We start from the raw sequence: 63533 nt of genomic DNA on the forward strand, positions 1-63533 counted from the left end.
ACAGTAATAATAAATAAATTTCATTTAATTTTATTAATACATATTCTATCATAAGCATAAATTAGACAATCTTATTTATTTATATATTTTCATAATGTTCTGCTCAAAATATTAATTTTAATAAATAATTGATACAATTTGATAATTATTAAGATTGTTTATTTCTATAATTTTATTATATTATATATAATAAATCTAAAATTTATTATATTATCTAAAATTTTATTATATTGTATTATAAACATTTATTAATAGATCAGTCATGAATTAGTTTAAATATAATTAATTTTTATCATATAAACTGATCGATAATAATGTTTTTGTTAATATGTATTTTTTTATTTCTTTTTAGAATACTATTTTTTGCATTTTAATAATAAATATAATTGTTTTATGTAATTTCTTTTTACATAATCCTTACCAAAAGTATGGTTATTAATCCTATACCACCGTTACCACCGTTACCACCGTTACCACCGTTACCACCGTTACCATCGTTACCACCATCGTGTCCACCATCGTGTCCACCATCGTGTCCACCGTCATGTCCACCGTCATGTCCACCACCGTGTTCATCATTTTCATCATGTTTACCAGAATGTACAGGAGGATGCTTTGAATGAGATGGTTCTTTCGCTCGATCGAGAGTCTAATTAAAAAGAAAAAAAAAGTAAAAGACTGAACAAAAAAAAGTTTATAATAATTAATTTAATTGACAATTTCTAGCACAAAATTTAATTAAATTTGTTAAATAAATAATAAACTCTAATAAATAAGCTCTGATCTAACATTTTTGTCTAATCTGTAGATCAAAGTGATCCTAAAATGCGAAGTCCGAATTACGAGATCGCTGTTTTACTGATGATATCGACATATTTTTATATACTGCTACATCAATGTCGCACACATAAATTTATACATAAATTTTCGTATAACAATAGCGTTTTAATCAGAAGTCTAAGTTTAATTCTAAGAATTCCACGTTGTTTGTTCATATGAGCTATTAGTTACGAATTGATTTTAGATGCAGATTATAAAATTTTTATATTAAGCAAATGTTATGATACTGATAACTTCAGTGATAAGCCATATTGAATTAAGAAATGGTAAAGAAGATCTTAATTTAAATAATTTTTTTTGTTTGTAGCTTAAACTATAGACACGTATTAATGCGTATACTTTAATCATGGAAATTAAAAAATTTTCAAATTTGTGAAAGAGGAAAAAAATATTTGTTATATAAAAATTGTGATTAATCGATAAAACAGACGATTTTAAGATTCCTTTAGCATCTATAATGAGATTTTTAGGTGAAAATCTTAAAATTTAAGCTTCCATAAGAACCATAAGAAATTGACCAATCATGATCAAATATGAGGAGAATAATCGACTATTGGTAAATTTCTTACGGCTTAGGGCTTAAGCTAATTAATTTAAGCTTTAACAAAATGTGTTGAGGTTTTTTCGCGGTTTAACTCATTTCTATATTTTTATTAAACATCTTTACATCTTTATGTATAACGATTTTGAAGTGCGCACTAATTTTATCAATGAAAAACACTATCATATACAAATTTTTGCGAAATATTCTGAAAAGAAGTCAGAATTCTATCTTTTAATAGAGAAATAAAGCTCAAAAACTGTGATAAATGTATATATATGTATATATACTATATATGTGTGTATACATAGGTATACATACATATATATATTCATATATGTATATATAAGTATATATACCTTTATCATATATTTATGTATATAGGTATATATATTATACATGTGTGTGTGTGTGTGTGTGTGTGTGTGTGTGTGTGTGTGTGTGTGTGTGTGTGTACAATACGATCTAGTTACGACTAAAATTTCTATGGCTAGAAATAAAGTAATGATAAAAGTAACTAGTGAAATCGTTAACATTATTCCAAAAATGTAACTGCATTACAATGAACGTTACTCAGAAGAAACTGTAATGTCGTCACCCATTCGTTATCGAAAAAAGTAACTTGTAATGTAATGTAATACATTACTTTACCAACCCTATATTATACTATACATATTATATTATACCATAAATGTTATTCAGAAGAATTTTATTTTCGATAGTGTGTTAAAATGAATTGATATACCGTATTATATCCTAAAGATATATCCTTTAAATAAATAAGAATAATAATTCTACTAAATAAGAATAATAATTCTACTAAATAAAATATTTATTTTCTTATTATTTCTTAAAGATTTTTTATTTATAAACAATATTTTTTATATTTACTAACATTATTTTCTTTTGACAAGTTGATTGGTATAATGTAATAATAAAAATTATTTATAATAGGGGTAGCCGAATAAAACGTAGCGAACGAAACATTCAGATAAATTATCAACTATAATATGTTAATAATCATTATAGTTAACAAGGCATTTTTTTCCTTCGTGAAATTAGAAAACGGATATTCATAAAATTTCTTAAGCTGGGATCAATTCCGCTCACAAATCGTTACATACACTGCTGCGTCCAATGAAAATTTTCAGTCGTTCAAATTCTTTCTGAGTATCTCCGATTGTGTAACTCTTGTGTAACTCTTGTGTAACGATAGTTTGTTATGGTCATGTTGTTGCGCAGATTTTTTACCATGTATAATATCTGCACAACGACAATATAATAATGATACCGACAATATCGTTAAAAAAAGTTACAGAATCAAGATACTATTAGATTTCTAAAGAAGTGAAAATCGCATAGCGACACAGTTCCGATGGAAAATATCCTGTAGAGTATCTTGTTTACAGCCCTTTGTCGCCATGTGATTTCTACATCTTTGAATATTTGAAGAAAAATTTGAAAGGTAAGAAATTTTCCTTAGGCACAGCAGTGTAAGAGATTATTTGCGAGTGTTTTCGATCTCCGTTCAAGAGATTATATAAATAGAGCATCCTTCGTCTGGTTTCACAAGAAAAGAAGTGTCTTATTAATCATGATGACTATTAACATATTTTCATTGACATTTTAATTAAATGCCCCTAGTAATAAAATTCTTTTGAAAATATTATGTATCAACCTGTGAAATACTCTTACGATATATTAATGTATACATACAGCTTTTGCACAAATGATTCCAACAAGGGCCAACAATAGAAGTACGTAAACAGCCTTCATGGTTACAGTATGTCAAACACAACGTATTTTATACTTATAGTCTACACTTGCTAAATTTTTCTCTGTTAAGTGATATTTCTTTACTTCGAGCAGAATCTATTGGCGATTGAAATATTTTTTTGTAAATTTTACTTATAAACTCCCTTATAAAGGAATATTGTATCTTATCATTCTTTAAAATAGTGCGAAAATTATAGCATGAAATTACTGACATTGTACTTTTAAAAGCAGTTATCTTTGTTATCGCGAATAAATGTTATGTATTAACACACATATATATATATATATGTATATATATAAATATATATATATATATATATACATGTATATATCATTGAAAAGTTATATAAGATGAAGGTCTCATTTATAGGCCATGTCCTAATTATGGATCGAACTTGCAAAATTAAATGTTTTACAAGTATATATATATATATATATATATATATATATATATATATATATTAAAATGTATATTAACAAGTTACGGAATTCTTTTTCATTTTTTACTTTTTTAGTATTATTATAATATGAAATCACTTTCACAATCTTTATATTGAAGAAAAAAAAGCAAAGTGTTACCTTAATTAATTCTTTTCTTTAATAATTTCTTAAAATTATAATATTCTTATAATTGTGATCTGTATAAATTAAAGTAATGTATTTTTTTATTGTTGGTAATAAAATTATTTTATATTGAAGAAATTGTACACAAAATAATCTATCTACTCGATTTAGATTTGTACATAAACATCTTTATTAAATATTTTTTTAATTTTTTATTAAATATTTTCAATTTTTATTAAATATTTTTTGCAAATTCACCATCGATTTATTGATCATAAAATGATTTTTTAAACTTGATATTTGCTGATTGATTAACAACCTTTTACTGAGTAATCAATAACCTTTTAATTACGTGATTGTTAAATTCACACAAATTATAATAAAAATCATTTTAACTTTAAATTGTCATAATTGAGACTGTTACTTAATTCTATTTCTACAACTTTATTCTGGACGTTTTTGTCCTTATATGCAATTTTTTATTTACTTTACGTTTAATTTATTACACATTTGTATTATTAGTCCCATTCAACACGCGCGCGCGCCCACACACACACACACACACACACACACACACACACACACACACACACAATTGCATAAGCACAGTTGTAAGTGGTTGTAATCATAAGAATTGACAATCACAATCGAATATTCTTCTAGTATTCAGCTGTGATTGGTAAATTTTTACAACTACAACCACTTACAACTACGTTTACACAATTTTAAAATAGCCAAAACACCGTTTAAGAGTACGCATTGAGTTTCACGATACAACTATATTAGATCGCAGTAGCTGTAATTCACGTAGAACGTGCTTTTTTTGGTTAATCAATTTGTGTAGAAAAGATAGCTGCGATATTGTTGAAGTGATAAAAGAGACTAATAAATCTTGAATTTTGACTATTTTTTATTTTATTTGTTACCAAGAAATAGATCAGTTTTTATATTAAATTGTTGCTTTGTGAATTATTACTGTATCATTTATTATATATTATGTGCATATACTGCATATATTCACTCTGTATTCAATGATATATTTTACTTAATATCTATAATAGTTTATGTACAATTATATTACTTGTATTAAAAACAAAAAGTGAAGGACTAAAAATGTACGCACTTAAAAACTTTATTCAGCTTGAGAAAAATATTGATGTTGTAAATGAAGATAACAATAATACAACTTACATTATAACGGTTTGAATTCTAAATCCGATTAAAAATTAGATCTAGTGACAAAGCTGCTGGTTCTAAGCCCATACCTCGATTGCTCTGGAATCGTCAGTCGAAAACTTATTTATGTGAACTCTGCAAGTAAAAAATACTTCAGGAATTTGTAAAGATATATATATATATATATACCCAAAAAATATTCTATCATTTAACGGTTTCGCGTTAATGTCGGAGGATTTTTCATTTATATACTACCTCAAAAAGATACTCTGTAAAATAAAGAAATTTCGTATAATCATAAAGTTCTGGATTTAAAATTGTAATTCTTTTAATGTTAGAAGAATGTCATGCATGTACTAATACGCACGTGTAGCTATAATGTGGTAGCACATAAATGAGACTTCTTCTAACAAATAAACGTGCCGTTAATATATTAGATATCTTCTCATTTCAAATTATTATAATATTCTATTCGAATTATTATAATAAAATTTTCTATAAAGGAATTTATTTTTGATTATAGTTCAAGTATCCTCATTCTTATAGATGAATACGTATTATAAATTCACGCGAGATTCGTATAAGATTTTTTGCTTAAAGAAAATGCTAAGAGGAATTTTTCGCTTATCGATAGAATATTTTTTGGGAGTATATTTGATAAGAAATACATGCTTTTTTTAATTTTAAATCTTCGTGGTTACACTCTTCTTAAAAGTTCCATAATGATCACATCGGGATCAAAATGATCTGGAACGCATTGAACTAATTGCCGTATTTAGTTTTCGTTCTATGAAGTAAAAAAAAATTACTGGTTAAGGGCGCTCTGGGATTATTTTGATCCCATATGTAGCGACGATAGATTAATCAACATTATTTTCACAAAAAACATTTTTTTTTATAGTGTCCTCTTGAAAAAACATTCGCTCAAATGTATTCACTTTTATCTTCTTAGTAAACTTAATCTCCTGTGAAAAAATGAATGTTTTGTATCAAATTGATATTTGATAAACTTTTAGCTCAAACTATAAAGAATAGCTTTAAACAACATTCTATTATTCAAACTTCGATTCTTGTATAAATTATACATTATAAAAGAGAACGTTTAGACTTGGATAATTACATTAAGTGAAATATTACGTACATTTCTTGCTCTGATATATTTTATACAATATTGCATAAATGTTAAGTTATCTACACTTAGATTTTTCTATTCTCTTCTCTGTTGTAAACTTCAAAATCATAATTTGAAGCTTTTATATACTCTTACAAATTATTTAGATCTAGGGAAATTACTTTTTATTTGGATATAGAGGGTGATCTTTTATTGACACAACGCCGTACTGTGGGCAAGTAGAGTGGATTAAACTAACAAGGGAACGTTTTTAAGTGTAAATAATCAATCTTGTTGAATTTTGATTGGTGAATACATAGATAGATCAAAATTATATTTAAGTGTTATATTAATCGATATTGCACTAAATGATTGTGAAAAAAAAATTAAAAATCTTTTCTTTTTTAACTAAATGAAAATATAAAATTATCAAAGAATCCTTGACTAAGCCTCAAAAGAAACGAATTGAAAATAATTAGCAATTCATTAATTTTTTTAAACAAAATCATTACAATAATGGAATTGTATAAAAAAAATGTTTAAAACACATAGTTTTTTACATTACACACATAATATACTTAAATAAAACCTCTTTCTATTTCACACAAAATACACATAACGGACAATACAATGTAAAATAAATTTCAACAAGATTCTCAAATTCTAATGGTCGATCTTCTAAATTTAAAACCTAATATAAATCTTTTCTGGAAATCCTTTCCGTTTCTTTCTATTTCAAATTGGAGATCACCTCAGCGAAGAAAATTAATTATGCAATAGTGATTGTAGCTTAATTACAAACTATAAAAATCAATGCCTTAAACGGTCTAGCTAAAGTTTAAATGCTTGTACAATTCTATGTGAATTTATGTACATATGTATATAGTCCTTTGAAACGTCGAAATGATTTTCGATCTTAAAACGCTAACTCTACTAAATTACCACAGTAATATCACGAATTAAATTGACTAGCAATTTGAGTGCAGCAATTGTCGTGCCTGAGAAGAAAAAACTCGTTCATCTGATGACCAAATACATCCGCTGTACGTGTATGGCTTTTGATGTTGAAAGAACTTCGTGAATATTATTTTTCCGACCAGCAATCCCAACGTGGTGTACATTGGGTAATGCTAATGTCGACGATAAATGTTATTATTCAAGGAATGATAAATGTACTTCGAAAATTCCGATCAAAAACATCACATAATAATGTAAAGAATATGTTTTACACAAAATTTTAGTTTTCGACATTTATATTAAATTTTTCAAGAGAAATCTTTTTTATTTTATTTTGGAGTACGTCAAAAGTACGTCATTTTAAAAAGTAAAATAATGTTCTTTTTTTACAAGGCACAGAATTCAGGCAATTTTTTATTCCGTGCGCATCATCAAAGTTGAAATTTATTTTTTAATTTTGCAAAATTCACTTAAAACTAAACACCGTTTGTAATACAATTTTTAGAAATATGATTCGAAGCATTCGAAGTATGGCTTTAAGCTTAAAAACGTTTTTTCAAACATTGCTTTGTAACTATTTCTCGTATATATATGTGAACTTTGAATTTGACCTTTTTAACACTAATTCTAAATGATCCTTTAACTTGAAAATAGAAGAAAAATGGTCTCTCTCTTATAACAAGATTTTTCAAAAAGTATTTTAAACGTTAAAATCTCTAATTTCAAAATCGCTAATTGATATTTCAATCTAACTAATTTTTTACAGAGCTATACGTACACAAATGGGTATCCGTCAAATCTAAAAATTCTGTATAAATTTTATAAAGGTTTGTAGCATAAAATAAAAATAATATTACACAAAAACACAGTTTACAGCAGTCGAAATCTTTACCTTTAATTTGCTTTTTTATTAACATAAAGTGATCATTTTTGCTTCAACGTTGAATAACTCACAGTGAAAAAAAATCGTGCAATGATCAATAAAAAAGCAATTTAAAGGTGAAGATTTACTCTTTTAAATGCTGTAAACCGCATTTTCGTGTAATTTTAATTTTACGTCATAGACCTTTGTAAAATTTGTACAAAATTTTCAGATTTGACGGATATCCATTTGTGTCCGTAAAGGATCAATCAGATTGAAATATCAATTACCGATTTTAAAAATAGAGATTTCAAGCTTTCAAAAAAATCTTCTTTCGATTTTTGTCTGCGATGACTTTTCACCGAATTATGGTGTTCTAAATATTGCGCAATTTTGGGCATGTTTAAAAATATTTCCTATTTTTATTGAATAGTATATATACATCATCAAATTTCTATGTATTTTTAATTGAGCATGGAATAAATAAATGAACATTGTATTTTAAAAAATGCTATTTTATTACATATAATAAAAAGTTTCTAGGTATATTGCATTATTTTTTCTTATACAATTTTTTTTCAGAGCTTAGGTCTCGGAAAATGTCTTATGGCGTCTAATTTTTTTGGATCCAGTCGACTCCATCCTTGTTGATTACGTGCCCTAAGTACGTTACTTCTATTTTCAAAAATTTGCATTTGTCTGGCTGTAATTTTAGATTAGCTGAAGTCGATCTATTAATAGGTTATATTTTCTTTCATGTTCCTCTAATGATGCGGCATATATGACAATATCATCTATATAAACAAATAATTCTTGGCCTAATCCTGATAGTATTAAATCCATTAATCTCTGAAAGGTAGCGAGAGCTAATTATTAATTTGTCGAAAAGTATTTTAAGTTTAAATGTTTATACTTTTGCGAGATTTTAATAAAATTTAAAAATAATTTAGCATTAGTATTAGAACGTCATGAAACCTTCAAAATCGTCATTTTTTTCTTTGACATTTTTCTTAAAATTGTTAATTGTTGTTGTTTTTATTCTTAAAACTAGAAGAAGATGAAGAGTTAGTTAAATCAAGATTAAAGTTAAATTGCATTGGTAAAAACGAATATGAATCACTTATGTCCATAGCATTTTTTCTCTTGTATTAATTACATCTGGCTAAATAATCATATATATTCTTTTCCTAAAAGAACTTTTGCATCTAGAGAACAAGTTTTGTACGTTGCCAATTCCCTTTTCTTCGACGAGAACGAAAATTTACCTTAGGTCACGATACTTATCGCGTTATTTTTGTAAATTTTTTTTATTTATTTTTATATTAAAAATTATTTTTTGTTTATATTGCAAAGATTTCACAAACTATTAAAAAAATTGAAAATAAAACAATTTATAATATGTTGAATATTATAAATAATATTATATTTAAAAAATGTAATAAATAGGTATATATAGCATTTAAAAATATTCAAATAAAACATTTTTTCAAACATTTTTTTCTTATTAGTCATAACTCTTTGTAATGCATTATCGATGATAAAGTACATTGTTTAAAATGTAAATGTAACAAACATTCAATTTATATCCATTTTTGCATTGTAAAAAAGATATCATTTTTTGAATTACTTAATAACTAACTTTTCAGACAACTTGAACTAACTTCTTTCTAATAATTTGGATTGCCAATTTTTAAATATATTAAAACATATTCTTAAATTTTTTTAAACATTTTTGTTTTAGAGTTTGCATTTTTGCATATAAAAAGTACATTTTTCTTGCTTCGATTATAATTAATCACAATAATCAGTATAATTAGTTACATTTATATACAGTCATGTGCAAAAGTATTAGACTTACAATTTCCTCGCATTTTACGAAAAGTTAAATATCTCGGCGAAAAAAATCTCAGGGAGATTTTTCCTCACGTATTTTAAAGCATAAAGATATTGTTTTAAATCTGCGTTTGAATATTTTGTTTGCGATATTTCGTTCCTAAGTTACATAAAATTGAAAAATGATATTTTTGTAATATTTTTGTCTTATTTTAAACCGCTACAGTTCAATAAAACATCAAATAAAATTTAATATAAAAATATCTGAAAGTAGGCTTCCTAAGCATTAAAAAAAAATTTGTACGATAATGTTTCGCAAAGATATCGAATTTTTTATTATATGAAATTTATTGTGTAAATTGTAAAAACTTACTTGTTTTAAAATATTTTCTAATTCGAAATTAAAAAGTATACAAGATAAAAGATAAAAGAAAAAAAATAATTATAATGTGCTTAATTCGTATAATTTTTTTCAATTTTTCAATTTTTTCGCGCGCGCGCGATCATCAATTTAAAAAAAATTTTTACACAATAAAATTTTACATAATGAAAAATTCAATATCTTTGCGAAAAATTATCTCTTACAAATTTTTTCAAAAAGTATTTTAAAGTTTAAAAAGCCTACTTTCAGATACTTTTATATTAAATTTTATTTACTGATGTTTTATTGCACTACAGTCAATCACAACACTTTAGTAGAACACTTTAAAGTAAGACAAAAATATTACAACGATATTTTTTAAATTTTATGTACCTAATTTAGGAACAAAGATTCGCTTACGCACACACACATGCATACATACTCAAAATAAAGATAATATTCATATTCAACTATGTAATAATAATCATATACTGAGAAAAAATATAGTCAATTCTTATAAATATTTAGTTTAATATTGTTAATTAAACATTTACTTACAATAAATAAATATTTGTTCAATAAAAAGAATGACTATTAAATCAAATTAATAATTCTTGTATAAACGTATATCTTTATATTTATTAAAGATCGATACTGCACATGGATGTCCTCGTTCGAACGTATCGACGTCCAGATGATATACCAAAAATATTCCGATAGCCTGGCGGACCTTTTGAACGTACAACGTATCGCTTTTACACGTCCAATAGACATAATTGTTACGACGTCTCGATAGGATATAAAATGGATTTTTTATAGACGTTGGACATATCCTAATGAGAAATGATAATGGAATAAATATCGAATCGACATCAAATCGACATCGATTCCATTATCATTCTCTGAGTATTGCGTACTGCGTAATTACAAACTTTAATAAAAAATGACAACTTAAATAAAATATTTGTCAGTAAAAATAGTGTTAATATTCTTAAGTAATGCTATATAGTAATAACAGCATTGAAACAGGAATACAACTGTATTTTCTTATTTTTCTCAACAAAAAATTTTCAGAACTTTATGAGAAGAAAATAAATAATTTCTGTCTCTTGCTGTAAAGTTGATAATATTTAAAAAAATTATTGAGAATCAATTCATTGATATTTAGTATAAATATCTTGTTAACTATTGCAAAAATTACAAAAATTGCAAAATCGTAGAGAACTTTTCGACTTAGCTTAGTCCGCTTTATCTACCCATGAGCGTTGTCGGATGAATTACAAGAAACACTGTATACAACGATAAAATTTATTTTGCATTATATTTTATATCTTTTTTATATTCGCTGCATAATATTCATACTTCACTGTGTGATAATGATCAGCTTGTACATATACTGAAAAAAACATAATTAATTTTTTAATATATTTTAAATATAATTATTTAGTTCAATACTGCCAACAAAACATTTACTTATAATAAATATTTGTTCAATAAAAAAATAATTATTAAATTAATGTCAAATTAATAGTTCTTATATCAAATAAATGTATCTTTAAATTTAATAAATGTTTAGTTGGTAGTATTTAACTAAATATTTATTAAAATTACTGACTATGTTTTTTCTCAGTGTAGATAAAAAATAAGTTATGTTTAGTAAATTTTCGTAATTTTGTAGGAACTGTTGCAATCGTTCGTTGTTCGCTCACATTCATTTTTGCAAATATTGCGGGGATAATTTGAATAAATTTAAAGTAATAATGTAGTATGACTAAGATCACAGTTTATTTTGCAATCTTGATAACGCAAACGATTGGTGTCTCGCCATTTGCACAAATAACAATATCTTAAACGTCATGATGACACTATTCTTTTTTGCTTAAACCATGTAAAATAATGCACGAATTGACTAGTTGGCATTGAATTGTACTATACTTTTATTATCTTGTAAATTATTTTAAAACAGGTTGGACGTAATGACTCAAAGATATAACGAGAAAGATAAAACTGATAAAATTAATGTTTCCAGACTATTGCATGCGCGTAGTTGATATTTATGTACATATTTTTCGCACCAATAAAGATATTCAAATACTATAGTAATAAAAATAAAAGTAACATTATTCAACCAAATTTTACCTTTTTTTTGCAATACTAGTGTTCTTTTCATGTTCACGAATTTATCTTTTAGCTACTATATTTTATATAATATATACTTTATATAATTTTGAGAGAAATGGAGAAAAAAATTACAATTTTGAAGGTCTTCATGATGTTGTAGCAGGAAATTTTTGTTTTAAATTTTGTTAGTATCAGGCAAATATGTTAACTTTTAGCTTTAAAATGCATTTTGTTTTGTTTATGATATATAGCAATTTAAATAAAATTCTTTTTATACTACATGGAAAAGGCATTGTATTTTCCGTCCTAATGTTATAAGTAAAGGCATTAGAGGTCATCCGAAGATGAAGCGGAAATACACAATTTTAAGGAGCAAATATATTCTCACATATTTCCACCTTTCCTCCATACGCACCTTTCCACATACACACACACACACACACACACACACACACACACACACACACACACACACACACACACAAATACACACATACATTATTCTGAATGCTTATGCAATTAAGGGGATTCTAAAGCCATATATCTATAATATTAATCACAATTTTTATATAATAATTACTTTTTTCTTCTTTTACAGATTTGAAAATCTTTCCAGGATTAATATATGTCTTGAGGCGAAGTATGCCGAGAACGACAAACAATTTTTCTTAAGATTTCAATTTCGACATTTTTTGTCATTCTCAGAATAAATTCTACTTCACAGACACATATTAATATACTTTAATTCTAGAAAAAGCTTTCTGCATCTGTAAAAGAGGAAAAAAGCATACATAATTTCATTTTAGGAGAAATATTTTTTTCTACGCTTTGAATCTTAATTCCACAAACTCAGTATTGTTCATTTAAGTAATCTGAATCTTGCCTCATGTTTATTTTCAATCTACAAACTGTAAAACTTTTATATAAAATAAATGTTAATCTTAGGTGACTGTTGTACGTGCCAGAAAAAGTTAATTTTGTAATTTTTTTCCTATTTTCTCATAAAATCGTATTTTCCGAGATTTTTTTTTATGTGTTCTTTAATTCTGTAAAAAAAATTTTGAAATCCATGAAGTCAATTCGGAGATTTATCTAAAACATAATCGTGGTAGAATAGAATAGGATATCCTTAATATCAAATTAATAAATACTGGAATTTTTCAATGACTTATGATATATAAAGATAATTTAATAGTAATTTAATAGTATTATAATATTAATAGTATTATAATTTATTTCAACAGAAGCAAATATAGTGATTATAGATCTGTTTTTAAGATCTGTCGTAATAAAGATATATATATTTATTGTTTTTTATGACATATATTTCTCGTAACTATATTATGATTGTACATAAATATTGCAGCTGATTTCGCGTATATCGCATGAAAAATAAATATAAAAATTAATATATATATGATAATTTTGTCTCGTTAAAATTCTTTTACACATGAACATATATATAAAAAAAACAATTTTTTTCGAAAATTTTAAAATTGTGTAAAAAGATAACAAAGAAATAATGAATCATCCTTTTTCAAGTAGTGATAGTAGTAATGAGTTACTTTTGAAAATTAGTAACTAGTATAACGATAACTAGTTACTTTTTTACTCAATAACAAATAATACCCGAGACAGAAAAGTTGATATTATTTTTAAATTAAAATTTCTTTGGGAAAATTTATTTTAAATAAAGTTAAGGTTTTTTAAAAGTAATTAAGTGTTTTTTTTACTTAACAATTTTGATAATTTAAAGTGTGTATTTAAAATAAACCTACTCTCTAAAAGTAAATCAGTGACTTTGATATCACATTTATAACCAGGGATTGGAAAGTTACTTTGTAAAAATAAAATACAATTATCTTGTCTATAACTTTGCTTTAAGAGTCCGTAAGCCGTAAAGCCCCAAGAAATTGATTAATTACAATTGAATATGAGAAAAATAATTGACTATATCGATCAATTTCTTACAGCTTATGACTTATGGCCTCTTTAAGGTCAGATCAAGGTCACATCGATTTCTTTAATTCTTTTTGGATACCCTACTTTTAATGCCAGAATCTAATAGCAAGAACTTTTTAGAACACTAATAAAGTTATTTTTTATTAAGTACTTTTCGAGTTATAAGGCTTGAAAATTACAATATTGCCGGCATTAGCATTACCCACAGGGTATTCGATCGACTTCTCAAATAGAGATCTTGCACTAAAAATTCATTTTTACGTAAAAATAAAAATAAGAAGAACAACCTCTAATGGCCATAACAAATATTATCCAGAATATGACCCTGAACAACATTCAAGAGGTCGATCGAACACTTTGGATAATGCTAACGTCGATGACACTGTTAAGTCTGGTGACAGTCATAACTCAAAAAGTACTTAATGAAAAAATATTTTGTTATCGTGTTTCGAAGAGCTCTCAAGATAAACTACAAGAATATACAATAAAAGAATAAGAGTTTTCATTTTTCAAAATCGATGTGATCTTGACCTATCTTTGACGACGCCACTCAAAGTCACAATACTGCTTTTAATGTTCCTTAAAACCCTAAAACTTCTATTTGAAAAATTTTTTGTTAAAAGGCATAGGTAAAAAGATATTTGAATCATTAAAATGATTCTGTATATTTATGTATATTCGTTTATGAAAGATTTTTTTACCGGAGTTATACAGCCATATAAACCTGCCATTCCGATTATTTGAGAAATTACAATAAGAATACATTTAGTTTTAGACATTGAAACATTATAAAGTGTCATTTAAAAAATATTTTAAAATAGCAGACTTTTCAAAACTTGTTACATCGACTGTGAACTTTGGACTCATATTTAACATATAATCGCTGCTATGTCCAAATAGTTTACGTTATTCATCGCAAGACGTAATAACCATTTGAAAGAAAGATAATGTTACAATAATTATAGTAATTGTTATAATAATACTACAAAAATGATATTATACCAAGGACAAGCTCAATTATTTTAAAGATAATTATCCGACATATCTTAATAACAGTTGGACTAAAGAACGTAATTTGTCTACCATTTTTTTGACGATACATCGTCAAATTTTTTTTGTCATTATTCATACAACGCATTCGTATTATTTAAATGTTTATCAACGTTTCCATTTGCCGTGATGTTCATCTTCATTAGATCTTGATCGATAATAAGCCTTTAATACAGGATTGATAAAAAACATGTTTTAAACATGTTTTGAGCCTATTCTATAATATACTTTTTGTTTCCTGTTTCTTATTTTTTGCCTTTTGCTTTTTCCCCCTTTGCAACCGTTTTATCGACAATTGCATTTCTTGCTACATGTTTCCTTTTTCTTCCAATGTTTGTTAATTATTATCTCGGGCGACATAAAACAAAAAACCGAATAAGAAGCAAAAAGACAAGATGTAAAAAATAGCAAAAAGCAGAAAACAAAAAACACATTGTAGAATAATTATTATGGTTATAAATTAATGGCACTTATATTTTTTACATGCCATCAAGATACTATCAACTTGCTATTATCAAATTTAGAATTTACATGAGGGCAACATACATAATAAGAAAACTTTATTCTTAATTTGTCATCTATTTGTCTGCAACAACTGACAGTAATACGATGACTCTTAAACTCACTTGCCTATCAGGGATTATTCAAATATGGGAAAGTACTTTTTATTTGGATATATACTTGCACTTATTTATATATATGTAAAGAAAGAATCTACGTGATAATAGAAAATAAACAGTAATTTACAATTTTTGAGAGATTTTCTGGTTTCTACTTTCCCAAAGGTATTTGCGTTTTTTTTTTCTTTTATTCTGGGGAAGAATTTTTTATTCTGTATAAGAAAAACGAAATGGTTGAAGAAATACGAAATGACGTCCCATTAATAACTCCAGCACTCCCTTAAGGGGATTCTAAATTCGTGCGTCATATATATATATATATACTTACAATATCTTATATAAATTGAATGAACAATGGTCATGTTCTGGTATATATTGTCGGCACTGAAAATCTATAGTATTCGTAACGTGAACTGTAGATTTTCGAAAATCTATAGTTTACATTACGTATATATTATACATTTTCAGTTTATATTGAAACTCGGCCAATATAACTTATAAAAATCGTTATGTCAAAAGTAGTGTAATGTCTGAAAGATGTCCGAAAAATGGCATTATAGGATGTCTCAAAGACGTTTTATAGACATTACAGGGACTGTCTGAAAGACAGCCATCAAAATGTCCAAAACATGTCTTATATGACGTCTGACAGACGTGTAATAAGGCTGCTAAAAGACATAAGACATTTTTTGTCGTTCTTAGCATTGACTCCACCTTACAGATATATATTAATCCGTATACTTTTCTGAAGAAAAAGATTTTTAAATTAGTAAGGAAGGAAAAAAGTAATTGTTATACAAAAATTATATGGTTTAGTCGATAATACAGATCCCAGTAAACAATAAGTCGTCTTAAAGAACGCTTTTAAGACGACTTAAAATTCCCTCGGACGTCCGACATTTTTTTACTAAAAAACGTTTTTAAGGCGTCTTTAAGATGTCTTAAAAATGTTTTTTAGTAAAAAAAATGTCGGACGTCCGAGGGAATTTTAAGTCGTCTTAAAAGCGTTCTTTAAGACGACTTATTGTTTACTGGGATCTGTATTATCGACTAAACCATATAATTTTTGTATAACAATTAATTTTTTCCTTCCTTACTAATTTAAAAATCTTTTTCTCCAGGAAAGTATACGGATTAATATATATCTGTAAGGTAGAGTCAATGCTAAGAACGACAAAAAAATTTCGAAATTGAGATCTTCACCATTTCTTAGTCCAATATGGCATTCCAGCCAGAGCTGTCACGTCGTGACATTTGCTTCATATAAAAGCTATGCAATCTGTATTTACGAAATAGTAGTATTAATACTGTGCGATTATCAAAAGATTTACCATTGTTGATTCCCATAGGACGATTTATCGACCATGATATACGGGCAGTGCCATCATTACATTAATTCTCTCTTATAGTTCGCTAACACATTACGTTGCTCTCCTTATTATACTTTTGTTAAGTATATTCTATTAATAAAGTGCTAATTTGTTTGTACCTCATCTCTCCTCGCATTGTTTTACCAGGCCTCGCACTATCAAGTAATCTATAGACTAGTATAAATTTGCATGAAGAAACAGTGTGGAATTTTTAAAATTGGACTTATAAGTCTAATTAAAATGTAATTGTTATATGAAAATTGATGTATATGTGAGTAAGATATTGATATAGTGATGTGTCAATAACACGTAAATCATTTGTGTAAATGCTATTTTCAATATGACTAATCATCTTTAGGATCCTCTCAATGCCATTTTGTCATCCTATTGTATTTCTACAAATTTATCTACAGTACTATTCTATTAATCATCATTTCGTCACTTTGGTTTTTATTAGTAACGTTTTCTACCTACAAATTATTTCCTTCCTGCAAAGCTAATATATTTTTACTTTGCTGAAATATATTTGCTGATAAGATCTTTTCTATTTCTTTTATTATTATTTCCTGTTTCGATGGATTGTTCTATATTTTCTATATTGCTTGTTTTTTTTATTATCAGATTCCTTATCTTCTCGGTTTTTTCTTTATTTTTTGTTATAGAATCCATCTTTTTATTTTTTTTGTTATTATCTTTTAATTGCAATATGTCATCTTTCTCGTTATCTTTTTTGTTTTCATCTTCATTACTTATAAATATTACTTATATATTTAGTATTAATTAATTATATAAATATTTTTACAATTTTCTTCTTTGTTTACTGGTTTATTTTCATCTTTCTCTGCATCTTTTTTTGCTTATTGTTTAATTCTACTGTATTTTCTTTTATTTTATTTTTCGTCTTATTTCTTTGTACCTTTTACTTTATTATTATCTTCTTTGTCTTCTGATTTTTTTCTTCTTAATCTTTACTTCTTTATCTTTTATTTTACCATACAATTTTCCTTCGCTTTATTTCCCATAATTTTTTTCCACAATAGCCTTTTTCTTTTTGTTTTTACTATTTATATTTTTATGTTTCAATAAGTTATTATTCTTTATATATTATTATTTCTTCTTTATTTTATAATTGTCTTTTTTTAAATCAATTTTTCTTATTCTAGGTTTTTCTTATTATTTTTTAGTGGTTACCTTTTTATCTCTTCTTTAATTTATTATTGTCTATTTTTTCAATACTTGACTTTTTCGCATTATTTTCTTTATTTTGTGATTCTTCATCAATAACATTTTTTTATCATTAATCAGTTCCTTAGGACGGTTTTTTTTCGTTGCTTCTTGCTATCTTATAGGATAATATTTTTTTTCTACGCATGGATTTATGTTTCACATTTAATTGAAGAATTTGTAACATCTTTCTCGTTTTGTTTTTTATCACATTGTTCTTTCGTATTTTGAAATTTCGATTTGTCTTTGTCAGTTGCCTCATTTGAATTTTGGATTTCGTAATTTTTGGCGGTTTCATAACTTGTGCTGTTTCAACCTTTTCCGTTTGCAAAACATCTAAAGTATTCATTTTATTATACATCGACGCAATTGTTGCTGATTAATTTTTCTTATTATTCCTTCATTTTATATTGATTTTCCGATGTCATTATTATTATTATAGTAAAAAATGAAATCATAACCGATAACTCTTTAATGTCAATTCTGCTTGCAGGGTCAACAATTTGATCGGATATTAATTTTTTGAGTTGTTCGATGGAGAGGAGGGAGGAATGAGAAAGGGAGGGAAGGAGAAAGGAGGAAGAGAGGGAGGAAGAGAGAGAGAGAGAGAGAGAGAGAGGGAGGAGAAAGAGACAGACAGAGAGAGAGAGAGAGAGAGAGAGAGAGAGAGAAAGAGAGCATCTAATAATTTATTTAAAATTGGAATTAATAGCTAAAGTATACATTGCAAAATAATTGATAAGTCTAAAACATATTTTACCCTCTTTCTTTCGAATTTGGAACCATTTAAAGTACTGCTTATTATAATTATTAGCAAAGTAATATTAGCTAATATAATTATTAGCAAAGTAATCATTAGCAATGATAATATGTACATGGTCATATACAAACAATAATCAGAAATACTTCTTCTTTTCTTAGCAAAGCGTTGAAATATTCTTGGTGCGTGTATTGTGATGTTTTCGTATACTGTCTACATATTAAATGAAGGAATGAGAGAGATATGTATTCCGAATGATATATATTCGGAATGAATAATGTAAGCTGTAAAAGAATAAAATAATGAATCAGAAATAATTCATGAACTTTTGTGTATAAAACTTTATTAATTCATGTACCTTTTTTTTTAAATAATTCACAGGCAAAGAAATATCGTAGTACATACAAAATCGCTGAGTTGTTATAATCTAATCACGTACAGGGAACCAGGAGACAGACATAGCATTCTTAAGCAGGCAGAACAAATATTCCTGGTCAAAGAAAGATATAAGAATACATAAGAAATGAAGTTGCTAAATATATTTGAAGGATTCTAGTCTTCAGGCTTCGTTTGCGTATATGCCACAATTATGATATGTAACTGTTAATTATAATAGTAATTTATTAAATGTATTTAATAGTGTTCGGTCTATAACCTTGCTTTAAGAAGCCTTAAGCCATAAGTTGAAAGAAATTAATACCTTCTCCACAACCTTGCTTTAAAAGGCCGTAAGCTGTAAGAAGTTGATCAATCATAGTCGATTATTTTTCTCATATTCTATTGTGATTAGTCAATTTCTTAAGGCTTTATGGCTTACGGCCTCTTGAAGTAAAGTTGTGGATAAAATATAAGTGACAATAATTTCTGCTTTTAAATTGTTTTTGCGCAGTCTTTAGGCTTTAATTCTAAGGACATTAAATCTAAGGACGTTCTCCAACTGCAGTTGTGCTCAACCCAATGAGCACATTAATGTTCACCATTATGAAAATAATTTATTTCATTTTTATATAGCATAAGTTATTCCATAAGTGTTAATATTTTTATACAAGTTTTTTTTATACAATAGTTAGTGTTCTAATAAATACAAATTATATGAAATAAAATTCTTTTCAATTAAATTATCAACAGCGGAGCTACTTATTTTGCTCAATGACTTCTTAAAAATAAATACCGGAAGTCATATTCAAACAAATTTCATATTATTCCTTGTGATATCAAGTTTTATGTCTCATTGTTTCAAAAAATTATTAAGAAAAACTTTTTTACAGTGAATAAAAAGACCATTTTCAAAATTTTTAGATAGGGATCTTATATTAAACGCTTCAACTGAAGTGGAATATCTCGATTTTTAATCCCGCTCCGGGTATTGAGTTTTAAAGTACATGTTCAGGACACTAAAACAAGCTTTTTCTGTAAGTTTCAGAAAAATCTAAAGAAAATGGATTTTTCGGAGAACGTCCTTAAGCAAAACCCAATTCGTACGATCTAAAAGCATAAGTTTTGTGACTGATATATCGTCACTTACAACTTACAGCTTACACTTCTTAAAGCAAGATTGTAGACTTTGTTGGCCTAATGTACTCTACGGTAAAGTCTTAGCCACAGCAACGGTCTTAACGACGTTATTTCCCAGTAGTTGATTAACAGCGTTGTTAACAGCAGACAATGTAGAAATCGGAATCTGAAAGTAAGATTTGATTCATTAAAAGCTATGTAATTTTTTATACAAATCGTGATGCTCGTAAGACATAAACGTAAAAGAAACGACTTACATTAAAAATACTGTCAATGAAAGATTCGCTGGCATAAGATGTTTTGCCTGCAGCAACCACGCCGCCGTCCCCTACTGCGTTGACAAAAAGTCCGCCGACTATATCCGAAGGAGAATTTTGAGTATCAGCCGTTGCTGTTGGAGCAACATAAACTATTTTCCTAGGGCGGGTCCAGAATCTTTTTCTAAGATACCAGCGTGGATACGCGGGCTTTGCAACGACTACATTCGGATTAGCTGAAAGAAAAAGGATTTCTCATTGATTAACATTCGAACAAGTGCAGAGAAGCATTGAAATAATTACTCACCGACTGTTGTAACTGTATCGACGGCGGCAGTAACTTGGCCTGCTCCTTGCGTGGGTGCAGCAGCTGCAGGTGCCAAAACGACGGTTTTCACAGCTGGCGCTCCAACATAAACCGATTTGACCAGGTCCACTTCTGCCGCAGGTGCTAGGATTGGCACTGCACGTCGTGTCTGTCGCAAAAAAGATTTCTCTAATTAGAAAATTTAAATATTCTAGCAATCACCTTGAGTGTCCTACATAATTATTTTCATTTAATTCAAAATTATTTTTAAATCTGCTGAAAGAATGATTTTACTGAAAAATCCAAAATTTTAGCTAGATACAGATTTAAAAATAATTTTGATAAACTATCAAAATAATTATGTAGGACACTCAAATTGGTTACTAGAATATTCAAATTTTTTGTGGCTCATTATGCTTGAATTTCCACACACAGAAAAAATGTTACAATTGTCACAATCGGAAATAATGATAATTTTTACCTGTCAATACATTTGGTTATGATAACTGTAAAATGGACATATACCTTTACAACCATAACCGTTAAGATGTCAATCTTACTGTTATCATAATCGTACTTTATAATTCTTATAACCAAAAAATGTATTGGACGACTTTTGATCGTGGCAACCATAACCGTTTTTGCTATGTATGCTTGAGTTTTCTATATTATATCTATATTGATGATCCAACAAAATTATTTTTTTATTTGTATCTAGCTAAAGGAGTTGATGCATTTTAGGCAATTTGGGGAACATGCAGGAATCGTTGTGTTCACTTTTTTTTTTATTCAATTTATTAGCTGAATTCGAAAATCGTAGTTAAAATTGTTCCGGGAAATTTTTTTTTACATTTTAAACAGAAAAAAACAACGATTCAATTTATCACTTTCTTAAACCATGTCTGCGAATTTCTCTTTGTTTTTATAAAAATAATTATTCTTTCCTTTTTCAAATATTCAGCAATCAAAATGTTTGATCAATATGCAATCTGCTTCTCACCTCCTTATTTTGCGACTTGACTTTCTTATCTGCGGGTGCATCAGCTCGTAGCATCGCGTCAGCTTGTAACACCCTCTGCGTTCGATAGATTTAGTTTAAAGACGATATCCCATCATGAATATATTTATACAAAGATGATCGACGAATTAAAATATCCCAAAAATCCAATATGAACTTAAAATTGCTTATTCGACTTATTAGGATTAGGTACTAAACTACGACTATTCTACGGAAGATGCGTTAGAAGACTGTCAATTTTCTTCCACGCGTGTCTCAACTTGTCGTTTATGTATTGTATTTGAGACCTAGAAAATCAGAATGATGTATTCCATATTATTTACAGAGTAAAAATATAAGCTAGAAAATCGCGATTGAAACCTCTTTCTCTTTGTGCGCCTTCGAAGGTATGATTTGTATATTCGTGCGACCTTTCGGTTTCTTTCCACTTGTAGTTGTATCCGCATTTACTGGAGTGTTAGATGTTTCCGCAGCGACCTCAGGTGGATTCAAATTAGCTTCGTTATTTGCGCTGCCACTTATAATTCCATCAAATCCAGGTTGATCAAAACCACCGCCGAGAAACACACCCGGACCTGGACCGCCGCCTGGTGTTGCCCCTGCATACAAGCCACCCGCAATCGGGTTCACCGACCGTCTACTGCCATCCAGTTTCCCACCGAGGCCAGCAGCCGCTTCTGGTCCTCCACGACCGGCTCCAGCTCGAGCATAAAGACCACCGCCTGAAGTAATGTTTGTTCGCGTTTGTGTAGCCTCATTTAATGTTTGTTTAATATATATCTATTTTTAATGAAAATACTTATCTTATTGAATTGATGCAGAATGCCATTTTTTACTAGATTTTTTTTTAAGTTTATATTTTTATTTGACAGAATCTTGACACCAATATATAGTGTACGTATTTTTATTTTCGTTTAATACTAACCAAGCCTGCCGTCTGCATCTAATTTGCCGCCTAATCCCGCGCCAGCATGTGCACCCCATGGTGTTCCCGCACTCGCAAAAAGTCCACCACCCGTACCTCGTAAAAGACCGCCAAGTCCAGCTTCAGCATGATACCCTCCAAAATTCAGTCGGATTCCTCCGTCAGTAAATTGAATAAATGGAGGCTACATCAAGCAAATATGAAAAATTATTTAAATAATACTAAGCTTTGAGACTTGTTGAATTTAAAAATTATTGAAAAACAAAAGGCTGAGAGCTGACGCTAGTAATTCTTTGCGCAATTTTTATTATATAATAATAATTATATATATATATTTTTTATATATATTTATTAACAACAATTTATGGAAAATTATATTTGCTTATTAAACTAAAAACGCTTTGGCATTAATAAGAAACATAACATTATGTAGAAGGTTTTTATTAATTTATATAAATTTATTGTTTATCTCTATTTTATTATTATCTTCTATATCTAGATTGTAGGTGATAATGCAATCGCAATTACAATCCTGTCTCTTCTCCACTGTAAAATATAAAAGCCGGATCTTTCCAAGAGTGTGCATGCGAGTTTCATCAATTGCAGACGTTCCGGATAATTTCGAGACTAGTGACCGTGACCGTTGCACGATACAACAATTTCCCTCAATTATTTTTTTTTCGCATTGAATACCTACATAGACAAAAAATTGTATGCGAATTCCAAGTTAAGTACAAAATTTTTTGCGTTGACACTGAGATGACATTCATGTAGAGTGCATTAACCGAATTTGCCGTTCGCTTGTGACGTTTTAAAGATTATTCCAAGGTAAGCAAGCTATGTTAAGATATGCAATGAATATGATAATAACAAGTGGATACTGTACTATTTCCAGATAGCATGGAATATTTTTAATGACTGTGGTGATATTATCAGAAAAAAATTTACGTTTGCAGCGTGCTAAAGATTTATGATAAATACTATAATTATATTTGAACTCTGTACTTCCTTTATTTTTATTGCTACGTTTGTTAGCGATACGAACTTTAAAACTTGTTGGTTTTTTCCTTTCAATTTTATGAATAAAGAACATAATTTTGCTTCTCATTAGTTTTAATCGACTTACTTTTTTTTTTAGTTTTAATCGACGTATTTTTTTTGCTTTAATAAATAATTGTTATTGATTTATAACTTCTTGAAACAATATTTTTACTCAACAATAGACTAATTAAACAACATAACAATTAAGTTTTATGCAACCTTCTATCGCAACCTCCTGCAAACCTTTCTCTCTACAAGAGAGTCTGATTATCTAACCAACTTAAGATGTAACTTTTCCTCTCGAAGCAATCGACTACATGGAATCAGTTTTTCAGAAGTAAAGCATCAATGCGTTTCTTCGTAAGTCTAACAATTATCCGTGTGACGTCTAAGACACTATGAGTATGCAGAATCAAGATCGTATTCGTAATTATAGGCTTGTAATTAAATAATCTGTTGAAGCAAGATATATATATATATATATATATATATGTATATATATATATATATATAGAGTATTGATGCGTTATGTCTAGAAATTTCTATAATTTTGCAAACTCGCTATTATTCTGCACTACATACATAAAAACACTTATATTAATGAAAGATTGACTTGTGCGTCATTATTTGTCATTTTTTCAATGTAATATTTCATCTTGTAGTAACGCATGCATATTTTACGTAATTGATTGGCTGGGATGTAAGGAATATATGCTCACATTCAGTTTCTCATTTCATCATCTGTAGCTAGAAGCGGCGTAATAATACCTTTCTCATTCCATTCTCTCTAAGTTGCTCTAACATTTTTTTCAAGTACATACAATTTTTCGTATATTATAATCAATTATGAGCACCAGAATCATCTTAATTTTCTTATACTAATACTTCTTATACTTCATTTTTATAAAGTTGATTTTACTTTATACTTCAATATAAGATATAAATTTAATTTAGAATTTCCTACTTTAGTCTGAGATGAGTAATACGCTCTATTCTAATGAGTAGTAATATCTGTATTGATAATATTATTATATAAATGATATATTGAGAACCATTTGAGACTCCGAATTGTCAACTGTTAATTAATTGGGTGCTCGTATTAATCGTATGATTAATTTATTAATTAGAGAATTTATATTTCCCAAAGCTTCATGACATGATTGACGTCTGTTTGAGATTCCGCTAATTTTGGGAACCTGATAGTGACTCATCATGGACAGATCATTCAATCAACATTGATCATTGAATATGTATAACTTGTTGACTTCAAGGAAAGTGAAAACGTTCAAAGTTTCGTAATAAAAGTGCGCATCATCTATTATTTTGAAGTATTTTTTATATAAATTAATACTTATGCGCATGTATTTCGGCGCTGTCTCTCATTAACCTTAATCTTATTGTTATTTATTATTTTAAATGATATATATTACAAATTATTTCTTTTAATAAATGAGAACTCCCAAGTATCAAAGAAAGATGTAACTTCCACGTATCAAAGAAAATTAGGACAAAGCGAAAGATAACAATGATGTAACAAAGCAAAAATGTTCAACTCACTGATTCAGGTTCTGTATCATCTTTCTGTGGCATTCCGTTAACTAGAGCTACAGAAATGATAAGTAGGCAGTTAGCTACCACACTAAACGACATCTTCGGGTTTACTGCTGGAAGACTGAGATCGTACGCAAGTAGACAGTGATTTCTCAGACTCACCGGTAGATATTTCTTAGTCACTTGCCACTGGAAGGGATAAGCTCGATGAGATCCGTATTCGTTCGGTGAACTACGAATTCACATGCAATATAAAAATAATACTAGTTCAGATAATTTATCCTGTAAACGTTTAAGATGACTAATTTAATGCGAATGTTTAAGATGAATAATTTAATAAGTTTTTTTTTTGTAAAAGTGAATAATAAATGCAATTTGGAAGAAAAACTTATTTAAACAAAAGCTAGAATAAAAGATTTTATTTTAAAAATAGTTTTTTTATTTTAGAATGTTTTTTTTCGGTCATTTTGTCTTGAAATCTTTATTTGTTAACATTTATATTCAAGAATATTCCATATATTTAGAATATAATTCCATATATTTAGAATATAATTTATAAAAAAAGAATATTTGTTAGTACATTTTGTTTTTATATTTAAAAAATGTGCTTTTATCTTTCTTTGCAGAGATATGTATGGTATGGTGTCAGAAATCAGAATTGCTATGTTACACTGAATTTGAGCGAACATTTAATTTATTAAATCATATTAAAATAAAAATTGTTATTTAATTTTGAGTTCTTACAAACATATTACAACTTTATTCTATTGTAATTAATACTAATGGTATATTAATAGAATAGCAGAAATAAAGTCCTAATCAATTTAACATAAAACTTTGTTGGATGGAATTCTTGATTGGAAGAAACTAACTTAATTTTACAATTTATGATTAAAATTTTATAATGTTTAATGATATACACACAGAAATGTTCTCTTTATTAATAAAATAATTGATTAAAATACAAAAAATATCTTTAAAAAGTATTTTATAATGATACTCATTAATTTTCTGATTATTTATTTTGAAATATTTAAGTATCAACTGTTTGAATGATATTTGAGTGGCTTTGTAAATTAAAACTTTTAATTGTTTTTACTAATAATTTTGATATTTAATTTTTATATATCTAATACAATTTTTATATAAAATGAATATTTAAAATATAAAAGTGCTACAATGAATTGCATTTAACAATAACATTAATTTTATACTTATTTTCTACATTGTACTTTATGTTATACTATTATTAAAATAATTAAAATTTATTCAAATAAACTGCTACATTTTTAAAAACTTTATATGTTATATGCTTTAAAAAGACAAAGAATAAAATAAATGTGAAAAAAATTACGCACGTCCTTAATCCATGATGTTCGTGAATACGTATGACATACAAGTCTTGCATTATGATGCAAAAAAAAGTAAAGTGAGTGCTCGAGGTCAAGGATTGATTTTACATATTGCATATATGTGTAATATTCCATACTACGTCGTGCTATATCAATTAGGATTTCTAATGAGACATTGTTTTGTCACGACAGTAAACAAAATTAAATTTGAGATTGCATTAGTGCCTATACGCCGAATATATTACGTTATGTGTACATATCATCCATGTTTATTCACGTTTATCTCATAGATAGACTCTCGAAGAAATTCTTGCAATCGCGATTAGTAGAATAATAGCGTTTTTTGTTTATTTTTGCTGCATTCATATGAAAACTGTCATCCGACAAGATTAAAGAAGATAAGCTTTACACATTTGTAATATTACATATGAATCATTACTTATAATTCTTTGAAATAAATTAATTAAAATCATATTGGGAATTAACGCATTATTTGTAGCGTTCTATAAGTTTACTATAATTTTTTGATAATGATTATTGCCTTTTTCTATATATTTTTTAATAGTAGCGTGTAAAAAATAATAACGGAAATCTTATCAATTTCCCTATTACTCTTCAAATAATAAAAATCCTGAGAAAATAAGGCAGAGAGTATAACGCAGTTGTTAGAGCGTGATCAGAAAATAGTGTTAATCAGTGCAGATCTTGAGCGTGTATTTTCATAAAGACGAACGTTTCGACTCTTTTTAGAGTCATCATCAGCGTTAATACAGTTCTTAGAACATATGCAACATCACTCATGCATCAATAGCAGCCACTATAGAATTGAAAGATCCAAAATAAGGTGCATGAATTTCATTGCAATTATACTGATCTTTCAATTTTATAGTGGCTGCTATTGATGCATGAGTGATGTAGTGATATGTTCTAAGAATTAAGTAGCATATTGTTTGTTTTTATGGAAATACATGTTACAAAGATCTGCACTGATTAATATTATTTTATGATCACGCTCCAACAACTGCGTTATATTCTCATCTGCTCGTTTTCTTAGAATTTTTTTTTTAATAATAGTTGTTACATTTTTACAGTAACAATAACGAATTCAGAACTGTTAGTTCTTTATCTTTATAACTGTTTAATGAATCATATTGTTTCTATTTAATAGAAATATTCTATTTAAATAGAAATTTAAATATTACAAAATATATTTTATATTTTATATAATTTATATCTTAGGCTGCACATTGAAATACTGCTATTAATAGAAAGTCTGTCATATATGTATATGATATGTAAGATGAACTATAGATTTTTAATACTTGTAATGTGCGTGCGTGCGTGCGTGCGTGTGTGTGCGTGTGTGCGTGTGTGTGTGTGTGTGTGTGTGTGTGTGTGAATATTAGGATGAACTTTTAATGATTAATAAGAATTTTTGATAAAATGTGTTTTTGTTACAATCTAAATTACAATCTAAATTCCAATAAACGATAAGTATGTTAAAAATAAAGATATTATTTAATATAAAGAATTAGAAAATATATTAGATAAGTTTAACTTTTTAAAGCATGGTATATTTTTCACACCTTTTATAATTACAAAGTTGTTTCTTTCATTTCAATTTTTTTTTTGCAACTTTAAACCTAGTAGGTATATTTTGAATTGCCGAATCTCTGAAGTAAAAATTACAATATTCACAACATTTTACTTAATATAGCAACTCAAAGTACGAAAAATTTTTGTTTTATGTAAAATACACTAATGCATTACTATAAAAAAATTTCACATAGGACATATTAAAACTTGATATTAAGAAATTGTTGAGATTGCGAATACAAAGTCAAAATTTACAAATTTTTTAAATATAATATGACTGACCAAAATCATAAAGTTAATAATTTTATACTAAATTTGATTTTCAGCGTATTTTTGGATAATTTTAAACAAAGTAAAAATGTAAAGATTTTAAATAGCTGATTTAATAAGCGAAACAACATTGCAAGAAATAGACCGATTTTATGAAAGTCGATACTAGTTTTTGGAATTGCCGATTTAAATCTGAAGTCAAAAATTATCAAATTCAAACTCATGAACTTGCTTTTGTTTTATACAAATTAGTAAATTTTTTGGCATATATTGAATCTGCCATATTAGATCTGTTAGTTTTCTATTTTTATTTTACATTAGTTATGCTAAAAAACGATCGAATATTTAGTTTTAAATAACTAGATCAATTTTTGTATCTTTGATGTATTATGTTAACTTTGTCACTCTGAATTAAAAAATTTTTTTAATCTCTTTCTAACTTTTATATTCGTAAAAAAATAAACAACTTCAAAAATCCTTTATATATCATTTTAAAGAATTACTGTATGAAAGAAAAAATTCTATTGTTTATAAAAATTTTCTATTGTTTATAAAAAAAAAATAAAGAAATATTTCAAAATATTAATATAGGTGCATTCTGTCTTCTTAATCACATGCTGTAAGAGCATCAATTCAGCCTTGTCTATCAAAACAAGAGTTCATTAAACAAGAACAAACGATGATGCTCACAAACGGTAAACACAATACGGAACATATTCTCCATAAAAAAAAGTTTGTCATATAGATAGCATAGTTCAGAATTTTAATATTAATTATTAAATAATGTAATTTAAAAAATTTATTATTTCACTTAAACTTACAAAATATAATAAATCGTTATCTAATAAGTAACAGTAATGCGTTATTTTCATAAAGTAATTCAATCCTTTAAATAATTCAATCATTCATTGTATTGTCATATATATGTCATTCCTTATATCAATCTCTACTTGAAAAAATAAATGAAAATCTGTTTTTTATCAGAAGACATACTAAATATCTTTTATATATATATATATATATATATATATATATATATATATATGTGTGTGAGCAATGTTTGGCGAGTATTTGTAATTAACAATAAGAATAAGTTTATCTGATACATCATTATTACATATTTACATCATTATTGCACAAATGCTACTCTTCCATTTCTAGGAGCAATTTTATTTTCCAACGGATCGTTATATTCTTGCGTCAATTTATTTTTAATATTCTCCTTAGGAGCGACTTTATTTTCAATTTTGATAGAAGTACTAGAAGGTCGGATTCCAGTGAAAGTGCCAAACCCTGCGGTCAAACCGTGCCAAGAGAAAGATGTATCTTCATTAACATCCTCATGCACTTCGTAGGTATGCTGTGGATGATTTCCCGGATGTCCACCTTTGACAAATAATATGCAAACAATATATATATATATATATATATATTTATATAAATTTATATAATGTTATATATTATTATATATATATATATATATAAAATATATTTATATAAATTTATAAATTGTAACACATCTACTCGGAAAGAGCAATTTTGTTAAAATAAAAATTTTACTAAATAAACATATATAAAAATAATTTTCTTGGACCATTAAAATAATTATGTAGGACACACTTAATCAAGATGATAATGTTGCAAAAATTTTTGACGTTCTTCAGCTTTAATTATTTTGATAGTTTAATAAAATTATTGTCATAGATTTATATCGAACTAATTTTTAAATAATTTAACAAAATCGTTCTTTCCATATATTATCTATTTATTATTTATTTATCTATTTATTATTTATATTATCTATATAATCTATATTATCTATATAATCTATATAATCTATGTTATCTATATATTAGGTGTTGGAATTAATTCGTAGCGTTTTTAATGAAAGAATGTTATTTATTTCACATGAGCATTAAAAAATACATTAATGAAAGTACTTCCCATCACTTGTAAAACGCTACGAATTAATTCCAACACCTAATAGAATATAGGTAACATAAAAAAAGTACTAATTACACAATAGTTTTAGAAATAATGTATTTTTTTCCTTTAAGAAAACAGTTCGATCTGGTAGCAAAAATTCGGCAAATATTCCGAAAATATTCTTGCCCATAAAAACACTCAAAAATCTCTGCTATTCGGAATCGGCATTAAAACTATAGGTCTCATATGCTTATGGCAATTGAATAATCAGCATGCGCATCACAAGCATAGAGAAAGGTGTAACACAGGTCAGGTATAACGTGAGAGGAAGAAGAAGAAGAAAAGAAAGAAGGAGAAAACAGCGGAAATATTTAAAAGAGTCCCGTTAGCATATATCTCTAGATAGCACATATTTACTCACGTCGGCTGGAGAGGGGGAGGGGGGGCTTAGTAATTTTTTATTGCTTTACCAATAAGAATATTTTATTTTAAATTGGTCAATTAGTGACTTGAAGCGCTATCGGATACTTCTTAAATATCAATTTACATTACTTACCATGAATGTGATGATGAATTCCAGGTTTGTGAAGGCCATGACTAATTTTATGACCTCTGTGAAGCCTGCTACCCAATCCAGAATGATGGCCTAAAAGTCCACCAGCGTGATGTCCAATCAAAAGACTACTCAATGCATCTAATCCAAATGGGTCCTTTTGATGATGTCTAACAGTTCTCTTCAATTGCTGCTGCAGTAACCGCTGATTTTGAATTTCTTCTTTTCGCTTTCTTTTCTGCTCTTTTAGAGCCAAAATCCGTTCTCTCCTCTCTTGACGAGCTTGAATATTATCCGGAATTTGTTGCCCCTGCTCCCTTGTAGTTTTTATAAATGTGCCAACAGCTTGTAAAGTTGAGACAGGGATCTGTAAATAATTTTGTTCATTATGGAAAATAATTAAATACATTTTAAATATACATAAGTGTAAGAAATTTTACATATACGACCTGAACAATACTGTCAATTCTCTGTTTGTTCCCTGGCGAAATAGTTTGAACGGCTGAAGCGGTTTGTCTAATCGCTGTGATTGGAATCTGTAAGATAAAAATTCTATAATTTTTAAAACAAAATTAATTTATTAACAACAAATATTCCTTTCTTTCTTCATTTTTAAAGTTTATCAGAATGCTTTTAAAATAAAGAGATTTTGATATTTTACTATTTAATGATTGATATAATAATTGATTGTATAATAATTGATTAATTGAGAAATCGATATATATATTTCTTGAATAGAAAAGCCTTACTATAGCGCTTACATTGAAGATACTGTCTATCAGCTGACCACTTTGTGCTGGTAAATTTTGGCGTCGCACTCTGCTCTTTGACATGCCCTGAAATACATGCAAAACGTTAATCGTTCTTACGTGACAACGTGAAAATATTTCTGATAAGTTATTCTTCGAGTTTCTGTTTATAAAGTACAACTATGTAGCAGACTGCAAGAAATTTCTTCCATGAGATATTATGTGTGATAAGTACAACCCACGCTTAAACCCATCAGAGTGCTTATAGATAGATCGCTACACGTACTAATGCGGGTCCACAATATTTATCGCAACTTTCACTTTTTACAAATTAAGAAAATATTGAATAATCTTCATCAATTATTGGAAAGATTAATTCACGCTACCGCGATCCTTCTCACTCAATCTTAAGAGTGAAATAAATTTTATAATAATCTCTATTAAAGAACTACACAAAAAACCTTTTTGTAAAGCGACATTTTAGCTTTAAATTTTGAAAATAAGTAAAAATTCAAAAAATAATTAAAATAAGACTATAATATAATATAATAGCATTAGTTCACAAGATTTTTGCAAAAGCGTATAAAGACTGTTTCTGAGATAATTTTGACGTTGAGCCATCAAAATATTTGTCATCGAACTATTCCATTAAATCCGATTTTTAAGAGTATATAAAAAAGACATTTATTTCTGACATATAACGCAGTTTTATTAAAATTAGAAAATAAATTAGAAATGCTGAGTGTTTAATTTATATTTTTTATGTAACTTTATGTAACTTTAAATTGATTTTACGTGTTAGAGTTCAGCAATAATCACTTAGCATGTTTTTATCACACTACTCTTCATGCGCGCGCATACACACACACACACACACACACACACACACACACACACACACACACATACACATACACACACATATTTTTTAATTATTATAATATATCAAATCTTAATGAAAACGATCGCCTTGCTTATCAGAAGTGCTACATCTTAAAAATTGACATACTACATTTTAAATATTCGATCATATGGAATTTTTCTGGTGACGGTTTTGAATTCAGCGTCCCAAAATACTTTTACAAACGTTATTTTCTTTCTTTGTATTATATAAAAATTGTTAAAATTTGTAAATTAGTATAATATAATATCAGAAACAATAATTCTTAAAATAGTAAAAATGATATTAGCATTTTAATGATTATTGAAGCATTATTACATCGAGAATTAAAATTACATTTGTAAAATTTAGAGTCAGAGATATAAAAAAAGATATAATTAAGCTTGTCATCTCTAATCTTTCAAACTGCATGACTTAAATTTAAAACTTTTGGAATGTTAATTTTCTTTTCCTTTATTTATAGAATTTTTAATTAAAACAACTTACCCCATGCATGTTGCTTAATAGAAGAAGAAAGGTCAGAAAGTTGTAGCACCAAAACATCTTTTCGAAGTAGATTGCGTGTAAGGCTGGCTTCTACGAGTTTTAACTCAAGTCGACACAGGTACGATTGAATCATGGATCTGCTTCGTCGATCTATAAGGGTTGCCGCTAGATCCCACACAAATCGTCGACCAATCCGGCTTAAGGATTTGCAGATTCGCATTGGTTTCTTTGGACGAAGAAGGTGCTTTCTACTTACTGCAATCATGTCACATCAGTTGCGAGCTCTGGATCCTCTTTCACACTGACCAATCATTCGAATAAATTATCCGCTCCTTTCTTTTATCTCTCACTTACGAAATTTAGACGTGGGTTAAGTGCCAAAAATGATTGTGTAAGTCGACATATACCGGAAATATAAAATGAATGTTAACCTATGATGAAATCGCCCGCAGAGTTAGAGCATAATTTCGGCTATTCAACGTTGTAATTTAAGGAACAGATTAATTTAAAAAGTATCTTGAAATGATGAAATCGAAAATAGTAGGAACTATGTCATCATTATTACTTTAGCACATTTATAAAGGATTCATTTGATTTAAACGATAATGTAACAAAGAAATGAAGAAATATTAAGTGTGCATTTTATCTACGTATTATTATATATCTAATAAATGCATTTACAACTATGCAATGAATTTTAATGAATGGAGATATAACTATTTTTTTGCTTAAATCTATTTCTTCTATTTAAAAATTGAGCTATTGTATAAAATATTCAACAAAATGCAAATATGTTATTAAAAATATAAATATCATTATTAGAAATTTTCAAACAAAATCTTTAGCTAAATTATAGATCAGCTTGTTAAATGGATTACTATGTTGTATTCAATTTGAAACTTTTTGATTTTGAGATGTTTATTTTATTTATTCAATTCTTCTTCGTGATGTTATCTTTGTTGCTTTTAAAAAGCGTTTGGGTTGTCTTGTAGGAAACCGCCTACTTGATTCCCAAGATTCTTTTGAAACTCCTTTACAGTTATGTCTGATTGCTGAAAGATCAAATAATTTATTGTAATACCATTATTAAACAACAATTCAATATACATATAGTAAATATATTTAAAGAAAAATTAGCAAAAATAAGAGAATATAATAAAAACTTACATTCAGAGCCTCCTGCCATTCGATATTGAAAAGTCTCACTAAACCACGCAAATTTCTTCTAATCAAATTTTGCAGATTGGTTGGTGTGAGTCTGAAAGGTGCTTGTGTGGTCGAGGTCGTCGTTGTCGTCGTTGTGTTAACGCCTACCATGTCGCTGGACGTATTATTCTGTTTATTCATTGGTGCAACTGTTGTTGTATTGGCGATTGTCAATGAATGATGACTGTTGACTGGTCGTCGTGTAGTTGGATCCGGTTCGATATTTTGATTAATTAAATTACTAATTTGTTTAATCGCCGATCGCGTATCGTTAAACGTCTGAAATAAAATGTCATTAATCGACCAAAGAGAAACTTCCACTTTCTCTTTCAGCTTAAAGCTCGATGGAAAAAAAATGTTTCTTCTTCCAATAAGAAAAAATCGAATTAATCTCTTTAGACCCTGTTTACATTGTAATGTATATCAAATTTAAATATATATATATTATCCGCTGAAATTATTTAATCTACATCTGAGAGATTTGATGTACATAATAATAATAATGTATATGTCGGAAAAATAGTCAAATTTTGAAACACATTAATTTTTTTGAATTATTTATTAAAGTACGAATGAATTAAATTTTATGAAATAATTTTTTTAACATATTTCCAATAAAATCAAATCTCAAAGGAGTTAACATTTGTTGAAAATATTTGTATTTGGAATATTCTATAGATATTTCAATAAATTGACAGATAATTGTAACTATGTCTACTATTATAGAATTTTATCATATACATAATAAAAAATAGTAATATTCTCTCCTCCTCTCTCGAATATATAATATTTAAAAAAAGATATATACATATATATGTATATAATATTGAAAAAGCTTTTTTTTAAATGTTACATATTTTTTTACATAAAAAAACTTTTTTTTAAGAGAAGCCGAATTGGTAAAATATTAATATTACTAATTTATTCTTTTTTAAATATTATGTCATGTTCGAGAAACATTACTATCAAAACGTATTAAAATTCGTACCTCGAAAGCAAGCCTCGCCAAGGTCCAAAAGAATCCGGGCCGCTGCTTACGAACTTGCCTGACAACCCTTTTTGTCTCTTCAGAGATGTTCATTTCCGCAATGATTTCGTCTTCAATGGTGTTCTTCATCTCGATGTCATTCTTGTCGGTATCTTCGGATAATACTTTGTCTAGCAAGTTCATTTTCTTCATTATTTCTTCGTCAATTTCTCGAATCTTTTTACGCTCCAATCGTGCAGCGTTTTCCTTTTTTTCATTTCTAACAAATTGAGAATCATACAGTCTGTAGATTTCTTCTAACATCTCATATTCTGACATGAATCTTGCTATATTTTTCTTCACGTTGTCTTCAGAGTAGCGATCTTTAATAAGTGTCCCAGGTTGCATCAAATTATGCTTAGGATGGTAAACGTTGTATTGTGGACGTTTTGGAACATTGGACCGGAATTGTTCTTCCGAAGGAACTGATTCTGGCTGTATTGATCGAAATTGATAATGCGCAGGATCATTGATTTTGTAAGAGTCTGATTTTTCGGCTCTGCTACAAAATGAACTGATCAAATAAAGAAACAAGCAGTTGGCTGCAAAGGAATTGATTGATGACATATACATCTGCAAAAAAAATATTTACAGAATTAAGAATATGTGTCATAGAAGATTAATAAAAAAACACATTTTTAAAATAACTAAGGTATATTTAAATTTGTAAAAAGAAACCTTTAAAAGAATATGTGGAAATTTATTAAAATATCTTTAAGAATAGATAATAGTTGTATTATTCAATGACATTGAATAATATAATAATATAATATCTTTTGAACTTTAATACACTATAAAAAAATAAGATATTACGTATAAGTATTATGTATATTACGTATAAAGAATGTCTCATAACACAATAGTTCATAAAATTACATTTCATAGGGCCAAAGAAATATCATGCAGTGAGAGTTGAACGATGACTGCACGAAAAAGATTTAGCAATTATTACGTAAGTCGACTGTCATCATTTAGTGAAATAAGGAAAGTATTTGTCAAAATAAAACCGCAACAGAAAAATTGCCGATTGCAGTTTGAGGAACAAAACACGTAGATATTATGATCCATCACTTAGTAAATTAATTACATATTGCGATATTTTTTGAAGAGGCATAATTCGATTTAAAAAAAATTAAAAATTTTTTTTATTTCTAAATAAGGATTTTATTTGATTTTCACACTTTATTAAATAACTTATTAAATTAAAATAATCTATGCCTTTAAGCAATAAGTATATATTTGTTGACTTACATTGACAGCAACTTACATTGATAGCTTTTAAATCCAGATACACGTTCTAAAACATTTCTTCTCTTTAAGCCCACATACATTTCTTCAAAAATTATTCAATCACTTAGCGTGCTATCTTCTTCAACACTTATAAACACACTGTTTTATAATGCATCTTGAAGCGATATTAATTTCAAATCTTTACGCAAGAGAGTCTTGATTCCGAAACCTTTTCCGCTGGGAAGTTTATGCGTCACTCATGGTTTGCGGTAACAAAACGGCAGTTTCTATCGTTCCTTCACGCACGATCGTTCGGGAAATTGTTTCCCTTCGACCAAACACGGCGATTGCAGTGTATGACTGTTGCTCGATGGCCCACGTCACTGATCGAGTCTGACTATCGGCCAATGCCAGCGATTCGTTCCCGGTCATTCGAAGATTTCGACTATCCATTTCGATCTCTTCACAGTACGTGACGCGAACGTGTAACGCGTGAATTAGTGGTATAAACTTAATCGTGCATGTTACAAAATAACAGAGTCTAATGAATAACTGATGTTCCAAAATTTGAACTCCTTGCGTTTCACTTTATAGAATTATAGACGACGCTTTAACAGTAAGAAGTTGCTAAATATAAAATATTTGCAAACTATTATAGCTAGTTAATTATTTTAGATAACTAATATTCCGGTTCACTCAGAAGAAAATTTCTTGCGAGTCATACAATTACATAATGTTTAATATTAGTGATTATTGAATAATATTAGTCAAGAGTTTTTTAGTGACTGATTACGTCGCGGTAATTTCTGAGTTGATCGTACTGTAGCAGCCTGAACTGCACATGCCATGCACAAGCCCACGTAAAGTCGTAAGACTTTCTACTTCCATGAAGTATAATATATCGAGCGAAGATTTCTATCGATTGCGAAAATGCGGGCATACGTGAAACGATTTAAGTGGAGCACTTGAATCGTGCTTAAATGGACATCTACAATCGAGTTTTAACAAACTCCGCACTAGTTTTAGATGCAAATTTCACCTCCTTTGCATTATATATGATATTCTACGAAAAAACAAAGTATAGAAACTAAAAAACACAGTTTTTATCAAAAAAAATGGCAAAATTTTAAAATTAATGGTATTTCACAATAATCTTAATTTTCCATAATCTTAATTTTTTACTAATATTCTAAGCTATAATATCAAACTTTTACCAATATTCTAAGTTATATATAATAAAAGTAAGTTATAATAAAAATATCAAACTTTAAACTATAATATTATTAAACTTTATCAAACAAAAACTTTTATTAAAATAAAATTTATCAAAAAATTATAAAATTAAGAAAATTAACCAAAAAAATATAATTTTGTTTTTATCTTCGTGAAGCTTATTTACAAAAAATGAGTCTAAAGTTATTTATATATAAACACTTTTATCAATGAAAAAACCATTGCAAATTTATTATAAAATTTGTAATTAAAATTAAAATTGTTACAGAATATTCTATTAACACTGATTCGATCAGTTTTTTTTGTCATCAACTTCCATTTTTTTTTAGCACATGTTTAATTCATAAAATTAAATATATTTATTTTTTATCACAGTTACACAACAATAAGACACTAATTTTCACGATAAATGATTATTGGCCTCGGCATCCTTTCCGGAGATCAGCAACCGCGGTACTTAACCGTCCTTGCCTTCGAAAATCTGCCTGAGGTTCAGATCCACGTGGACTACAGTGCGAAACGACTTCCATCTTTCACTTTCACTCTTCGTAATCACATACGTAATCGGTTCCGTTATATGCGCCAGTATACTTTTTTTGTAATAGTATGAATTTAGGTAAAGATCATAGCAATCATTGTCATGACAATAACTTTTTTTTTTTATGACTTCTTCTATAAGGATTAATTATCAAAATTATTGAATAATTTAACGTTATGTCAAATATCTTGAGATAAAAAAAAATATATTTATCAAATTAGTTAAAACATTTAAAAAAAATTATTAAGCTCTTTTAGCAAAATACGCAAATAAAAAATAGCACACGCCTTACAATCACAGCAATTTTATATTTAATCCGGTTTCGTTGGAATGTCAAATTTTCGTAACACGCTCTGACTACTAAGGTCACTTACTGTTAATTACGTTGTTGTGAAAGGTATACGTACAAAAGACAAATTTGTTTACGTTGAAAAGTAATTGAAAAGTTAGTTTGCTATTTAAATTATTATATAAAAATTTAATGATACTAATGAATTCTTGTATAAAATTTTCTTTTGCATAGCATAGAGGAAAAATATTGCAAGAGTCGCGAAAACAATGTTACTTACATTTAACAATTAATAAAATATACCGTTCAATGTAATAAGAAAATAGTAGTATTGTATTTACCATCATCTTATCTTGCAAATTTATTCAATGTGACACAAAATTTAGTTTGAAAACATATAGACATAAAGTTTGATGTGGTTCATATATGTACGTAAAATACACTTTTTTTGTATTCGCTTATATACTTGTCTTATATAAGATGTCAATATCGACTTATCTGGTGTCTATGTATGTCAATACTTATCTATCGCTTTACATGTTTATGCACGTTTCTACTTCTCGTATTTACTGTCTACATTTAGAGCAATTTTGGTCTAACGTAAAATAAGACAAAGCGAACATTGGATAAGCAATTGTTCGCTGTTGAATTATTTCTATTTCCTTGTTATATACTTAATAATTAAATAATTATTTATAATATAAAAACATTTTCTTAAGAATCCTTATTATATATTGAGTTCTTATTGTATATTGAGTGTTGTTTCAAAATCACAACACAAAATTATAAATTTAAAATTAGATAAGGGTAAAGAGTAGCGAGCCACTGACCGTAGCGGAAGAAAATAACCTCGGAAGATAAATATCGCAGCTATAATTGTAACTACTGATTACACGCACGCGAGATGTGCGAAGGTATCGTTATATATCTTGATGAATTGCTACATTGTAAGTCACGGTTACATGTAAGCTGCGCCTACATGGTAAAGACCTCTCTACAAAGACAAGGCTTTGACCGAACGTTCGTTATAACTATGGCTTACAATTGTATTATATTAAAGATTGTAATTATAATAGACAACAGGATTTTAAAAAATGTTTTACATAATACAAGATATAAATGTAATTACATTTAAAAAAAGATTTTAATTGAAATTTGAAATTGAAACAATTGTATCTTAAAAAATATTTAGTCTTCTATAAAGATGATAAGTAATTTTATCAATTTTAGAATTAACTTTAACTCAATCAATTTTAAATGACTTTATTTATGAATTAAAAAAAAAATTCATTAATTTTTTATTTGTAAATTTTTCACTCTGAATCTTTACTTTATATACATGTGTACTATAAAAAAATATCTTGAATTCTAATTTAAAAGTCACATATACTTCAGTATTTAGTGCAAAAATAAAATATAAGCAAACATCATTTATCGTTAACATAACTGTTAGTTATAACTTCCCATTCAACAATATAGAGGAAAATCATCGATACTGACATATCATTTTGTTTTTAGACAATATTTTTTAAACAAAAGGTAAAAATAAAAGTTTAGAAATATAAGTACAAACTAAAAAATGTCTTCCATTACATAGTAAAAGCAGTTTTTATAATATTATTGTTTTAATTTTGTAGTAATTAATTTTTTCATAAGATAAACAAAAATGAGCGTTTGACAAAATGGGCTCCAAAACTGACACAATGGACAGTAATGCTACATATTCCTATTTTTTTTTTTTTTTATCAAAATTATCTGTATAAAAGATCTACAAGTGAATGTATAAAATATTCCAGAATCTTTTCTTCACTTCTTTATAAAGCATTTTTATTGGATTATATGCATATTTACTTCATGTTATTCTGCAAGTTGCAAATATGTATGCGATAGTTTTTCAAGAATTTTTATATGCACGATTGTTTTCAGCTTCAATAGAGCTATTTGACAAAGCAACATTATAAAAATTAAGTTAACTCATGATCTGTTTTATAGACAAGTTTACGCATCTCAATTTTAAATCTAAAATTGTATAATTAAAAAACTAAAAGAAAAAACAATATAAGTGAAACTAATTTAGAAAATTACAAGCATTTAAAATGACGTAATATTATCAATAATATAGTCACTATTATATGAACTAAGCAATTTGCAAAAGAAAATCGTAAGAATTTTATTTTCGCATTCGTAAAATTTGTTTTTAGCTGATTTAGCTGATATAGAAACAAACCACAAATACCTACACGAATTATGAGTTTTTACTTTCTTAATTAGTTAAAGATCATGATTTTATTAGTATTAATAAAGTGCAATAATTAGTTCCTGAGAAAGAAGGGGGTGTCACTTTAGGAAACCTATGTCAGTATCAGTGACTTTCTTCTACTATTATATAATATAGCATATATGTTATATTGTAATTGTAATGTTATATTACAGTTATATTGTTGAGTGGCAAATTATGATTAACAATTATGTTAATGTTATTTGTTGGAATATATTAATATAAGTAGAAAAATAAGCTGGTAAGTGAGAAACATACAAATAAGAGAAAGAATTGTATATTCAGTTGAAGCGGGTCTTAACATAATAATGTACATAAGGTAGAGAATGGGACTTTTTCATCCATTTTTCGAGATAATGTTTATGTTTCTGAACAGCACATATTAATTATTTAAAGGCTATGCTTGTACTTTCAAGGAGTAATCGCGATTGTATAATTATGTAATTATAAGCATGCACGACAATGCAAAGAAATATTGTTTGCTGTAAATTTTCGTATTACTTTTTAAAGTTGAAACTGAACAGTCCTGCTCTATCCTTATACGTAAAGTTTTAAATATACTTTGAGTTTTATACCGCGCGCCAATTCGGTTAATTGAACTTGGAATGTCCGAATCACATAAATGTATTGAAGTAGAAAGAATACTTAATCATCAATCTAATAATGATACTAATGAATGCATATAATACAATATATGTAATACATACTTATATGTATAATATATAGTTAAATCTACCTTACCTTCCTATTGGGCAGATATTTTTGTTAAGAGATTATTTCTTTTGTGCTATATTATTATTTTAATTGTATCACTGATATATGATTGTATGATATGATTGTATCACGGGTTCTTTCGCATTATCTATCGCGTTGATATATATAAGCACAGTAAATGAACTGAAAACAAGTGCATCTTGCAGGACGGCAGAGCTAGCACTAACGAGAGATGATTTCTCTCCGTCTCACCATCTCGAATCGGCCTCGAAGGTCGTCAGCATTTTTACGATACTTCTTACGTATTCTCTGTATAAACAGAACAAGTTGACAAAATTCTTCTTAGCCGGTTCCGCTATTATGCGGACACAATACCGCAGAGACTTTTCGATACAAGAAATGATATGCGTTTTTAATGTCGTTATTTTGATAGATAATTGTCATGATTACGTAATTATAATACAATTAAATATTGTATCTGTAATTATTCAATTATTAATGTTTATTACTGTTTTTTAAATGTCTTTATAATATCGTAAATATAAATCAGCAATGCTTCATTGCTAAATTAAAAAATAATATTATTTTATAATAAAATAAATATTTATATTTATTTGTTTTATACTTTAATTTTGCTAAAATTATATTATAAGTACTATTTTTATTATTTAAAAAAGCATTTATGTATGAAAATGCAAAAAGAAATGAAGATTTTGGGAAATTCAGATTTGTGACTAATTTTATTTTTACTAGTTTGGTTTTTATTAGTTTAACACAGCATTTGCATGTGTGAAATATGTAATATATACGATTTTCGTATAGCACGTGTAAATCGATTATTTATTTAAATGGATGACTTGTTTAAATGCGTCATATTATTGTCGCTTGTATTATAGAATCCTTGACTATTTTTATCTTACGTTCCTCACAGTACGTGTCGCAATTTTTTCTCGAACTTTGCACATACGATTTATTTTTGCATAATGTTACACGTCTCTCATTAATTTTTCTTTTCAAAAGTATAATGCAACAGGCCACCGATCCTAGAATTACGTAAAATGTTTCTGCTTCCAATCTGATGTCGACACATACAATATAATGTGTAGGTATAAAGATCTAAAGCTAAATGATCATCAAATGCGAGCTTTCTTCTGATTTATTATTTTATTAATGAGTACTAATAATTAATTTTTTAATGCAACACAACATAATGAAATACAAGTAATATTTTAATTAACATTATATTCAGACTGTATCTTAAATAATGTTCACTAATCATATGCTATTCCTAATAAAAAAACTGATTGTAAGTCAAAAAGTTCTCTACAACATTTTGGAATTTCGCAATAATCGCAATAATCGCAATAATTAACAAGATATTAATTTCTAAAGATTGCCGAATAAACGGATGAAATCAATGCATAAAACAATTTTAAGATATCTTTTAATATTCTTTGTGAAATATATTGAAGGTGTTTTTATATAATTCTTAAAGATATCTTAAAATTGTCTTACACACATTCTACAATAAGTTCATTATTTAAGCTTTAAGTCTTAAGAAATTGATCAAAGTTGAATATGAGAAGAATAATCGACTATGATTGGTCAATTTATTATTTAATTATTGGTCGATTTAAGATTTAAGACTTAAGTAATTACTTATTGTAGAAGGCCTATATATTATGCGTTGATTTTAGATATTTTGCTTTGGATAACTAAAAAAAGGATATTGCAAAATGGTAGACTTTTCAACTCAGTTCTTTATCAGGAACAGCACTATATGATTAATGAGTTATTTAAGATATATCCTATATATAATTTAATCTAAAAAAATAAATTTTTTATTTTCTCGATAATAGATAGAGTGTTTATTATTTAACACATATGAGGAATTCACGTGTTGTAAAACGTTACATCTGCTTCAGGTGTCCTCATTATGTGAACGGCAAAATGTTACATGGTCGAGTTCTAGATATGACATCCTGACCACTTGGTCTTGTATAATACGCGCTGTTTTATCTAGATAATAAATCTTTAAGTAACATCACATGCAATACATGTTATTGACGCAAAAATTTTTATGCAATCTACTTATTGTGTAACAAACTAGTATTGATGAATAAGAAATTGTTATCTCATCGTACAATAACTTCCAGGTAACATATCATAAAATAAAAAGTCTGCATGATAATATTTTTTTATTTATGTGAATTACATATTATGGCAGTATTAATAAATAAAATTTATAACAAAAAAATTTTAAACAAAGTTTTAAGTTTTATATACAAAAAATTCTAAAGATCTTTTTACATTTGTTTACATAAGCTAAAGTAAATTAATTTTTTTAGATGTAAATTTATTTGATTGATGCTCTTTTTTTCTTTATTTTATTATATATTATATCACGCAAATTAATTAAAATTTGACTAAATTGTTCTTAAAGTAACATTATTATCTACATGTTTCTACACGTACATTATATAAATATCTATTTCATAATAATATACGCTTTCAATTGTTAAAAACGTATTTATCTCTGATTTACGACGCCAATTTTCGAGTCATTTTAAAAAATAATAAAGCAGGAAATATTATATATCTATATATAACAAGTGTAAAAATAATGAATATGAGGCAAAAATGTGGCGTCATAAATAACAATTATTTAATAACAACAGCGAAGAAATTTCTGCAAATATTACGGTTTTATCCCCGATAGGACATTCAAGAAATTATATGATGAAATACATAAAATTTGTAATCTGCAATTATTTACAAAAACTGATGTAGAAATCTTGATCTTTTTTTTAAATATTAATAATTGTTTGCTTAATTAATTTTGACATAGTATTATTAAAAGAATAACTATATGACGAATGTCTTAGTGGAATTACTAAATTAAATAAAAAGAAATTATCCAATAAAATTGAAAAAAATTATTTTAACTGTGTTTAAAAATATAATTGTGCTCATAAAAATGCATAATTATTCCTAAATCATAATGTAAAAATATTGCAACATAAAGTATTATACATTCAGTAAATTAAATTTGAAATTTTTAAATCAAACGGCTTTTGGGATGCATATGAACCAATCTTTCAAGAGTGTTCTTTACATATTTGGAAATAATTAGATAATATGTCTTGATCTGCTTCTTCAATATGCTGCCAGCTGTCTCATTCATTGTATTTTTGAAAAAAATTGAATTATAAAATATTTACATCACAAATTGAATTTGTTTAATTTTTAACAAGTATCATTTAGAAATTTTATTTTTACAAAACTATTGTTATAATATTATAAATTTTAACGCACTTATTGCGAAATTTGTTATTCATGCCATAATTATGCAATATTTTCACAATTTGTCTATCGAGGTATCTTAACTAAATCTAGGATCTAAGACCTTCTATGATCAAGAAAACTTTGGAATAGTTTTCACAAACTCTGATCAACAATATATCTATCTAAGAAACATGACCGGAAATTGTGGAACAATTTCTCAATAAGAAACGATGATCATTGAGCAATTAATTCGTAGCACTAATACGAAATAAAAATCGGTCTTTTTATTTGTGGTTATCCGATGGTAAACCCTTTATGGCAAAACTACCACGAAAGAGCGGTTTGAAGATTTCCAGCAACGTCTGCGTCCGACGGGCTGAGTTCTGAAAAATATAAGATCATTAAAGACAACTGTATGGAGATTGATAGTTTTGTCTCTATAGAGAAATTGCTTCTGGTTTTTTATAGCAAATATAGCGAAGTGAATAAAGAGTGATTCAAACGTAAACCTAATCGATTAAGTTGTACTAGAAAAAATGTTACATCATAATAACGGAAAAGGAATATATAATTAAACTCGCGCGTCAGCGGAAAACAATCATTAAGGTTGTATATTTTATTAGTATGCGTTGCTTTAATAGTGATATATGTGCATTGTACTTACTAGAATTACGCTGTTGAGAACTTTGCTAACGTTAGTAATTAAAGTGAAGCCAGTGCCGAATGCACTTGAGGGTATTTCCAAGGACACCCTAGTTCTGTCAAACTCGGGTGTATCCTCCGTAGTAGTAATTCCTTTCTGCAAATACATATAGTCAGATTTTTCTGTTGTTTTATGCTATATCGTATTATTTATTAGAATAGAAATGATAGAGTATCACATGGAAAAATGTAGAAGTGAAAGTAAATTCTATTTGTAAAGATAATTAAGTTTTTTACGGTCGTTTTTATTTGGAATTCCAACGAATATAAAGAAAAAATAAACGTGAATTGTCAGTGCTATGATTTCATATATATTTATTGAATTTATAGTTTCATAATTAAGTTTAGATTCATAATTTTAAAATATTTGTTAAGATATAAATAAAATAAAATTTATAATTATACATACTTTATTTTATATATTTACAAAACTGTTTTTTACAGAAAAGTACTATATAGTGCGAATAATATTTTAAAAACCCCAACTAATAAAAAGTTTTAATTTAATTCTTTATTTTAATTACGAGATTAATATTCAATTAATAATTTAAAAAAACGTAGATTAAAAGATATCAAAATAAATGTATATAAATCCTAAAATATAATAAAGATATGAAGGAAGGGATACATTAGGAACTTCACGATACTCTAAAATTCACTTCATATAGTAGACAAAAATATTATATTATACGTTTTATTTGACATCAACATTATATCACACCATCTTTTATATTAATTTTTCTCTACGTATCAAGGAGCATTTGAATGTACTATTTACATCGCTTACACATAGCTAATACGAGTTTATCGCGCCCTTAAAGGCTACTCTTAAATTATTTACAACTTTCACGGTGACAAATCGATTGACGCCGCTAGTTCTTCTATAATTTATATTAGACATAGCGCAGTCCACACGATTCGGCCGGAAGTGTTGATTCATCAGGAGAAGAGTTTCCTGGAGAATTTTTTCTCTCTCTTTCCTTAATTTTTATTTGAATTCTTTAAATACGAATATTTTATGAAAGAGAAGGGCTTCTGAAGAGAGAAAGGAGGTTCTGCCAATTATCAGCCCAGCTAAAAACAGAAATTCACATTCCGTGTTATATGGAATACCAATGTATTCCACTGAAAGTGAAATCGCCCACATATTCCATCGAAAATCCATTGACTGTCCGTCCCATTTTCTCGTGGTATGTTTAACGTTCGTTTGTTGTCTGTCGCTTTTCTTTCTCCAAAGAGGTTTCTTCTCTCACGCAATGCTGCTCGTTGGTCCAGGTGTTAATGTTCGCAGTCAAACGTTCCCTTTCCGCATCCCGTGTTATCGCACCTGCCTTTAAGCCGCTTAATACGCCGCTTGTGGTGGTGTATAATCGTACTGTTTGTGTACAATACTTGTTTTAATGGCGCATATGATTTATCGGAAGGCTTCGTTCTCGTGAAGGCGCCTTCCAAGTTAAAAGGGATATATCTTGGCAATATCGATTAGTCGTATAGCCAAAGGTTTAATGAAGCGTATCGATGGGATTGGCAAAGCAAGTTTTTTATTTAATTATATTGCTTATATATAATGATAGCATTTCAAGGAACAGAGAAAGGTATCAAAGTAATAGTAGAATATAGAAATAGCATGCTTTTAATATTATAATAACTGTATTCAGAAAACAAAATAACTCAGTGAGCGCTCAGTGATTTAATGTGTGTGTGATTGGTTCTTACTTTTAATTCTTCGTTGGATCTAAGTGTAATAAAATTCAATCGTAATAAAAATTACTAAGCGCTCATTAAACTGCTTTGTCTGTTAAATGCAATTAAATTTAATTGCATATAAATTGCATATAAATTTAATTGTTATATAAAAACTGAAGCTTTATCACACAAAATTAGCAATTTTATTAAATGTATTATTTTTCTAATAAAATGAAAAATTAATAACTAAGATATATTAAAGAAAATAAGCAATAGTGACTAAATGAATGAATGAAGAAAATGCAAATGAATGAATAAATATATAAAAAAAAAGACTGATAAAAATAGTTAAAGATTCTTATATAGTATAGTGCTAATTAAAATATGAATATTTTAAAAAAGCATTTACTAAAAGCTTATTTGATTATGATATGGCACTGAATTATTATCAATGCAAATAGCGATAGCCTTACATGCAACGTCGCCATCAGTCACCCTCGTCCGAGTTTGTTAAGTGAAAAGTGTTCACCGATCAATTTCTAGGAAAAAAACTGTCACGTTATCCATATTTTTGAAGTAATACACGTATACCGCTTTCTTACGAAGACACATATTCCAGCAGAGACAGCGTTACGTATCACAGAATAGAACAGGCGACATGTAAAGGGACTCCAAAGTATAAAAAAGAAATAGTTCATAGAAATAAAAATAAAATTAACTCATTGTGACCCTACCCCTGCCAGGTTGGCGAAGGCTCCGAGATTGATCCCAGCGCCAGCGCTCGTACCGCCATTGCTTCCGCTATGAGAGTCGCTTCCGGAGCTCCCATCACTGCTACCGCCGCTTAAACTGCCTAAACCGCCGCTACCTTGGCTCAGACTCGACAAAGAACCTATCTTTTGAGTCAAGAGATTGCCAAGTATGGCCGATCCGGAAGCTCCTGCGCTACCACCTGCATGTCCTACATTTTATAGGCGAAATCATTAAAAATAAATGCTATCTTAAAAGTGTGATGTATACATATCAAAAGTTAAATATTAATTGCGCGAAACGTCTTACAAATAATTTCTTCTCACCAGAAATATGATCACAGGATTTTTCTTTTATTGGATTTAAAATTTTTTTACCCATATGTGAAAAATATCTGCTTAAAAACTGATGGAATAAACAAATTGGAAAGTATCTCACAATTTCACGCACCTGCACCATCAGTTCCATCCGAACCACCAGAAAGACCGCCAGAAAGCGAGCTTAATGGTGCGATTTTCGAGACCAAAGCCTTCGAGATGCCAGCCGAAGCTCCTGAGAATAATGTCGTCACGCTGTTTATGAGGGGTCCAATGCTGCCCGATGCAGCTTTAAATTTCTGAGACATTAATTTGTTGAGGAACTCTGATGTAGCCGAATGTTTATTGTCGATTCCAAAAATAACGTTTTCCGCTTTGTTAGTTTCATCAATAATTGAGAGCGCTTTTGTTTTTGAATCTATGAAGGAATCCACTTTCTACAAAAATATATACTTGTTAAAGAAATTAATAGTAACAATTTATTATTTGTATCTACATTACGTATGAAGATTTTTAAAGTAGTAATAATAAAAACAAGTGTTCAGAATTTAGAATAGATGTCAGATTTTTTTGTAATGTTAAAGTATGATAATAGATTAAAAAATTACATCATTTAATAATTAATATCAATTATAAAAATCAATATTAAGACTTTTTTAAGCTAGTTTTATAGCAAGCTATTTTTATAAACTTATATCTACTTTTTTGATAATTTTTTATATTAACATTTATTTTTTAATATACGTTTATTTTCAGAAAATCAAGTTGTAATTTACAAAGTTTTTATTAAAAATTTTTATTAATTATAATGTATTTATAATATTAATATCGTTATTAATAGTGCATTCCAATATTTACTGCCAATATTGAAAATTTATAGTTTACATTACATATAAGTATGTATACTATAGATTTCCAGTATTGGCACTATTGGAATGCAGTCTAATATATGAAGTATAAAACATTTTTCAATATTTAATTTAAATTCTTGAAATATTTCTTCAATTAAAAATAATGCAATCTATTGAATAGTTATAAAGATAATAAGAAATTAACGATAAAAATAATGGAATTTGTTTTACTATTACAGATAAAATTAGTTTTACTATTACAGATAAAAAAAGCAATAATCGTTATCGCGATAAAGTAACAAAAAGCGTTAGAAGTAACGCATTACTTCCTGAAGATACATTACATTTGAAGTACGATTTTAATTACATATTTATTTATATTAATTATTATGTCACAAGATGTATCTTCACAAGATGTTTTGACATGTAAATATATGTAAGAGCAGTAGAAATTTTTTTTTACAAAAAAATTAATTAATTATTCTTACGTCAAATACAAAATTAATGATGCCATTTGATACTCCAAGTCCGATGCCAATCTTTCTCTTATCCCTATCGCTCCTTTCGCCATCGGTCACATCATCAGCTTCGATTACGTAGACCTATGCAGACCGTAAAATTAAGCTACTTTTAGATTATTAATTAAAAGAGATAGTATGATGTAACAAATTCAAGCTAAAATTCATAATCAAGAGAAAAAAGAAATGATGATGAAACGCATTATTACAGGAAGAAGTTTCCTTCATTTAGGCTTTATCAAATGCGTTTTTATTTATTAGTCAAGTATTATTACGTATTTCAGTATATACTATTAAGATAACTTGTTTTATAAATATTTATATTACAATGTCTGGCAGAGAAAATGGAAAATTATTACAACGCATTTCGCGCAATATTTATGTAGTTTTCTAAATTGTAATTTCGTATGTGCATGCAACCCCATTATGCAATGCTGCTTTCGTTCTAGACTCGAGGTCGATCTGTGTTGCGGATAATCCTCAAGAATCATATTGCGATTACATTAATGCGTGATCACGAATTGCGATAACGATGATGATGTACAACATTACATATTCGTTAATCGATGCACGTGGCACGTTTCAAAGAATTTCGTTACAAGCGTTCATCCGTCTCTAGCGTGTTCAAACTCGTACAAGTAGCGCCGACTACTTTCACTCTCGACTCGTTCTCCGGGATCATGTTTCTCACTTTTTCGTATATCTCTTGTCCTCTCTCTCTTTTCTCTCTTTTTCTCTCATTTCTGTATCACTTACAACGGATTTAGCTAACGTAATGCTTTCAGTTATGTTATGAGATAACTTCCTTTAGTCTTCATTTTAACTCTTTCTACAACGACGAATGATCTTTTTTCTTATGAAGCTCATATTTACTCAACCAATTTTTTATTAAATATTAAAATATAAATAATATGTAAATATGAAGATAAGAACAAATTAAATATAAACGTATAAATATACAGTTCTCTGTTCCAAAATTAAATATAGTTTCTTGTTATAAAAAAAAAGAAAGCCGTGGCATAAAATGAAAAGTATACTTTCCCCTGAATTAATCTATAAAATAAATATTCATATAAGCTATAAGATTTGGTACTGACCCAAATACTTTTCCTATCGATTGCATACTTCGTAATCAATTAAAATGACATTATCGAATAGACAATTTTTTCAAGGTTTACTTTTACTCTCGTTGCTAAAAGTTAAACTTGTTTTTTTGTTTCTCCAGTAATATGTTTCATTCTACATCAAGTGAAGGTATGCACAGCGTATTTAATCGATGCGTTACGCTTATAGAAAGGAAAAGAAGGACGCAACATCACAACCGTCAAATTCTCGTCCATTTAATTTCGGAAAGTACGTCACTCATATTGATAGTTTAATTATGTTTTTCGTGTCTTGACTTCTTAAAAATCACTAAGAAAATACTGTAGCATCGTAAAACTCCACTTTCGACATAAGAGATCGACAATAGCTTTCTGCAAGTACTTCAGCATTCAAATCGCCTCAATAGCGATCGCAGCTTTCCTTCTATTTCATTCTTTTACTTTCTAAATAAGATTTGAAGTACAATTCGTCCTTTTGATATCTTTCCTGATATACACACGACTAGAAATTAGAGAACATTTAATATCTTAATATGTAACATTTTGGTCGTTTCAGTATTTTAAATGAGACACTGAGAAAAATTTCTGATTGAAAATGAACGAATCAGAAGATTCTAATCACATCAGAAATCTGATTATCTCAATTAAAATTATAATAGATTTAATCAGAAAATTCTGATTTGTTCATTTTCAATCAAAATTTCAATTAACATAATCTTTGAAAATTTTTTTTCTAGTGAAAGACTAACATAAGTAACTTACTTCGTTCAGCGGATTGAGATCTTCTTCCGCATCTTTTTTATCAATAGGATTGCAATTGACAATGGTGATGATCAGAAATAATCCACAGAATGCACATAACATCCGCATTGTGTCTTCTTCACTTGGTAGATTGGTTGCAATTTAATCTGCATGAATAAAAAAAGCTGTCTGACAAGGCGGCAGGATTCCCGGTAGTACACGTAATAAAATCGAAAGTAAATCTTGACTGTTCAAGTGAAAGGGTGTCTGAGCGAGCTTGGAAGCATTTAAACATTGATTTTTAGCTAGATTTTTGTAACTACTTATCAATTAATTACTGATAACATTTCTATGAAATGAAGAAAATAAAATGCGGACAAATCGTGTTATGTAAATGTAATGTATGCATTGAAATTTTATGAAACTTTGATAAACATTTCCTTAAAAACCCATTCCAAGCATTAACAACAACTACTAGAAAAGATTTATGTTTTGTAATACCACAGAAAGAAATTAAAAGAAATAAAGTGATCTTTTTTGAGAAATTATGAGAAAAAGAATTGTTTATTTATAAAAATGTTTAATAATAAACATTGACAGTTGTCATTTAATTGATTGTTAGAGATTGTTATCGATGTAAAATAATTGATCAAGTACACTGCAATTTCAAAGAAATTGGCTTGTTAGTAATAAGCAGTTTTCAATCAGACTGTCAAATTACAAAATGATTGGTCGAGTAATAAGATGTAATTGATAAGAACAGATAAGTAATTAGCTTGTAAAATAATCGCTTAAGTACGTAATAAAAAAGAAAATAATGTGAGTAAAATTGTAGGAGAAAGAGAACAATGCTTAACACGTGTTTATACCAGTTTGTTGAAATCAAACAGATTCCGTCCAATAGAATAGGAAAATCAATAAGATCTTAGCGAGTGCATCAGTCACGTGGCAGTCAAAGCAGAACGTACGTGAAGGGATTACGTGGACTTACGAGTGCCGGTGCAGCGAGTGCGTACGAGCGACCAAATGCGTGAGTTGTGTACCTGGCGGAGTGCGAGGCTCGTTTGAGGACCACGGTGAAGGAGGTCCCGATGTCTTACGGAGCCGAAGGGGAAACGAAGGCGAGCATGTGTGCCCCTTCGAGAATCGAGAATCGTTCACTGCGCGAGCCTCGCCTTCCGCAGGTGGGGCGCCCTCCAATTCACTCTATTCGCGAAATCCGCTCAGCAGCCAACATCATCTACAATGCTCGCCAATGAGACACCCTCCTCCTTCTGTCGTCCTCGCTTGGCTAACACTTCAGCTTGTGAAGCGCTGAATTATACAGTTGCAAGATCATAAATTACCTTAGACACTACTTATGTCTGACAAAAGTCAAAATCCGATTCGAAAGAGTCGTTTTTAGATACAATCATCGTACACAATGTAAAAGATTTCATGTAAAATTACAACAATTATAATGAATAATTTTTTAACTCATTACTAAAGGTATATTTACACACGTAAGAAAAGTTACAAATAAAATCATTCTTCTTTAAAGTGATTAAATAATTTATAAAAAAGTTAATTTACACAATAAAATTATGTTTATAAAAATATTTAAATAATAATTTGCCAACAAATTTATGTGCAGTTTTTTTAAGCTATTATTGATATGTATGAACATAAAAGCGCAAATATAATGTCTTATGTTATCTACCATTATGTTATATAATATTACAAAAATGTATACATTTATATTAAAAATACTTACTATAAAATATTATATTATTATAAATTATTGAATTATTAAATTTTATATTACTATAAAATAGACTATGTTGTTATATATAGTAATATCTTCCATTTAAAAATATATTTACAGAGATAAAAGTATTAATGTTCGTAAAAACGCACAATTTTATATATTTTCATTATAAATATTGTGTAATTTTTACACATTATTTACGTAATTTTACACATTCTTTTTACAGTGCAGGATTGTAAGGCTTGATGAGTCAGTTTCAAAGTCAATCCATTTTTGGGTTCATTTCTTTTGTTATGACAATAGTAATCAATAATTTAATGGCCAATCTTACAATAAGCATTACTCTCATGCATAAACAACAATAAAATCTGAAAAAGTAGAAATGATATTATTGATTTTTTTTATATCATCTTTTTTTCAAAGTAATAAAAGAAGAGATATAGCATTAAGTAATATAGGAACTAACTTTTAGTTATGTAGTTCAACGTATACAACAAGTGCTATGTAACTCAATAGAATGCGTATTCAATAACACACAATTTAAGATAATAGCTACATCAAAAAGAGCTAAATCACCTTTAGTATTAGAACTCTCAGTTGTGTGAATATCTAAGAAAATTTGCATATATATAATATGCACAAATATTAATATTTTTACTGCGTAATTTTAAAGCTTCATAATTTATGTTCAAACTTTCTCAAGCCATTATCTTACATATGAAATTGGAGAATATAGTTTACGTAAGAAATAGTTTCTTCAAATTAGGCCATTTAGCTTCGTTATTTTGCATATTGCAAAAATATCCTTGACACATCATTCTAGAAATTGCGAATAAAAGAGATGATGCATTACAATATTTATATTATGTTGTAATCTTTGACAATCTGTCAACAAAAAGTTGGGAGACTGTAACAATTACTTAAGAAAATCTTACTTTAACATCGTATTAATTATTTCAATCTTTTTAATCGCTAGTTAATTATCGCGCGTTATACGCATTAGATTTTGTTCGTAATTATCATGCTCACTGGTTTGATCTCAAGAGTTAACTAAAATAAACTCTCCTTTTGCCTTGACCAAAATTTAAAAGGCAGCGTTTCAATTTGAAATGCACTTTTAGAAACGCAACATGTAGTAATTGATTAAAATTAATCATCAGATGACCCTCATGTTTCTTGTGGATATTTTCCCTTTTGGAGCGAACGGGAAAAAATATAAATTTATTCATATTGCGCACATACATAATTCGCAGAAATAATCCTTATAAGTTAATTGACGCTTAATTGGAAAAAATAAAAACTTTTAAATTAAATTTAAATATCTTAATAAAATTTACAGTTATATATTTAAATTTAATTGTTTCCGACACTTCATATTTAAATATAGATAGATTGACAAAGTTTTCATATCTTGATATATTTTTGCTATTTTCTGAGTGCAATAAACAGCCATTCCAAATAATCAGAATTTTCAAGAAAATTTTATGAAAAAACGAATTTGTCGAGAAACATCAAGTACTCTTAACATCAAGTACTCTCAAGAATTTGGATAATGCACCTTTGGAATATATTTAGAATTGTATTTATAAATATAAAAACAGCGATAATCTATTCTAAACACACTGTATCGATTAGCCATTACTTTTTTAGGACAATTGCTCAATGAATTCCTTTCGCCATTTAAATCGCCATTTATATCCACTATATGATGATGAAATCAGATCGTCAAAAATGGACTAGAACACTATAGTTTTTCGCAATTGAACATCGTGATTCAAACAACTATCTAACAGTACATAATCTAACTTTAAAGGACAAGATTGCCATTAAAAATTTGTATTAGATTAAGTTAATAAAATTGTTTAGTAAGTAAAATACACGAATATTAATATAGTCGATACTAATCGAGAGAAAAGCATTAAATCATTTTTCCATTAGAATATTTTATTTGAGAATCCGAGAGTATTCGATTGAAATCAATTATTTTGGATGTACGATGGAGCTTTATTAGCTGCCTAAGTAGTAAGACTATTCTGTGGTCAGACTGTCCAGCTGTCGTGAAGTGGCGCCACGCGGCGAACACACGTTCAGACGAATACGGCATCTCAACCGCAACCGAAGAAACATCGAGTGACTTTCCAATGGAAGAGAGAGTAACGCACCTCGATAATCCTGCAGGAGAAAAGTAAAAAGGGGAGCAGAAAATCCGACGCGTTATTCACATGAGGTCCGGCTTACATAAAAAGATACATATGTACTCATTCTCTAAAAATAGAATCGAAATCTTGTGGGAAGCGCTGCCAATGGGTGTAATAATGGATTGTGTCATATTCGCGAATCTTCTTTCTTCGAAATTTTATTTTTAGATTTTTTCCTAACGCACTGTGCCACAATTTCTTAAGAAAAAGTTCAAACGAGGGCAATTGCCAAGAAGTAAAAGGAGATAATATAGCAATATCCTTGTATACGTAATTGTTTTTTGTACGTAATTAATCTATAAGATCCAGGATACGATTATGAGAGTGTCAGATACGTGTTAAATATTGCATCGAACGTTCTAGTGGTGTCGCATACGAATGAGAAAAAGTTACTTGCGCCATACGCGCACTTTCAACAACAATGTACATATTTCAAAAGCAATGCTAATATATTGTAACTATTTATCTATACATTTATTGAATGTACTTAACTTTGTGATCATTCTCTGCGCTTTACTGGCAGAAGAGTGCAACAATTTCAAGTTGTTCTAAGAATAACCTACTTACAATTATGATTATGAGTTACGAAAACACAAAACTCAAATGCACTTGGATGTCAACTTTCACGATATCTTTCTTGTCACGTTTGTCAAGCTTCTTTTTAATTAAGTATAAATTTACAATATTATATTTCTCGCAATAAATATGTCAAGACGTTAAATTCCGTGTTTGATTAATTCAGCTCACCTAATTTTTCTTGTAATTTAATCGAGAAATTTAACCGACCAGCAATGTGTAATTTTCATTTATTTTATATAAATCAACAAGAATAATTTACATTCATTTAATTAACTAATTAACGAAAGTTGTTATCAATTAAAATTGAGATCAATTAAAATATATAAATAAAACATTTCTTGCAAAATTGAATTTAAATGCTCATCACAAGGATGACATAGATTTCATCAATAATACTGTTTATAAAAATAAAAATGTTTAGGACTCAGCATTTATTACTCAGCATTTAGCACCATTATTGTCACAGAGGCACAACGAGCTGTCTAATTAATTTTACAGATTACTTTCCTTGCAGTAATTGTTTATTGATTCATTTCGCTTTACGTCTCCGCAATTCCACGTACCTTCGTCTCTCAAAGTCACTTTCTTCTCGCAGACAGCAATTTTCGATTCTGTCGGTCCAAAACCGCAAAATGCACTCCTGAAGAAATTGTCGCAATAGTTCACTGGTGACGTGCACCACTCGATGGTGTCACTTGTGATCGCTCCAAGCGATCGTTCACTCGCGCAATCGCGACCTTTACCACGAACGTCCTCTCGATCATCGATCGCAATACGAAGGTGGGCGAAGTGGACGTCTCGTGGGAGAAATTCCCGAAACGAAATTAATAAAGAATCCGTTATTCGCGACGCAACCGATCAATCGGGACTTTGATACACGGCTGCGACTATCCGTCGGAACGAAGGCGAGGAGCAGTCATGCGTTCGCCGTTCGCGAAGAAAGTTGCAATGGGGAAATTGGCCGCACGAAACGAACGCGTCACCGAGGCGACGCGAATGACGATGACGAGGTGGGCGAGGAGATTTACGACTAGACGATTTCTGCGTCGCATGACACGCGCGTATGACAGGCCTGTCAGACGTTGACAGATCGATGATAGGATTGCTGGATCAATTGGCTCATCGACCGGAAGTAAAGATGCGACGCGAGGTAGCGATTATCCGAGCGATTTCCCATACGACAATCTTGTATCTCTGGTACTTCTGGTACCTCTGGTACCTCTGGTATGTAGGTACGTTTCTTAGAAATAATGACGAAGCGGATATTCTTCGGGAATACCGAATGAAAGTACAAGGAAAAACAACTTTCCTGAAACATTTAAAAACGTAGCCACATACAAAACGTAATTTTGTTGAATAATAATTGGAATTTCTAGCATGATGAGTAATGTTACAAAATATTTTGATATTGTAACAATCAGTTTAAGCGTTCTATATAATTATTTTCAGACTTGTATCTCGCTAAATATTTTAAATACTTCAGCGAAACCATTTTTTTCTATGCATATTGTGACATATTTTATTTGTAATTTATTCTCGAATAATTTATTTGTAATTTATTTTAACAATAATATAATACTACATTGAATTTGCTAATTTATGCGCACCAATTATAGCGCTTGATTCTCATTTGTCCTTTCCTTATTCTGATATTTTATTTTATAGAAATTTTGTAAACGCCCCGCGAGAGTGAAATGCAGAGAGAGGAAAGTAAAAGCGTTACGTAAAAACGTTATGTTCTTAAAGAGCGCGCTTATTATTCTATTCTGTGAAGTGCTAATAAGATGATATAACGAACAAATTATAATAAGTAGATAATTGTATCTTCGCGATTACGTAATACAGTCACATTACGCAGTTTTTAACAAACATATGTCATTTCTAGAGTCATCATTTCAGAGAGTATTTCCTCCTTTATTATGGATATGTTATTTTAAAATACATCGAAAGAATACCCTATTATATTGCAACATTATTGTGGTGTTTTATTCAAAACCGCGTTAATTTATTTCTTCAGTTTTACGTAATGGCGCCAGCAACACGTATCGGATCGTTCGTGCGTACGTTTGACACGAGCGTCCGATGATGCGACATCCGTTGTTTAATCCCGGTCGTGCAACCCGAATAAATATCGTTCTTTACTTTCTCCAACCGACTGTGCCTACGAAACTTCCTCTACTGTCGTCGCCAGCCGTATCGAGCATGCACTGAGAAATTTATTGTAATGGACGTGACGTGTTTCGAGCAGTCTTCACGTAAACGAGAGTAAAAGTCGATCACATCTATCTTGCAATGCGTCTGCCTTATTCTTCCGTCAGCGTCGACTTTCTCAATAGAAACTCGATCGATTACTTATCTTTGGCGATTAATGACACAATAATCATTGTAGCAATACATAAAGTTTTAACGTAAGAGAGAGAGAACGTAGATTAAATCTATTCGCACTAAATAATAAGGATATGCCGAGGAGAGAGCTCGTGTCGCATGTTTTGCTCCGGAAGTTCATTTCATAACTATGTTTGAACAAGCGCGTGCATTAAATGAGGTGAGAGTGCATAACAGAGATTCAATCTTTAACATTTTCCACTTTGTGCAAGAAACGAATATATATAGTCTCAATAAACTAGATATGCTGCAACTAATAAGATAAAGAGAGATTATAATCAAGATATGCAATATAAATAATAGTAGGTTTCAATCAGATTTAGATCATCATACCGTTGTAGAAATCTATTAGATTTGCGTAATCTATACATTAGCAAGATATGTTACCTAGTTCGTAACAGAAGTGATAATTTTAATATATTTTTGATATGCAACGATTTCCGTGAATTAACGTAAAGTTAATGTATTCCGCATTAGAAAAAGATTAGTGAGTAAAACAATATCATTAGTTACTGCGGTGATCAATATTGAAATATCATTATATGTCGAAGAAAAACATAAAGTAGAAAGGATGAATGATGTGGTAAAACTCATATCAGATTAGAAATTAAAATTGAGATCGGATTGGGATTTGATTAATCAAAAATAATATTCACCAAACTTGATTTTTTTTTATTGGTTAAATTCAAATCCAATTTCAATCTTAATCTGACATTTTAACAATTTTCTTTACACATCTTGTAATTTAGAAAACATAATGTGTGTGTGTGTGTGTGTGTGTGCGTGTGCGTGCGTGTGTGTGCGTGCGTGTGCGTGCGTGTGCGTGCGTGTGCGTCCGTGTAACGTTAAAAAAATCAAAAAAAGTTGTCTAAATATTTTGTGATGAGCTTGTATTGATCAGAGTGTTTCCTCCGTAGAATGTATTTTTCCAGAACAAAGTGATTATGTGATAAATCGAGCAATCAGCGATTGTTGCATGTACATATTTAAGCTGATTGCACGTTATGTTACTAATAGATCTCAAATAATTTTCCAGTGGCAATAGTGATGCAATTTACAAATGCAAAATAAGTCAAATATCTGTATAAGAACATATGCATTTCTCAGAGCACTATCAAGAATACACACATAAAGGTTCAAATTGACAAAAGCTTTAATGTGAACAAGGTTTTCAATAATTAATGTTTCGACAAATGATTTTATCACTATGGTTAAAGTATTAAACCAGAATGGAAAAGGCGTCTCTATTGAAAAAAATCATGTCACAACATTGAAATGAAATCATGTAATTGAAACATGTAAATTATATACCATTATTCCAAATCCATACGTGATTTTTTAAATGATGTAATGTGAAAAATCACAGGATATTAGGAATAATTTCATCTATTATATCATTTAATAGTTATCGAACTTTGAATACTAAAAATAGAAAGAAAAAGAACATCATGTGACTTATCAAATTAAGTAATTTTAAACAGTCACATACTGATTTGGAATAACGTAATTTATATGTTTTAATTACATAATTTTGTCATGCAACTGTGTGACATGATTTTTTTTTAGTAGGGGTCTCTGCTGGATGGTGAAGAGTGTTACAACTTAACTACGTTATCGTGAAGTTCATCAGTCAGAAAAGACAGGACATTAACTTCATCATCCAATTGCATGCTTTAGAATTTCAGGTAGTTAGCAATCATCTTAACTATACATAGTGGAAGCAGCTACTTTTATAATTGATATAATGATTTCTGAATGTAATTAGTATGGAAAAGTAAAATAAGCAATCTTAAAAGCATTATTCTAGTATATTTTGAGCTATTTATTATTGCAACGCGCTGACACCATTGCCGCTGAAAGAAGGCACTAAATATCATTTTATTATTCTCTTTAGTTTATTATTAATGTATATATTATTAATAAATTAATAAAATTAATGTAATTGTATGTCTTTATTTATAATTTTTAAATTCACGTACAGAGTGCGTCATCAAAATCCGGACAAATTTGAACAATTTCTTTAAACAAAATGTTTTTAATGAAAAATTAAATATTACAAAAAATCCTTTTACATGGCACTTGGGGGATCCCTATAGAGCACAATTATTCAATATATCCCCTATTAGCTTGAATGACGGCTTCTATTCTCTGTTTGAAGCGTTTGCACGCACTGTAATGTAACGTTGTCCATGTCGACGAATGCTGCCTCAATAGTGGTCTTTAATGACGTCACATTGGGATGCCAAGACTTGTTTGTGACCCTTTCAACAGAGTATCCTTATAACAGAGCCGATTTTATCAGTTTTTAATGAGTTTTTAAAAAGTGAACGAATATTATTCATTTACGAATATTATTCATTATAATATATGTATATTAAACACTTAATGTATATTAAACAAATATTGCTCTTGAATATATCATTGCTCGTAAAATTAATTAGTTATTTATTTTGAAATAAATTTGTAAAAATGTGATAATTAAACTCGTATTCAAGGTTAATTATGTAACATATTCAAGGATTGATAGTAATATATTTTATATTTAGAGGCCATACCAAGAGGCCATTGTAGTAATTTTATTACCCATAACGACAAATACAGGAAGTGAGTAACCTTTTATTTCACAAAACATAAAAACAATATATAAGCCAGTCACGGTCGCTTGAAAGGGAGGTGGGCTATTGCAGATTTTGATTTTTTATTAAAAGCGTTGAATATTGTTACAATCGATAGTTAATAATATCGATAGTTAACCCTTCCAAGATAGGCGGACTTCCATACCACTCAGAAGGGTGCAAGAGATCATCATATTGGGTAAAAGTAGCAAATTTTTTCTAAAAAAAAAAATTGATTGCGACAAGGTTAGATTTTTGTCTACTACTTAATTTTGATATCAATTGTCGAGAAATATGATTTTCATACCTTTTAGATAATCATGAAAGCAGTCATACCTACTCAAATACGAACAATTTTACATGGAGTAAAAAAATTGTATGTGGCCGAATAGGTATGGTTGCCTTCGTGACCATCCAAAAGGTATAGGAATCATATTTCTCGATAATTGAGAGAGAGAGAGAGAGAGAGAGAGAGAGAGAGATATCAAAATTAAATAATAGACAAAAATTCAATCTTGTTATCGATTTTTTTTTTTTTAAATTTACTACTTTGACTCAATATGGCAGTCCCTTGCACCCTTCTGAAGGATATAGGAATCCGCCTGTCTTAGAATAAGAGTATTAACTATCGATTGCAACAACATTCAACCTTGACGCTTTCAATAAAAAAATCGAAATTTGCAACATTTTTTTTAAAGCCCACTTCCCCTTCAAGCGATTGCGATCGGACTTAAATATATAAGTATTGTTTTTATGTTTTGCATGAAATAAAAGGTTACTTCCTATACTTATCGCTATAAGTAACAAAATCGTTATAGTGGCCTCTTGGTCTATATGGATAGACATATAAAGAATATAGTTCTTATTTTAATGTCAGTTTTATATTTTTGAAAATAATTATAATTATAATGTAATTATAATATTTATGTAAGAAAAATGATTATTTTAATTATGAAATATGTAACTTTTTTTTGTATTATTATATAATATCGTATAATTTTTATACAAAAAATAAAAAAATATTATTATTTATACTAATTCTTAGTACATACATTGAATTATTTACGTCTCAAATTAATTTTTATCAGTTTTACAAATATATAAAAATTATTGTAATAAAACTATTTTTTGCATAGATTTTAACAAAAATCAGAGAACTTTTATGTTTGTACTTTAAAAATATTTTCTGCAGAAACTCTAATAGCAAGAGTTGTCAAGAATTCTAGCTAGATGAAGATTCAAATTATTGAGAAGATCTTTAATGTCTTGATGAATTTACATATCACTATGGTTGAAGCATTTGACTAAGAGACAAATAGAAAAGGCGCGTGTTTCATACAAGGTGAATGCAGCGACGTCACCTTGAGGTTCATTTTGACTTCGTTACTGTATATATTAAATATGATCCGTAATCTTAATTAGTATGATGGAAGCAACTATTCCTATGATTGATGTAACAATTTCTGGATATAATTAAGATGAAAAAATAAAATAAGCAATCTTAAAAGCTATCAACTTGTGTTTTGAACTATTCATTATTGTACACTGACACTATTGTGACTAAAAAAAGATATGTCACGGAATATTTGAACTTAGTTATTTCATGTATATTGTACGTGCAGGCTTACTCCAAGTGGGTGTGTAAGTTGTGCAAGAGCGCACAACTAATAGAGTTTTTCACTGGCAGAGGTGGCATTCAGTGCACTTTAAAGCCGTTGTACACAAATCGGCGTAAAGATGTACATTTAATAAAAATATAGAAACGAATTAAATCGCGAAATACATCCTCAATACATTTTATTGTGGTATTTGATAAAATATACATTGGGTGTTTTATTAATTACGATATCTCATTTTTACATTCACATTAGGTTAGTGTACAACAGTTTTAATTTACACTGAGTGCGCATCAGGTCTACCAGTGAAAAACAAGGTAGGTAAGCTATAACAAGGGGGCCGCCAAAAG

General features: G+C 28.4%; 5 protein-coding genes across 8 annotated transcripts in view; all 5 read right to left on the reverse strand.

The window, feature by feature from the left end:
• The window catches only part of LOC105144260 (uncharacterized), a 6923-nt gene extending 3651 nt beyond the window's left edge, over positions 1–3272 (reverse strand). For both annotated transcript variants that reach the window (XM_087407293.1, XM_011053051.2), the window contains exons 1-2: positions 3098–3272; positions 422–649 (exon numbers count right to left, since the gene is read on the reverse strand). In XM_087407293.1, the coding sequence (XP_087263419.1) occupies positions 422–649; positions 3098–3157 (288 nt within the window). In that variant the 5' untranslated portion in view covers positions 3158–3272. The remainder of the gene's footprint in view (positions 1–421; positions 650–3097) is intronic.
• Positions 3273–19454: 16182 nt separating this feature from the next.
• LOC105144206 (uncharacterized) lies at positions 19455–25893 on the reverse strand. Its single transcript, XM_011052968.2, has 7 exons — positions 25749–25893; positions 23151–23334; positions 22586–22947; positions 22208–22282; positions 21208–21376; positions 20901–21136; positions 19455–20809 (listed from the first exon to the last, which is right to left on the reverse strand). Exons 1-7 carry the CDS (start codon positions 25839–25841, stop codon positions 20711–20713), a joined length of 1218 nt encoding a protein of 405 aa, XP_011051270.1. The 5' UTR covers positions 25842–25893; the 3' UTR covers positions 19455–20710.
• Positions 25894–30030: 4137 nt separating this feature from the next.
• Positions 30031–33938, reverse strand: LOC105144211 (hypothetical protein). The gene is made up of 5 exons (XM_087406894.1): positions 33576–33938; positions 32201–32275; positions 31889–31975; positions 31443–31806; positions 30031–30346 (listed from the first exon to the last, which is right to left on the reverse strand). Exons 1-5 carry the CDS (start codon positions 33630–33632, stop codon positions 30090–30092), a joined length of 840 nt encoding a protein of 279 aa, XP_087263020.1. The 5' UTR covers positions 33633–33938; the 3' UTR covers positions 30031–30089.
• Positions 33939–34510: 572 nt separating this feature from the next.
• Positions 34511–42344, reverse strand: LOC105144229 (uncharacterized). 3 transcript variants are annotated; one of them, XM_011052999.2, is made up of 5 exons: positions 42118–42344; positions 37076–37646; positions 35770–36381; positions 34743–35060; positions 34511–34627 (listed from the first exon to the last, which is right to left on the reverse strand). In XM_011052999.2, exons 3-5 carry the CDS (start codon positions 36379–36381, stop codon positions 34541–34543), a joined length of 1017 nt encoding a protein of 338 aa, XP_011051301.2. In that variant the 5' UTR covers positions 37076–37646; positions 42118–42344; the 3' UTR covers positions 34511–34540. The 3 variants fall into 3 exon arrangements, with proteins under 3 accessions (XP_011051301.2, XP_087263019.1, XP_087263018.1); XM_087406893.1 differs by having other exon boundaries at positions 37060–37646; XM_087406892.1 differs by lacking the exon at positions 37076–37646.
• Positions 42345–44271: 1927 nt separating this feature from the next.
• Positions 44272–53446, reverse strand: LOC105144236 (uncharacterized). Its single transcript, XM_087406895.1, has 7 exons — positions 53035–53446; positions 52065–52210; positions 50170–50283; positions 48964–49267; positions 48498–48724; positions 46040–46174; positions 44272–45758 (listed from the first exon to the last, which is right to left on the reverse strand). The coding sequence occupies exons 2-7, from the start codon at positions 52170–52172 to the stop codon at positions 45660–45662; spliced, it is 987 nt and encodes a 328-aa protein (XP_087263021.1). The 5' UTR covers positions 52173–52210; positions 53035–53446; the 3' UTR covers positions 44272–45659.
• Positions 53447–63533: the final 10087 nt, after the last annotated feature.

This window comes from Acromyrmex echinatior, chromosome 6 (assembly GCF_024713525.1).
Source record: "Acromyrmex echinatior isolate Ae372 chromosome 6, ASM2471352v2, whole genome shotgun sequence".
In the NCBI taxonomy this organism is placed as follows: domain Eukaryota; kingdom Metazoa; phylum Arthropoda; class Insecta; order Hymenoptera; family Formicidae; genus Acromyrmex; species Acromyrmex echinatior.

Bases quoted from the DNA above. Each gene is read 5' to 3' on its own strand.
- LOC105144206 (XM_011052968.2), bottom strand. From the start codon at position 25,841: ATGTCGTTTAGTGTGGTAGCTAACTGCCTACTTATCATTTCTGTAGCT. The intron at 22,283-22,585 runs GTTTCAATCGCG...TATCGAACGCAG, and splicing joins AGGCGCACAAAGAGAAAGAG to AGGGTGTTACAAGCTGACGC. The intron at 21,137-21,207 runs GTGAGTAATTAT...TTTTTCTTTCAG, and splicing joins CGATACAGTTACAACAGTCG to CTAATCCGAATGTAGTCGTT.
- LOC105144229 (XM_087406892.1), bottom strand. From the start codon at position 36,381: ATGTATATGTCATCAATCAATTCCTTTGCAGCCAACTGCTTGTTTCTT. The intron at 35,061-35,769 runs GTACGAATTTTA...ATTTTATTTCAG, and splicing joins TGGCGAGGCTTGCTTTCGAG to ACGTTTAACGATACGCGATC. The intron at 34,628-34,742 runs GTAAGTTTTTAT...TTGATCTTTCAG, and splicing joins AATGGCAGGAGGCTCTGAAT to CAATCAGACATAACTGTAAA.
- LOC105144236 (XM_087406895.1), bottom strand. From the start codon at position 52,172: ATGCGGATGTTATGTGCATTCTGTGGATTATTTCTGATCATCACCATT. The intron at 50,284-52,064 runs GTAAGTTACTTA...CGGTCTGCATAG, and splicing joins ATCTCAATCCGCTGAACGAA to GTCTACGTAATCGAAGCTGA. The intron at 48,725-48,963 runs GTGCGTGAAATT...TATAAAATGTAG, and splicing joins GGATGGAACTGATGGTGCAG to GACATGCAGGTGGTAGCGCA.
- LOC105144211 (XM_087406894.1), bottom strand. From the start codon at position 33,632: ATGTTTTGGTGCTACAACTTTCTGACCTTTCTTCTTCTATTAAGCAAC. The intron at 31,976-32,200 runs GTAAGCGCTATA...TTTATCTTACAG, and splicing joins TGATAGACAGTATCTTCAAT to ATTCCAATCACAGCGATTAG. The intron at 30,347-31,442 runs GTAAGTAATGTA...TATTTGTCAAAG, and splicing joins AATTCATCATCACATTCATG to GTGGACATCCGGGAAATCAT.